Raw genomic sequence first — 72,089 nt, forward strand, 5'->3', positions numbered from 1 at the left:
TTGTCCAAAAAAAACTCATAAAAAAAGAACAAATCACCAAAAAAAGCTAAAACTTCCAACCTGGATTTGATTGGTTTTTTTTTAAAAAAATTTTAAAAAGGGGATTTTTGTTTTTTTTTTTTGGGGTTTAAAACGCCGTTTTTCAACAGTTTTTTCAGTATTAAGGGGGGCGTTAACCAACCCAGTGTTCCGGGGTTCTGTACCAGACAAACCTTTTCTCCCCCCGTACTCCCATTTCCCCACTAAATTATCAGAGGTGGAGGACAATATTTCAGACACAATGTGTTTATCAAATAGTCACGGGGAACATCCCTCCCCGGGGATCGAACTCGCGACCCCGCGATCGTAGACAAAAAAAAGTTTGAATAATGGCTGTTAATAAGTCTTAAAAAAATTAAAAATGCTTATATTTTTAATCAAAAAAACGTCAAGGCGCAGAAGCTGCTACCGCCGACATAACTGAAAACGAAAGGGGCCCCGTTTAAAAAACAGGTTTTATCAATCAAAACAAACAATAATAAAAAAATTTTTTGGGAATTCCATATAAGCCGAAAATCCGATGTTATGCGCCCTTTTCCGAGGTTCCCGTACCGCCACTGATAATTCCTGAAAGTAAACACTGCTGGTAAAAAATTATACTTTGGGTTTGTGTTTCTGTAATAAGAAAAAATTAACAGCCGTATTAATCGTATCTGTTTGTCCCCCTTTGGCTATAGTTTGCATGAAAAAAAAAAAAGGGATAATTCGAAAATTTATTATAAAAGAATATTATAAATAAATCTACATAAATAAAAATTTTTGCCATCAAAATATTTGTTTTTTCAAAACAACTTATTAATAAAAAAAATACACTACAAAAAAAATTTAGGGTTTAACCACCCGGTGAGTGATTTATCTATACTGTTTAATAGTGTAAAATTTTTCTAAATTTAGAGTAAAAAAGAGAAATATTTTTATTGGGTTTTTTGCATTATTTATTTTAATTCTTTTTAAATTTTAATTATTTTTGGGGACCCTTGAGCCTTTGGATAGCTATGGTATTCACGGGAAGAGGTCAATATTTCCTCTCTTTGAATCACCAAACCGATGGCTTAAAAAGTCAAAATGTTTTATTTTTGGGTTTCCCAAGTTTAAAAAAGTAAAAAATTTTGTTGAAAACCTATGTAATGTTTAAAAAGTAACAATAACTTTTGTGAAAATTATCAAAGTTTACACAAAAAACTTTAAAAATATGGTCAACTTCACAGATGCCAAAAAATTTGGAGAAATTGAAAAAGATGGGCCCGATATTCGGCTAATTGCATAAAAGGCAAGCAATTTGGAGATTTTTAAAAACATTTTATAGAGGACGTACTCGCAGCAACGAAATGAAAAAGGGGGGAAAAATTTAAATTTCTGACTTTGAAAATTTCAGACCCGCACATAAAAAACGGTGTGGAAAAAAAATTGAAAAATTAGTTGGCCTGTCCATCATTAACCCAAAAAAGGAAATCATCATTCAAAAAAAAATTCAATACCTTTCAATCGAAACAAACAAAAATTAAGCTGAATTAATCCGGCGAAAAAGCATACTTCCACATATTAGGAGACCCCAATCTTGCACCATGGGTAAAAAAAAAGGGTAATATTAAATATTCACGTGCTTTCTCATTCTTAAACGCGTTGTTTTTGGTCACAAGCCTTTAAATTTAAACGGGGGTTTCTAGAAAAAGCTTCGGGAACTTTTTTCTTTTTGGCACACCAAAAAAAACCTAATGAATTTTTTTCATACAAAAATTTGGCAAAAATTCCAGGGCCTTTTTTTTCAAAATGGATCAAAGCGATTTTTTCCCCCGAATTTTTTTAAAAAAACAAAAGTCGTTTTGCACCTCTTCAAAAATTCGGATAGAAAAAAACCTTTTCATGTTTTAAAGATACTAAGAAATGCTTTATTCTTCGTTTGATTATAATCTAATGATTGCGCAAAAATCGTTTGTAGTATAGAGTTTTTTTACCCTTTAGTGTCCATTAAAGGCGTAAAAGCGCGAAAAACGGGTATGTTTGCGACGTCAGGTAACGTCATACGCTGTTTTTCGCTCCCAAAAGATGATAATACAAATTTGAAATTCTTCAAGTTTTTTTGGATTAGCTTTAGCAATCTTAAAATTTGACAATACCATTCCCCCTTAAAACCTTAGAAAAAAACAAAAGCTAAATCAATTTTTAAACGATTTTTTTTTTGTTTGTTTTTTTTTTTTCCAAAAGCGGGGAATGTTTGGGCATTTTTAAAATAGTTATCAGTTGGCAAGTTTTATACAATAAGACTTTTAAACTAATTTATTTTACCAAAAAGAAGAGCCCGCCCCCTTAGCCGTAGGAAAGGGTTGGCTACAGATCGCGGGGCGTGGGGTTTTTGATCCTCAGGGGGGCGCAGTTTCCGTGCTATTTATAAACGACTTGTGTCTGATACATTTTCCTCCACCTTGTTATGTGGGGAATTGGCAGTTACTTGGGAGACAGGGTTTTTACTGGTACGAATCCAGGAACAGGGGGTTAGGTTAACTGCCCCCCCGTTACATGACTGAAATACTGTTGAAAAACGGGGTTAAACCCCAAAAAAACAAAAACCATAAAGAAGATACTTTCCTTTTGCGACTTCATTTTTATTTTGCCCTGATTTAAAATGTCCGAAAAATTATAAATCCAGCGTTTTCATTCTACATAAGAGAACAAAGTATATAAGAACATTTGTAAAATAAAAATAGCGTTATTGTTGGGTTTTTACTTTCTTTAACTGCGTGCGGGTTTGGGGTGGTTGCTTGAGGGGCGTGCTTTTTTTTTTGTATGCCCGTCTGCTAATTGGGGAATTAGGTTTTTGCAACTGTCTCCTTCAATTCGTCGGTTTCAACGTAGATTTTAACATTGTGTTCCCTGTTGGTTTTAATAATTTTTTCCCTTTTAAAACACGTTTTAACCGGAAGTTCGAGAAAATTTTACCTGTGAGCTGTGTTTTTTTATTTTTTAATTTTATATGTAACAATGGTTTTGTAAAGATTTTAAGAATTTTTGATTTGTAATCAAAAAGATTTTTCTTAAAATTTTTTTTAAAAAAAATGCGTTCAGTTGTTGTTTTTAAAAAAGGGCCCCATCGGCTGTTATCACACCAATTTTGACAACAATAACAAAAACACAAAATGAAACAATAAAGCCTTTTAAACCGATGCTATTAGATCAGTTTAAGGATGTTGTTTTTTTCAAATTAACTTTTCATTCGTTTAAAAAAAAGTTTTCTTGAACGCATAATCCATTAATTATTTTCACGATTGCATTTTTACAAATTTTCTGCCCTTTTTAGGGGAATACGATTTCGTGCAATCGTGCAAACAGAGTAAAAGTTTGGGGGGGAGAATTCCCAAGAACAAAAAAATGACATTAAAATGAGGTAAATTATTTCTCCGTTTTGATATTTAATTCCCCCTGTGTATTGTAAGTTTGTGAACAAAATTTTGAAAGTTACTTTGCAACATATACACATTGATTGGCCTTCAACCAAATTCTACCTAAATTTTTTGGGATTTTTAAGAAATAATTTTCAAAAGTTTGTTAATTGTTTGATATTTAAGGCATTGTAGTTTATGAATAAAAGTTTAAAATTAATAATGGAAACATTTTTTAGGGCCCTTTGTAACCCCCTCGACTTCTGTAACATAAATGTTTAATGATTAAGGGGGAAAAACCTTTTTTTTGGAATGTGGCATTCCTGACCACCTTATTTTTTTTTTATATATTTGTAAACAAACTAAATAAATTTTTTTAGCTTAATATGCAAAAAGAAAAAAGCAAGACATGAATTTTTTCACTTTTTTTCTTTAAAAGAATTTTAGGGATTGATTTTGGGGCAATTAAAAGCTATTATTTTCGCACAAAAAATATTAATTTTTGGGTTTTTAAAATTTCAAAAAGGTCTTATTTGTAAAAAACAACAATAACTTTTTTGTTTTAGTTTTTTATTTTTATTTTAGTGAGCAATCTTTGTGTACTTATAACGTTGAAACAGTATCCATTTTGTCCAAAAAGACCTTTTTAGGTAAAATTTTATATACCCCCCCCACTTTTTTTTTCCTTCAAAGTATGCGTTTTCCCCCTTAAAAAAAACGTTAATTCGTGTTTTGGGTCCCCGTAAAAACTTTTGACATTTATTAAAAAATGTAATTTAAATAAACCCACCAGCCTTTAAAATACCTACTATTCACATGAAGAAGGCGTTTGAAAATAAGATAAACGAACATAAGCAATTTATTTGAAATATTTTTAAAAGGGGAACATTTTTGGACAGTTCAGTACAAAAGCCTCATCATCTAATAGGAAAGCCGAAAAAACTATTTTTGGATTACGGCCGTTATGGGTTTTTCTACATGCCCCCTCATATCTAAAGGGTGAAAAAGTTACATGGCTACCCCGTTTGGCGCTTAAAAAATTAAAAGGGGTTTAGGGTGGCAGCCCAGTGAGGGATTGTAAGGGTTTGGGGATCATACCCATGTTTACTTCGTGATAGTGAAGCAAAAAATAATTTGACATTTTGCTCAAGCTACAAGAGATATCGTAACCTTTTACCAAATAGTTTAATAAAGAACTAAAACCAACACACAACACACGCACGCCGCACGCACGGCCCCGCGGCGCGCACCACCACACCAACCCCACGTTTTATAGTATTTACCAATAACGCGAGTGCTTAAATAAATAAACAAAAAAAAACATAATTTAAGGGCCAATTTTTTTACAGTTTAGTGGGAAACTTTGTTTGACAAGTTCTGATTGATTCCTTGTTAAAAGAATCGAGGGAAATCTGTTACCCAAAAGTGTTTATCAGTTACCCGGAAAATATTTTTTTCGAGCCGCTTGCGGAAAGCGAAAAACTTTTGTCATCCCTATTTGGGTTGAGATGTGCTTTAGGTTAAGTGAAGCGTTTGTAGAATTTTTTTTGTCCGGATAATAACTTTGAATGCAAGAGCTATTTTGTTTTTTTTTGTATGAATGTTAACCTCAAGGGAAAGGACTGTCATGTGCAAATCCGTGTTCCTATTCTTTTTACCCATTTTTTGGGATGAAAAGTTTTAAATTTTCCTGAGAGGGCGTCAAAGTCACAATTTGGGTCAAAAGCATTTAGACTTGCCGGGGCCCTAACTTTAAAAGGTATGCGCAATCTTTTTAAAAAATTTTTTTGGGGGGCGTGTGACAAAGGGTCACAGGGCTCGAAGGTTTGGTACATTGGGGGTCAAAAGGTATTAAAAAGCTTGCCCAGGCCCGACTGGGGCAATTACTTTAAGATATCATTAATAAGGTTTAATAAAAATTATGAAAAAAACATTAAAAAACCTAATTTTTGGCAGTTTAATTAAAGAAATTACAACTAAATTTAAATTGTAATTAATTAATTCAAATTAAAAAACCCAAAATGAAATTTCAAACTTACTTTTTCCATCTTCAGTCTTATCTGATGGTTAAAAAAGACCGAACTTTTTCTACGGGAAAATTTCCAAAAATTTTTTTTTTAATTGTGCCAATTATCCCAACTAAAGAAGAATTCAGCTGAATTGTAAATAAGAATATAATGTGATTTAAGTTTTTTTGAACTTTTAAATTTTTGCATTTTTTGAACCCAAGATTTTTGATGTTAGATACAATTTTGAAAGTGTTCATGCAAGGACCCGTCCGACTGAATGTGCCCCAAATGGTTATGATTTTTGGAAAGTTAAGTGTACATTGTCAAAAAATTTTTTGATGGTTCAATTTCTATACAGACGAGAAAAAATACTTTCCCTTTAGAAGGGTTAAAAATTTACAAAAAACTGTTTAACCAGATGTAATTTTAGTCAATTTCGTTTCTTCCATTAAAAGCAATGCCCCTTGTTTATACAGATAGAAAATATCATCTGTTAAAAGTTTTGTAAACTTGCACTCTGCTATATCAGACGTAAATAAGGAATAAAAAGGGCTTAAAAAGAGCCGTGAAAAACCCCCCTCTAAAAAACTTGAATTTGAAAAAAATTTCAGATTTTTTCTCTTAAATAATTTTCTTTTTTCCATCGGCAAATTTCCAGAGTTTTTAAGTTTAAGTTCTTTTTTTAGGACAGTTCCACAGACCTGCAAGTTTTTTGGGAAACAAATGTTTCACATTTTCTTTTGTGTTTTTTTTAAATGATTCTCAGGGGATTTCATGAAATAATTTTCAAAACCATCCCTTTTTAAACCCAAATCAATATAAACATACCTGTAACGGGCCTGATGCTGAAAGGCGATGTACAAATATAAAAGGTTTTAAACCGGGCTGAAGTGTTGAGATATTATGGCACGGGCGCAAAAAAATTCCTGAATAAAAAGAAACATTGACTAAAAGTGCCGTTGCTCACTAAAATAAAGTGGGGAAAAAAAATAAAAATTTCATCTTATTCCCTTTTTAGAGACATTTGAAAAAAAAAGGTTTCCCAAATTCAGGTTAAAAAAACGGCCACCCCAATTTAATCATATAATATAATAAAAAACTTTTTTTGATACAGGTTTAGAAAGGAATTCGAGGATTAATTTAAACGTTTTACCTGATTTAAATTAAAGGGCAATTGAAATTCGATTGTACATTGAAAGACGATTTATTTCAAATAAAATAATCATTTTTCGGATTTTTTTTATTTGAAAATTTTGTAGTAAATGCAAACTTCTTAGATCTGTTTTAATGTTTTGTTTTATTTAGTGTTTAGATCTTTATGAAATTACTTTTTTGCGAACTCGGGGGAAATACAAAAAAGGGAATTACTAATTTTTCTTTTCGGTTTTCAAATTAAAGAGATTCTAAAGCAACCCCAACAAACGCCAATTTTACCGCTGAAAATTTAATTTCCGGGGGAAAAAAACACTGTATTTTAAACCCAAAGGGCGAACCCCTTTTGTAAGGAAAAAAAAAAACAACTTTCAAAAAAAACAAATTAAAAATTTTAGAAAAATTTTGTACAGCCCTTATCTTAAATAACTTTTTAGAACAAAAAAGTTTAAATTCCCTTACATAAATCGTATTGTTTTATCTTCTTTCCCTTTGTGATCATGGGGCCCACCAGTTTATTAGGTTCATTAAACCCCCGCCTGAATGGGGGGTGTTTAGGAAGGTCTCCCCCGTACGTAAAAAACTTTTTTGTCCCTTTCCCTATAACTTAAAACCCTTTAGGAATTTCATGAACGGGGCAAATGATCACCTATCAAGTAAGGCAGGACATAGGTCAGTATGCGGTTAGAGTCAAGGTCACAACTGAAGTAAAATATTTTAGCATTCTATTTTTTGTCCCCACGGAGCTTCCCCAAACCCCTTAAAAGGGTTTTCATGAAACTTTGTTAAATATAACCTATCAAGGCAATATACAAAAACTTATAACTCATTTTTGTCGGATCAATTTTAAGGGCACAAATAAGGCAAAGGTTTGGCCTTTTTTTTTGCTGCTCTGTATTTTTTAAACCCCTTTTAGGATTTCAAGAAAAATTGGGTCAAATGTATTCATCTAGCAATGTGCAGAACTTATAATCAGCAAAATTTTGGGTAAAAGGGCAATGCCAATATCAAGGTCAAAATTTTGGCCCTTTCCTTTAGGTCCCCTTTTATTTCCTGAACCCCTTGAAGGTTTTCATGAAAACTCTGGGGCAACCCAACACCCACAAGACGTTGGGGCAGAACTCATGAGTAGTCATGTGGCTAAGGTCAAAGGGGTTGAGCCCTTCCCTTTTGTGTTCGTCGTATCCTAGACCCTTGAAAGGGTTTTTAAATTCATAGATGCGTATACTGGTAAAAATATACAAACAAATATAAACTAACGTTTTAAGCTTTATAATACCATCAACCCTTTCCCATCCATAACAGTGGCGGGGGAATTTTGCATCTTTTAGACGCCTTTTTTTTAAAAAAGAATTCCGGTGCAAGGAGGTTAAGTCCCCCCAAAGGGGTTTTTTGACATTTTTTAAATGTTAAGAACAGACTCAGTAAATAGGGGCTATTATTATGCTGCTTGGTCACGGTATCCTTCCAAAAGGTCTTTTAAAAGATTTTATTTTAAAAATTTATAACATAAAAAGGTTTCTTTACGGTTTTATGGTAAATCAGTAGCTTTAAGACAATATTTTTTAGCAGGAAACTGATAGTTTCAATTGGATATACAGTTGAAATGGCATACCCCTACAACAACACTTCACAGAGAAACGTTTGAAACTTGATCATTCTTTTTTTCGAATAGATAGATAATTTTAAAGTGTAAGTTCAATAGAATAAAAAACCAACACACGTTTCCTCCCCCCAGATGGTGTATAATTTTGGACCCCCGTAAAACCCCTAGAAAGAACAATCCCCCCATATGTCGGTTATATTTCCCCTTGCATAACCCGATGCCATCGAAAAAATTTGCTTTAAAAATTCAAAGACTAATACAATTTTGTTTTCCCTTATAAAAGGGACACGTTCTGCAGGAAAAAAAGTTTTTGTTTTTCTCAGAAAAATCAACAAAAATTTACAAGTATTTGGAAGTATTATTCAAAACGAGAATAAAATCACTTTGAAGTCGGTTCCCAATGGCAAATAAAACAAATGTTTTCGAATAAAGCCGGTTGTGATATTTTTAAAAGCTTCTAACTTTTAAAATTTTCTTTTGTCTAAGTTTTAGATCAGTCGAGCAAAAAGAACTTGATACCCAAAAAAAAATGAAAAATTTACAGCTTGTTATAAACTTTTTTTTAAAAAAAGTGTCACTTCATTTTTCGAGGAAATGTAAAAATAGAAATTGCGCGCTTCCGAGGGTTTTCATGCAAGCAATTATTAGAAACTATTAAAACCGTTTGGAAAACATTCGGTCCATTAAAAGAACTCGCTTGAACAAATGTTGGAAGGGAACAAAATCCGGACCCAGCCGTGTCCTTTTATTTTCTTTGTAAAATTATTTTTGGGAAGCAAACTCGCTTATCGAAACGGGAGATACGAACAATTTTTGGAAAACCCATTAACTAAATATTGTAATTTCCCTTTTTTTATAGAATACTTTTTGAAATCGAGGCCATTTCGCCCTTGTACGCTTGACTATTTATTTAAAAAAGGCAGTACATAGTAACAAAAAATAAAAAAAGTTCTGAAAATAACAATATGGGCCCAACCTTTTCCGGTGGGGGAATTTTAAAGGAGAGTTCACAATTTTCCAAAAACAAACACTCGGTCTTTTGGCATCATTTAAAAAACACCAAAAAAATTTAAGGTCAAAAAAAGGGTTTTAAAAATTTTAAACCATTAAAAAGGTTCCTTTTTGGGATAGGGTGGCCCTTTTTTAAAAAAATATACAAACTTTTATCCCTTTAACCCCCCGGTACCTAGACCCGCTCGAGAGCGGGGTCTGGGTTTTGAAGCCTGGGCGTCAACCAAAAAGTAAAAAGGTTTCACAGCTTTACGATGGCGCAAACCTAAGAGAAAAATGTGGACTGGGCCCCGCCCCGGGTTTTCAGTTAATGTGTTGGGGGGGGTATATGCCCCGTGTCACGGCTGAATTTCCCTGAGGCCCCGCAAAAAGTTGGGGATTGTGCCAAGCGAAAGTAACGCCCTCGTTTATACACTGAAAATTTGTTGAAAAAGACTTAAACCAGAACACAAACCATTCACGCACGACGCACCCCCCAAACCCCCCAAAACACACGACCGCAACGACACGCGCACACACACACCCCCCCCCCACACACACACACTAAATGATTGTTATATAGTGCAAGCTTCATTATAGAAATAATGTTGGCGGTGGATATAATTTGGCGCTCTGGACTTCGACCTCACATTAAAATTTAAATTAATATAGTTTTGCGTGTTTATGTATGGCTTTTGTTGAGTAATTTCAATGAAATCTGATAAATTAACTTAATGACTTTAAAACTATAAACTTATCTCATATACCGAAATCTATTCACCGATGATACAGATACTGCCCGATCTGCTCGGACAAATTATCCGGGGAGTCATACATTCATTAATACGAATTTCGTTCGATACGAATATTTTCCTTAGGTCCGGATGCGTTCGTATAAAGCGAGTTTGACTGTATATTGTTTTATATCAGGTATAGTCATATACAGCGAGCAAAAACTGTAATCCCGCCCGCTAAGCTCGGTAGGGAGAGCGCAGATCTACGTATCGGAGTTCGATCCCCGAGCGAGGCATATTGTGTCTTGAAATCATTCGTCCTCCACCTCTGACTCATTGGCAGGAAGTTGGCATTTACTTGCAGAGAACAGGTTTGTACTAGTACAGAATCCAGGAACACTGGTAAGGTAAACTGCCCGTCGTTACATAACTGAAATACTGTTGAAAAACGGCGAACCTACAACAAACAAACAAGAACTATAAAGCTATGAAAAGCGAATAAAATGTGATATTAGAGCGTACATTTCAGTACATTGTTTCTTTTTTAAATATCTGTGTCGCAGGGTCAAGTATACACTGCCCGTAGTTTATGTTTTCTGTATGTATATGTTATGTATGTCCCGTATTGACCTCCGTAGTCGTATTACTGCAATTAGTCCGTAATCGTCATCCATAGTCTAGTTGTCATATTTAATCATGTCAAGGCATTATTATTCATCCAATACAACCCCATATAGACCATATCCAATAGTCGAGTATTTACCCATATCACTTGTTCATAATTCACTAACAATAATAACTAACCACATGGATGGGCCTCTCTTCTAATTTTAGATTTCCCGGCTAATTTGCTCAACGCATGCGCACTTTGAATTAAATATTGATGGCGAAGGCCACAGATTTTGTCGCTGACAAATAAAATATTATATTGGCGCATATTTGTGCATTTCCATGTAATTTAGAAGATGGTTGTTGATGCTTAATTATCTATCTATATTTTGCCATAAATGGTTTTGTTATTTCTATGTATTTGCACTTGGAATGAACAATTGATGGCGAAGGCCACATATTTTGTCGTTGACAAATAAAATAGTCATATTTGTGTATTTCCAGACCCGTAATCCCTTGACCAGAGTCTCGAACTCATATAAGCAGACAAAACCTACTAGCCAAATGTACTTTTGGACTGCGACAAATAGTGCCAAACATGAGACTTGGGCAGCCAAGGTTGTGCGAGGTCGACGGACCACCAGGAGTGTTTTTTTTTTCCGAGTGACGTCACTGTACTCTATAATTTTACACAGGGGATTTCCCAAATTTAACAAGTATCAAAAAACACGTGAGTGAATTAAGATTTTGGATTAATTCTGGTAATAAATAGGCCTAAACAATGAAAAATATTATTTTTCAATGAAGAAAACCATAGCTATGGATGTAACCAGTGAAATGGAGGAGTTTGGAAGTGTGTAAAGAGATTACATATTGAACCTACATGTATACATGTGTGACCTACATTAGTTCTTCTCAGGATGACAGCTGTCACTAGTGTCAAATCATTTCTCAACAAGTCACATGTCACAAGGTTCTGTTGATTCTTTCCTTTTGGTGGTTAGTGAGAATTATAACTAACAATATCATACATTATTCATAGACAAATAAATGAATACCCTACACATATGCCCATATGATAGTCATACAGCTTGTAGACTGTATCTGGAATAGTTAGGTTAGTTAACCAGTGTAACAGAATTGGTATAGAATAAATTCATTCACGACATTGGAAGTTCGTTTCAATGTAGATTATTTTGTAAAATTTGTATTTTACAAAAGAAAGTGCTACATCGGAATCACCAAAGCAGATCTTGATCATTTTCCTGTAATCATAAATGATTCAGAATTGAAATATAACGGTAGTGTGGATTGATTATAGCATTGATTGCGGATAACAGTTTTGAATTTTGAAACACTTGAAATATACACTGGAGCATTTTTGCACGTTATTATATATTGGAGAAGAGTAAATTACAATTAACACTTCAAATTTATAAAAAAATGTGGAAGTTGCTTGTACAAATTAATTCCTACTGAAAAATTTGGTGTTCTTTTGATTGAACCCTGACATCACGTTCAGAAATTAGTGACACTAGAGAAGCATGACTGTGTGGTGTTTTACTTTAGTGAAAACTTATCAAATACAAGCAGAGTAGTACCTGATACTTAATTGTTAAGTACAGTATGGTGTACTTTGCATGACATTAGTCTTGATATATCAGTACAGTATTGTCTTTGATTGAAAGTGTTACTGTGACAGTATACTCTAGTAATTTATCAACAAAGAGACTCTAAAGTTTGTTGAATCTTGACTTGTACGGTGGAGTATATGGAACATTAAATGACTTTGAAAATTTACATTGAATTACTGAAGGTAAAGTTGTAGTGTTCAACTGTGAATAATTACAGTTGAGATTTTGAAACACTTGAGGTCTGTGTGAGAGTTATGAAAATTTCTATAATCCTAAAATGTATTTCAGTCAAGTACAATAATCAGCATAAATTTGATATCTAAGCATTTTTATAACGGAAAACAATATATCTATTTGAAACATGCTCAGAGAAATCAAAAGAAAATGATTTTGTAAAGAAAGGAATACTTGTTCAGCAGACCCAAGGGCCATTTTTGCATATTTTTGTCAATTTTAAGTTGGTACTTCTGCTATTTTATCGAGTTTCACATAATAGAATTTAATCAAACTCTGCACATACCTTTGGTTATGTCTACCTAATCTAAAAAAAAAAGAAAATTGATAGGTCACCATATTAGATTTTGCTTAAATCAAATTACAACGAGTAGGGGTGTAGCGGGCATTTATACAACGCATGTTGGTACGAAATACTCTTTCAGTGTTTGAGCAAATGACTTAGAGATATATCAAATTATCAAACGGCAGACTTCTTAATAAGCGGATTTCAAGGTGTTTCTGAAGCATTTTGATGTCATAGAACGATGAAAGTTTCCGCCTTTCTCCGAACAAAACCTATAGTTTACGAATACGGATGTTCGGTATGGGTACGGTACGGGATTAGAAACAGCTGTGACTCAATGCAGAGTTGGAGCGCCGGTATAAATTACAGACTCCAGTATATGTCGGATTGAAGCTATTTGAACTAAAAGTACTTTAAATGTATATATTTTTTAACCATGGTGATACTTACCCTAACCTCTAGTCAGTATATTATACATATTATACATTAAATGAATGCGAACATACAATAATTTGCGAATTTTTGCCGAACGCGACATTAGATAATCACTTCCGGGCATGCGCAGAAGACCGCTCCAACTCTGCAATGAGCTACATCGATTAGAACACAACCAAATTGGCACAGTGTTGGGGTAAATATCGACCTGTCTGGAAAAACTGTAGCGAGCGCCTTTAAGGTACCTCGCCTAAAGATTTTACCTTGATGACCTTAGTAGCACTGCTATAATAGCGTTCTATTTGCATTGAATTATTTCGGGCGCATGATTTTGCAGATTTACAGTAGATGTAATACTGTAACACACTATACACAATAATACTGTAACACACTTTACACAGTACAAATGTTCATACGGTTTAAATTTTTAATCGTCAAAGATAGTTTGTTCACAAAAGTACGGTGTATTTTCTTGAACACCTTTTTTAGCTCACCTGAGCCAAAGGCTCAAGGTGAGCTTTTGTGACTACTCAATGTCCGTCGTGTGACGTGTGTCGTGCGTCCGTCAACATTTTCTAAAAAAATCCTCTCGAAAACCACTGGACATAATTACACCAAACTTCAAAGGAATGCTTCTTGGGTGGCCCCCTTTCGAAATTGTTCAAAGAATTGAATTCCATGCAGAACTCTGGTTGCCATGGCAACCAAAAGGAAAAATTTTAGAAGTCTTCTTGTCCAAAACCGCAAGGCGTAGAGCCTTGATATTTGGCATGTGACATTATCTAATGGTCCTCTATGAAGATTGTTCAAATTTTGCCCGTGGGGTGAAAAGAGGCCCTGCCCCGGGGATCACAAGTTTACATTGACTTGTATAAGAAAATACTTTGAAAATATTCTTGTCTGAAACCGCAAGACCTAGGCCTTTGATATTTGGTATGAAGCATTGCCTTGTGGTTCTCTACCAAGATTGTTCAAATAGAGGTTAGTAGAGGCCCAGCCTCGGCGGTCTTAAGTTTAACATAGACTTATATAGGAAAAAACTTCGAAAATCTTCTTGCCTGAAACTGTAAGGCCTAGGCTTTTGATATTTAATATGTTTCATTGCCTTGTGGTCCTGAACCAAAATTGTTCAAATTATGCCCCTGGGGTGAAAAGATGCCATGTCCTTGGGGTCCCAAATTTAGCATAGACTTATATTGGAAAAAATCAAATCTTCTTTTCTGAAAGTTTAAGGCCTAGGCCTTTGATATTTGGTATGTAGCATTACCTTGTGGATCTCTAACAAAATTGTTCAAATTATGCCCCTGGGGTAAAAAGAGGCCCACTCTGGGGGTCACTTGTTATATGAGTTATGTAGGAATAAATACTTCAAAAATTATCAGTTTATATTCCTAGACTGTTTAATTATAATTACCTGGTGACCCCAAGTGATTAGGAGTCACTTGACTATGACCTTGACCTTCTGACCGACTTTTTTGATTTTTAAGATACAGCCTTGGAATTTGGACAACATGTACAGTTTTGTACACCAATCTTAAAACTGACTTTCAGTGACCATGAATTTGACCTACTGACCTACTTTCTAATATTTTAGCGTCAGTTTTTCATTTGAAACATGTGGCTAATATTACTCAGGTAAGCGATTCAGGGTCATCATGACCCTCTTTTTTACATAAAAGTACGGTGTACTTTCGCAGACACAAACAAATATATTTTTGATAAAAGTACGGTGTACTTAACGGAACATTTAGTTTCACATTACAAGGCATCACTATGATTGAATATTGTGTTTCTACAGATATTCTAGTATCTTGAAACTTGTGTCAGAAATTGTTTTAAATGGCCATCATTGTCAAGCATTGATTGATTCATGGTGACTACCACTAGTGAATCTTTCTTCAAATCACTAGAACCTTCTCCTGAGATATTCAGTTTAGAATATTTTGCCCTTGACATTACAGCTGCAAATGATGCTAAGGTCCCTTATAAAGGTTATGCTCTTCTTGATTTTTCTGTTCCTTCTTTGAACTCGACTTCTATAACCGTTCCAGTGTTAATAGTGTCAGACACTATTTACTCTTCAACAGTTCCAGTTATTGTCTGGACGAATGTCTTAAGACATTTGCATTCTGTCGGAACACAGGAACATGTTCCTCTCTGTTGGCAGCAGGCTTTTTCTGCTATTTCATATGTGCACTCACTGCTGGTGAAAACTTGCACTCGTAAGCCTGTTATGATTCAGCCCTATCTGACGTGTACAGTTACTGGGAAGGTGAGAAACGTTGGTGAGATGACAGTTGGTGTTACTAAATCACTTGATTCATCACATTATCTGAATGTCTGTCCAAGGGTTGTTAAAGTTCGCCCGGGGTAAACTTTTTCTAGAATCCCTGTTAGAATTTGCAACTTGTCAGCCAGACCAGTTGTGATCAACCCTAAGTCAGTGCTTTGTAGTTTGAAGGAGGTAGAAACCATCCGTTCTCTAAATCCATCGGAATGTTTGAGTTCTAAAACTCACAACCAAAATAAGACGCTTGACGAATTAGGCATTACTGTCCCTTCTAATAATATTACCTCTGATGAATATACTCGGGACACTGAACTTCTCAGCCGATGGAAGCATATTTTTGCTTCTGGTATAACAGATTTTGCTTGTTCTAGTTCAGATGAACACAAGATAGAATTGTCTGACGAAACACCACTTAAAGAGCCATAACTTAGGATTCCCCCGGAATGTTTGAAGAGGTTAGGGAGCACATCCAAGAAATGTTGAAAGCTGGAGCTATTAGACCCTCTCACAGTCCCTTTTCCTCCAATATTGTTTTGGTTAGGAAGAAAGACGGCTCGCGTTGTTTCTGTATAGACTTTCGTCGTCTTAATATGAACACTGTTAAAGATGCTTATTCCCTCCCGCGCATTGATGAGACTATCGACTCTCTTGCTGGCTCTAAGTATTTCACAAAATTAGATCCCCGATCAGGATATTGGCAAGTCCCACTTCGAGAAACTGACAAACCAAAGACAGCTTTTTCAGCAGGTCCTCTTGGTTTCTTTGAATGTTAAAGGATGACATTTTGTCTCATAAATGCCCCTTCTACCTTTCAGAGGTGGATGGAGCGTTGTATGGGTGAGTTTCACATGAAAAAACGTTGTCAGTAAGGACGATGTGAAAATTGATCCTGAAAAGATCTCTACATTGAAAGATTGGCCAGTTCCGAGATCTATCAAAGACCTACGTTCCTTTCTTGGTTTCGCAGAATATTATAGACGTTTTGTCTTAGGATTCTCTCAGCTTGCAAAACCATTGAACGATTTACTTGTAGGACATCCAAAAAGCAAAGAGAGTAAGTCAGCTTAACCTTCAACCTTTTGGCATTGGGGTCCAAAACAACAAGAGGCTTTTGAGAAGCTGACTTCAGCACCTATTCTTTCATATGCCAGTTTTTCTCAGCCTTTCATCTTGAACATCGATGCTAGTAGTCTTGGTCTTAAAGCAGTGCTTTATCAGAAGGTCGACGGTATTGAAAGGGTTGTCGCTTATGCCAGAAGAGGGTTGAGACCGACCAACGGAATCACCCTGCCCATAAGCTCGAATGTCTTTCTTCGAAATGGGCAGTGGTAGTCAAATTCCATGATTGCCTTTATGGAAATCAATTTCTTGTCCGCACTGACAACAACCCCCTTACATACGTCTTCACTTCCGCTAAACTTGACGCTCAGTCTCATCGTTGGTTGGCATCTCTTTCTGCATATTAGTTTTCTATTCAGTATCGGTCTGGAAAGAGCAATGTGGATGATGATGTCTTATCCCGGTTACCAGGTTTGGAAGAGACTAGCAGTGGAGAAACCAAGATTCTTTACCCTGAGGTTCTGAAGGCTTTGTTTCAAGCTACTCTTGCTGTTGTTTGTGGACTCCCTGCAGTTGAGTGTATTTCTGTTTCTCAACAGGTGCTTGATACTTTTCCTGCTGAAGACATTGATGTTGGGCCTTGTCTTAGTGATATAGACTGGCAGGTCGAACAGTCTAAGGACATGTCTATTTCTCGAGTTGTCAGTATAGTCCAGGCTGGTCACAAATTTACAAGTCGTCAAAGCTGCATGGAAACAGATTCTTTTAGGCAGTATTTACGAGAGTGGAATACCCTTTTCATCAAAGACGGTATTTTGTACATAAAAGGTTCTGTTTGTGGAAATCCTGTGGTCCAGCTTGTTGAGCCTAGTGTCTTAAATGACATCATATTTACAGGTCTCCATGATGACGCAGGTCACCAAGGTAGAGACCGAACATTTTCTTTAATCAAGTCCAGGTTTTTCAAGCCAGGATTAGACCTGTTTGTAGAGCAGCGAGTCCGCGAGTGCCCTAGATGTGTGCGTCGTAAAACTCCAGAATGGAAGACCATCCCTCTTGTTTCTGTGAAATCTACTTTTCCCCTTGAACTCTTCTGTATGGACTATTTGTCCCTTGAAATGGGTTCAGGTGGGTATGAGCACATTCTCGTCATTACAGACAATTTCACTCGTTTTGCTCAAGCCATTCCCACTAGAAATCAAGCAGCTCATAATACGGTAAAGATTCTCTTTGAACAGTTTGTTTGCCATTACGGCATTCCAAATAGTGAAAACTCCACAGGTCGCTCAACACAACAAAAACGAAAATGTTGCAGGCTCGGTTTGATTGAGCCTGTCCATGGACGGTAGTGGAAATGCATGCTCACACGGCGGAAAATGCAGTCATCAAGGAACTGTGTAAGCTGGCCAATGTGGAGAAGAGTAGGACTACTCCCTATCAACCACAAGGTAATGGCATGCTAGAGCGGTTTAATCAAACATTCTTGAACATGTTGGGGACATTGGATGACTCCAAAAAGTCCAATTGGAAGGCACATGTACCGGCATTAGTGCATGCCTATAATTCTACCCGACATGAAAGCACGAGGCTTACATCTCACTTTTTTATGTTCGGTAGACATCCACGCCTTGCCATCGATGCCTTCCTTGGCATCCAGCCCGATGACACTGGAAAATCATCGAGTCATTCCAACTATGTTCGAGACTTGCAGAAACGCTTGAAGTTTTTCTATAAGACAGCCTCCAGAGAATCCAAACGGCAAGCCCGCCGACACAAGCGTCGTTATGACCTACGGGTGCGAGAAGCCAAGATTGAGCCAGGTGATCGAGTCTTTGTGAGAAATGTGGGTCTCAAAGGCAAGAACAAGCTACCTGATAAATGGGGCAAAGATGTTTATGTGGTCAAATCTCAACCAAATTCTGATGTACCAGGGTTTGTAGTGAAAAGGAAACATGGTCGAGGTACACCCAGAACGGTTCAAAGGAAACTTCTCCTGCCTTTTATGGGACTTCCTCTCCATAAACCTAAAACTTGTCCAACTGATCATCCGTCTATAGATTCTTCTGGCCCTAGTTCAGAATCTTTGGTCACAGATTCGCACAAGGACAATTCTACTGAAGTTTCTCCAGTCCCTATCGCTACTTCACTAACTTCTTCCGGGAAGTATGTCATCGCAGCTAGGAGGAAGTCGGCACTCAATCTGATGCTGCACCATTTTATCCTTGTCGGACTGCTCGAAACAGAGCCGCCAAAATGGTTAGCGTCTACAGATTAGGTCAAATAGTTGAAATTACAGTATGTTTGACAGTATTGTTTTAGATTCAGTTCAGCATAGTGTGCATTGCACATTATAATCTTTTAATATGTACAGATTTTTTTATTCCTTGTATGATAAATATGGAGGTTATTTTGAAGTTAGTAACCTTAATACAGTTTCAGAATTTTATTTTTTTAAAGATAACTTGTAGAGGGTACAGTATCCTCGGAACACGTATGACAGTAAGTTACTGAGAAAATGAGATAGTTTGAAAGTGATTGCGAACAAAATATTGTTGCAAACTTGTGCTATATATAGAACGAAGCGTATTAAGAAGAATAAATTGATATTGTTGTACAGGCGGAATAATTTCATCAAATATGATATTGATGGTGATGACATGGTTTTCATGATGATAAGGTCCTCATGACGTACAACTGGAAATCCTAATGTTCCATTTTTATTGCGCACATATATTGTTGACATTCGTTTCGCAGATTTCAGTCCCTTCTGTAAAATGTATTGATGATAGTCCTTATAGTGCATCAATTTTGCTTTTCTGATTGTTTCAATTTTTGGTTTAATCAAAAGTATTAGACTTATGAGCATTTTAGGCCTGATGCTCATATAGGAACATAACAAGTCATTATGATTTTCATAAAGACATTTTTAGACTTTAAGACTGTAAATAGCTTCAGTTACACATCTATAAAATGAATTTATAACTGGATCCGAGTTTTGTGTATATACTGGTTGTATTTGCCATAAGTATATTAGACTTACGCCATGCTGTGTATCTAATACGTTTTGATTGATATTTAAAATGTCGAGACGACATTTCCCTGTGAAGGGGAGGATGTCGTAGGGTCAAGTATACACTGCCCGTAGTTTATGTTTTCTGTATGTTTATGTTATGTATGTCCCGTATTGTCCTCCGTAGTCGTATTATTGTAATCAGTCCGTCTTCCATAGTCTAGTTGTCGTATTAAGTCATGTTTAGGCATTATTATTCATCCAATACACCCCACATAAACCATATCCAATAGTCCAGTCTTTACCCATATCACTAATTCATAATCACTAACAATAATAACAAACCACATGCATGGCCTCTTCTATTATAAATTTTAGATTTTCCAGCTAATTTGCACAACGCATGCGCACTTTGAATTAAATATTGATGGCGAATGCCACAGATTTTGTCGCTGACAAATACAATATTATATTGGCGCATATTTGTGCATTTCCATGTAATTTAGAAGATGGCTGTGGATGCTAAATTGTTTATCTACATTTTGCCATATTTCTATGTATTTGCACTTGGAATGAAATATTGATGGCGAAGGCCACAGATTTTGTCGTTGATAAATAAAATATTATATAGGCGCATATTTGTGTATTTCCAGACCCGTAATCCCTTGACCCGAGTCTCGAACTCATACGAGAAGAAAACCTACTAGCCAAGTGTAATTTTGGACTGCGACATCTGCATGACAGATATTCAGTGAGCTGCATACTGCGTTGGGAAGTCTTCAGTATCTAAGAGAACTATTTACAGGTAGAAACGTGAAATTGTCAGGCAGTTCTTTAAAGCAGGATTTGTCCTGACAGGCCAACAAAACCATTAAGATCAAGTAACGTTGCTGTTTAAAAACGTCTGATTGATGAAGACGCCAGGTATACGGTATCCGAAAGATTTTGGCATGTCAACGGGAAAAAACTCATACAATTAACACCGAACGTTTTGTTTTAAGAAATGTTTGTGCGCAATGAGTGCATCACATATTTATAAATGAGCAAAAGGCAAAAGTCCAATAGGGTCAAATGTGTTAAAGAGACGTTGACAGTGTTCTAAAATTTAGATGATCGCACAATGTTACAGCTCCAAACAGGAGATATGACCTGAGCCACAACTTAGAGTTGGTCGTAAACCACTAATTGCAACACGAACTAAAATTTATTCTATTTTCTTTAACACAGTGGGTACAGTTGTACACATTTCTACACTGTGAGGGAAGCCAGTCACTGAAACTTTTATATTAAATTTTTTTAAACTAAAATACAAGAACTTGTCCAAGGGCCGGTCTTAAAGGTCTGCAGTTGCGGTTCACAAAAGTGCCATCGTTCAAAAGATCCTGAGAATGAACAAGAGTGGCAGACTGCCACAAAATACGCCTGTCATCGAATTTGGCCTAATTCATGTGCCATAATCCAAGAGCGCCTGGGGCGATTTGGCTAGATATCGAACTTGGTCGAGATATTATGCCTACAAATATTGTCAGTATCTTTGGTGTAGATCGGATGAAAACTGTTCAACTTAGAGAGCGGACAAGGCCAAATTCGCAGATTTCGAATAATTCAAGGGCCATAATCCAAGAGTGCCTGGGGCGATTTGGCTGGTTATCGAACTTTGCTGAGATATTATGCCCACAAACATTGTCACCAAGTGAAGATCGAAAACTGTTCGACCGCCCGCCTGCCACCCGCCCGCCATGGGTCTTTACATATACGCCTTGCTCTTTCAGAGACGGGCGTGTAAAAAGTGGTAAAAATCAATCATTCCACTTATTCACTAGATCTAAGTATTTCTTTTTTCCAAGGCTGAAAAAGATGCTAGATATGCGCAGATATATATCGAATAAAGCACTTTGGAGTGATATTTTTCAGTTACTTAAGATCGTACCAAGTGGAGACTACTTTGCAGCGTTCACTTCTTGAATTTCTCGACTACGGAAGTGCGTGGAAGGTAATAGCGAATACATTGAAGTAATAAACTAAATTTGAAGTCTGTACACAGACTGTGTATGTACAACATCAACTACATTGATTTATCTCTCACTGAACAACATCTGGTAGCATTCTTACAAAAAAAACTTGTATTCATGCATCTTGTGATTTAGCTCAGTAAATAGATATATCTTAACATACATACTTTCCAATTATATGAGTTGAATATCCCAAGGACTTCATGTTTTTAGGTAATGTGCCAATGTCTTCCGGTAAAAAATTTGGGTCCAAAGGCTTTATAACCCCATGCTGTATCAAACATATTGATATTAGATTGACGTTTTGATAAAACAAAATACAGTCAATGAAAAGTAATTTTTAAACCATGTAACTCTATCTCGAAAATAGAATTTCCTTTACCTTGCTACGTTTCTAAAATGGGACTGGTCCATCATTCAATTTGGGCAGTGCGATTTATTATTTGAAGGTATGTTCACTGAAACTGAAAATTTACTGGATGAAAAGCGAACAGTGCAGATCATGATCAGACTGCACGGATGGTCGCAAATATTTAGACAACAATTGCAGCTTTTTTCTTAGGTTTTCATAATGAGAATACTAATAATTATAATAAAAAAAATCATTTATGCAACTATAATGTATACCCAACACCTTAAGTCAGGGTAATAAAACGTACGCTTGTACAACTGTTCATGAACAATGACGCGTATCTAACGAAGTTTAATATGGTGTCATGAGGTGAGTACTGTTCACATATATATAAACATTTGTATAATGGAAAAAAGCTTCTGCAACACTTTTCTCTTACATATAAGACAAATGTCCCTAAATTCCTACTAGGTTATCAGTTTTCAAACTATAAGGTTCCGTATATGTACATGTGTACGAGGTGTATGTGTAAACAATTCCGTGCGGGGCGCTGCATGGGTGACTGCGATCTTCGATGAAAACTTTTCCTAACAGACTCTGACCTTTGCTTCTTATAGTGCATACAAATACAATGTTTTGTGAATTTAAAAGAATTTACCTGCATTCCTATACGGAATGGATATCTTCCTGTCATAAAACAACTCCTGGTTCTGAAAAATGTTAAACAGTCATTTTAAATAATATTTAATGGCAAGGTTTGTTATCTGTCTATAATTTTCATAAACGTAACCAGTTACAATAGAAGTCATATATTGTTTAAGTGGTCAACGTGTTTATGCACTGCTTAAGCCGGTGCTAAGGGGCGTGGGCAGTGTTGTATTATCCATTACTGCTCATGAACAGACTCAATCAAACTGACTCTGAAATTTTCACTGTTTGCATTGTGCTTGGTGCTTCCGAGGGATCTACTTTCCAGATTATATTATGTTGATTGCTTAACTTTAATATAGTTTTGATATTAAAAGTATGTATGTACAAAACAGAAATTATTTAAAAACATATGATATACAATAGTATCCATTGGTAATTAGCTTTAATTCACAATAGACAGCATGACATACAACAATTTGAAAGTATTTGTTTGCCTTGAGAATATGTTTGTTCAAAACTATCTACATCATAATGGATTCTACTTAACTTTATTCGTTACGTTCAGTAAACCTGTGCTGTATAATATTTCTCATGTAGTGATTAAGTTATTTCAGAATATACATATTACATATTGATTGTTAATTTACTATAGTTAAATCAATTGTTGGGCTTGACAATACACCATTTTGATATAGGAGCTGCTGGCCTTACTTATATTATTACATATATTTAATACCAGGTCGTACTGTTTGTAAATCGTATTTATAGTTATGCTCACTATCAAATGCTGTTTGTACCATCTTCCGTGCTCCGAAGATTCAGAGATTATGGCATTATTTGCCTACTTGTCTTACGCTACGCTGATGCCAGTAAAGGTACGTATAAATATTCTACAAAAGTACATTCTTTGAACATTTATCTTACGAAAAGAACGAACTGACAGAAATCAAAATTGATATTGCGATATGAGGAAATCTGATTCCGTATTATGCACATGTCTGAACTACTTATTAAATGTTCATGACCTGAAAAATTAATAGCCCTCTGCTAGAAGTATTAAAATAAGACGAGGAGAGTGTAAAATACAATGGTCTTTATAAGATTTTTGATCTAGATTATTTGGCTGTGTTGTATTTTAACATAAGGATCACACTCGGCTGTTCCACGCGACCTAAATGCAAAATCCTAAATCAAGCTTTTGTTTTTATCATAATATTTTATTATATCTGATTAAGTTAATGTACTTTGTTTTTAATATTTCGGCGGAGTGAGTCAACACGTTGGATTTACTTTTTTAAATCATATTCTTAACAGACCGCCCACTGTATTGTTTCGTATTCATTTAAATGCCTATAATGTGTACATAGATTTCAGGAATATTAAGACTTCATTTGGAAGACTGTTATATATTGTGCTGTACTGTACTACAGTAAATACCAAATACGAGCTTTTTTTTCTTGATACACGATGAAGATATCGTACGCCCGCGAAATAACTTTACGAAAGCGTGGCCTCGGTGTATTATTCTTCAATACGTATAACCGGTTCGAAACGGTTATATATATCAAAACACGGTCCTGCTATTGATATTTCTATTCTAGCATGTCTTTTATTTTCGATTACTGTTGCATGTATGGCACCAAACAGCAGGTCGATGTCTCGTCAACGTCGACCCTGTCTAAACGTGAGGTTACCCGTTCCCTTGCACAATGTAGGACTATGAAATACCTTTGCGCGTCTTATAATCTAGTAAGAATTTTCCAATTAAGTGCTATGCCGTTTTAAATGTCTAAATTATAACATTGGGACTAAATATGGTAGTTCCGTTTCTCTGCGCCTATGTGGCGCCAAAATCACGTTGTGACGTAAATAGTGTCATGTTTTAACGAAAATAAACATGATTTTTTTTTCATATTAGAATGTGTGTTTAAATCTACATGTAGTACTTATTCATATTGACATTGGTCATGCGTAGGGTTTAGCAGACGTCGTAAAACCTCCTGGAGAGGAATCGTACAATAAAGACGATATCATTTGATTGATTCTTTTACAAGTATAGTAAACGAAAAGCTAAATTACACAAATGTAATAACATTTATACGATATAAATGTTATACATAACAGTGAGATATGCAAAATCATATTACTTACGGTGTACAGACATATTGTACATATGAAGAATTTAAAATAACTCCATGATAAGCTAAGTAGTCTAGGTTAGGTGTGTGCATTTTAGGATTATGCCAGCCAACGTCATTCCACCCTGAAGAAAAAAAATTTAAGAAAAGCGTGTAAAAAATGAATCTTCAATGGGGCACCATGAAATGAAGATTTTTTTGTTTGTTTTGGGTTTAACGCCGTTTTTCAACAGTATTTCAGTCATGTAACGGTGGGCAGTTAACCTAACCAGTGTTCCTGGATTCTGTACCAGTACAAACCTGTTCTCCGCAAGTAACTGCCAACTTCAACACATGAATCAGAGGTGGAGGACTAATGATTTCAGACACAACGCCGTTTATCAAATAGTCACGGAAAACATACGCCACGCCCTAGGATCGAACTCGCGACCCCGAGATCCATAGACTAACGCTCTTACCTACTGAGCTAAGCGGGCGGGCCGAAATGAAGATTAGGAAAAGAATAAAGGTAATGAACAAGCAGTTTGTTTACTACAAAGCATGAAAAAAACTCATTTTAACATTCAAACAGGATATCAAAACCTTACAGGGCATAAACTTACTTTGGCATAGATTATAAACATACATTTAAAACTTGGTTTATTCCACCTTCATTTTTTAACGTTTACTATTTCTCGTGATTTTATCACTGTTTATAGATTGATGTGGCATGTATGAGGCACCGACTGTGATTGTTATGCTCAATAAACTAGACATTCTAACCCGACACTTTTATTTCTTATAATAACATTAAGCGTCCCGTTCATGTATGGGACCTTTAAAATGTGTGGAAATTACATTCACCTTCTGCGGGTGAACCCTTAAAGCAATTTTTAATGCCTAATACGAAATACATTTTCAGAAGTAAATGAACGAAACAATAATGAAGCCTTTATAATGACAGACAACAACTAATAATCATGGATCGCTGTGGCTGTCTTATATTGACATTTTAATGTTTTTTCATTCATGTAAAGAATATATAGGTGCATTCGCTCATTATATAAATTGGAAAACGCAATATATGAAACCGTTTCGTCTTTATATAGAACCAACTTTTCATTATAATTATGATAGCAAAACTTTGTTATGCAGATTCGATTTTCTTTTATATGCATTCAAAATGTAATGTATGGAACTGTTGTGTCTATAAATGGAACCAACTTTCCTTTTATATAAAGACAAAACGGTTCCATTTATTGCATTTACCGATTATATAATGAGCGAATGAACCTTTATATTCTTAAAAAGAAATGATAGATAAAAGGAAAATATGGTTTCATATAAAGACGAAACGGTTCCATATAGATCTATTTCATTTTCCAGTTTCTACAATGAGCGAATAATATATATATATATACTTAAAACGAATAAATAACATGCAAAAATGTCTGTATAAGACAGGCACGGCGTTCCCTAGAAAATACACAATATATACATAAAAAGAATGCAGGAATCAGACTTACCGAGATCGTCAGCAACTATGAAAATAATATGAGGTGGACGTCTGCCTAAACATTTAGAAAATAATACAACCATAATAACTAAAGCGCAACGCAAACTCATTTTGTCTTCATCATGTAGCAGCTTTAATAAAGACGTGAGGCTCCAAGATTAAAGAATCTCAAATCATACAAAACAACATACAGCTCCATGTTGCATTCTTTAGTCTGCAAAGAGAACAAAAATTAACTATTAGGATTCGATTGAAGCTGAAGGTAACTTTTACATGTTACGTTTGATCTTTTAATCTTCCTTGTTTACGAAATTGTTCGATGAAACTTTCCGTTTATAGCTAATTAAACTTCTTCTTTTCAAAAGTACTTTCATACTGATGAACGATGAAGGTACAACACGTTTTTACATTGTAAATAGTTAAACTACTTGCGGTTATAGTCGCATAATAGGTGTAAATTTGTCAGCTTATTTTGTTTTATTCCTCATCCTTAATAGTATTTAGTGATAAGAACTAACCTGATGAGCCGTATCTTCCATTTACCTCAAAATTAAAAATTTCAATGAGTTCTATGCATGGACTTAACAGAAACAATTGAATAAAGTTCATTGAATGGAAGCAATGAATACGAAGGAAAAGAAGATAAAACATAGAGGATATTTGTTTGTTTCAAGTGAATATGGAATATATCTCACAGAGAAGTGAGAAATTTCAAGTATTTTCATGAGCGCATAGCGCGTGTGAAAGTATAAAAATTTCTTACTTTGAGGTGAGATATTCTATAATCACGCAAAACAAACAAATTTTCGTTTTCATTCTATGTTTAATTACGTTGACATATGCATTTTGCAACACATACTAATCTCGGCGCGATAAAAAGACGCGAACGACTAACATGACGTGTTGTGACGTTAGAAAGACACACACGACATAAAGTTCTATTTTTATATTACTTCTTGTTGCATAGCGTTATGAAATACTCATTAAGTAAAACAAGTGAATGAAGTATTGCCATGCAATACAAAGTTCCCTACTGGAAGGCACCTAATTTTCTCTACTGTAGTATAACATAATGAACTGATATCTGTCAATGATGTATAAACAATATTGTACTGTGCATACAATATAATATATCAAAGCACTTGGATTAAAATTTGCATATGTAAAAACGTACAGTTGTTTTCATTTGGATTTTTTTGGCAGATGATAAAAAAAGTTGTCATAAAAGTAATTTATAGTAAAACAAAATGAATTTAATCCTAAAAAATTCTACATAGTGTAAGTCCACAAGAAATTCTTAACCAGGTAGAGATATGTCAAAATATGCCTAAAACTTGGATGTATCATGCATATTGTACCACAGAAAAGTGATCTCGATCTTTCCCTACGGCCAGTAATAAAAAAGTTACAATATGATCTATTTATAATAACAACAAAGGGACGTACTTCTAAAAAAAATCGGGTTCCTCATGGTTGTGAACATTTATTCCATGTGACATCAAAATCCCTCTATGCATGAAGAAGAAATGCTCCAGATAAAGTCATTCTTAAATTTGACCGTTGACCTCTAAGTATGACCTTGACCCTAGAACTTAGGACCTGGTTTTTGCGCATGACAGTTTGTCACTTGGCTGAAAACATTTGTGCCAAGTTACATTAAAAACCCTCTATGCATAAAGAAAAACTGCTCCGGACAAAGTCGTTATTGAATTTGACCTTTGACCTCTAAGTATAAACTTGACCTTAGACCTAGGGCGCACAACATGTTGTCTCATTTAGAGGAATATTTGTGCCAACTGATACTGAAATCCTGTTTTGCATGACAAAGTTATAGACCGGACAGGAAAAAAATTCTATTGACCTTTGATCTCAGTGTGACCTTGACCTTTAAGCTAGGGTTCTTGGTGTTGCGCATGACACATCATTTCATCATGGGAAACACTTATGCCAAGTAATATTGTAATCCCTTGATGGATGACAGAATTCTGGACCGGACAGGAAAAAAACTATTTACCTTTGACCTCCAATTGTGACCTTGACCTTTGAGCTAGGGGTCCAGGTTTTGCGCATGACACGTTGTCTCATCATGGAGAACATTTGTGCCAAGTAATATCAAAATCTCTTAATGAATGACAGAGTTATGGACAGGACACGAAATAGACCCTGTTCATGCCATGTTAACATTCGACTGCTAAGTGTGACCTTGATCTTTGAGCTAGGGTTCTGAAGGTTGTGCATTACACATCATCTTATTATGAGGTACAATTGTGCCAAGTGATATTAAAATCCCTTCATGGATGGGAGAGTTATGGACCGGACAGGAAAAAAGCCCTGTGGACCTTTGACCTCCAATTGTGACCTTGGCCTTTGAGGTAGGGGTTAAGGTTTTGTACATGACACGCCGTCTCATCTCGGGGAACATTTCTGCCAAGTAATATTAAAATCCCTTCATGGATGGAATGACGAAATGACGGAATAACAGAATGACGGAAAAGCGCATCCCTATGGTCCCCGAAACTGGTTTTCAACCAGTAGGGGACTAATAATTTGAATCGAGAAATATGTAATAAAGAACAATGTGCGACTACAGTTTTCGTCCTTTTTTATGCAATCTATTTAAGTATTATACACGATGTACATGAAGACCGACAAAGCCATATCTTTTACAGTGAGTGATACGCAGTGAGCGATATGGATTATATCTCATTGATAAAACATAGTATTTTATCAGTTAGCATAACATAAAACATTATATATACTCACAAACTGTTGTGTTAGTTAAAGTCCATGATACGATATTACCAACATTTTCTAAACGTAAAATATCCCCCGGGCTAATTAAATAACAATACGCAAACCACAAAATCGAATTAAGCAAATTGTTTCTTCGTATCTATTCCTACACCACAGATGTTTGCAATTGATTAGGTAACAATTTCTATCTTGTTTACACTTAAGCCCTTTTCTCTCCATTGCATTTTCTACATTCTATATGCATTATTACGTACATGAAGGTTGAGCAAGAATTACATTTGATTTTCCTATAACATTTTTGTTATTGAAAGGATTTTAATCAACTGTACCAAGAACAATGCTCGACTTATTACTTTCCCTTATTATATAAATAAGTGTGCTCTTACCAAAATCCATCATTTATTTTCGTAATCAACCGACGGTGTTACTGGAGTTTTATCTAGAAATAGCATTTCCTGTTTTTGTATATGAAAACATGCATCCGATGGCAAAAATATTTTACATTAACAAACATCAAACAATGAGGTTTATCATTATTTTCAATGAAAATCGACCATTGAAAGTAACAAAAATGAAACTTTTTTCTTGTGTTTCACATTTAATTAATATATAGTATATGGTAGTGTGTATTTAAACGTTATGATTTGATCACAGGAGATGACTCCCGAGACTAGCCAAATTTTATTAAAATACACACCTTTTCTTCATACATAATCAGAGCTTAAATATACTTTGCTGAGAAATTAAAAGTAGAATGCTAGGCAAATGTTTTCAAGAAGAATTCTTTTTAGATATTATCTAGTCGGTAGACAGAGTCTATGCATAATAGGTTATACTATTTGTGACAGATTAATGTTTTCATAAGGGGCTTATTGTCTTGCTTCTTTTAGTTGTATTGGCCTAAGAAGGGCCAAAGACCAGACTAAAGTCATCTTAATCATTATAATCATAATACAAAACATTACGTCCTACATGTCGGTATTGGCAGCGTAGTTACACTATTTTCTTTGCTGACCAGAGAATAAAGCTCATTTATAAAGCAAGAGGCGCATTTCAGTAATATCAAAAAAGATGTATTTTGGCATGATAATTAGAAAGGTTATTGCAAGAAGTGTGGGTATAAATTTCTGTTAAAGGGGAAACAAATGAATGATCATGAATAAAAAAGAAATCTCCGTTACATTTCCTTTATATGCACAGTTATGAGAATATTGACTTATTAATTAAAGAGGTAGAAAAGCTTAGCTGCAATTTCATGACGCTGGAGGAATAAAAATACAGATCATCAGGATATAAAATGTGATGGAAAATGCTTGACCACGGAGGCGCTCATTTAAATGTTTACAAAGCCTAATAAACACGGTTAAAACGGTTTTGATAAATGTTGAAAATTCTATTTTAATCCGATTTTGAAAGTAATTAACTTTTTTGATAAAATAAATGACAATATTGAATTTCCCTTTGATAACTGTAACATTTCAGTGCATTATTATTATCATTGAAGTTATCACCCCTGCAACAGGAGTTTTATATCACTTTTGCAACAGGAGTTTTATATTACTCCTGCAACAGGAGTTTTTTTCAAACGTCCAGTTGAGGGATATGCTATTGTTTTCCGTTGAAGGTGTAACTGATGACAGTTTGATTTGTTTATCGGCTATATCACAAACCATATTACAAAATCTAAATATATGATGCCTAGAGACTCATTAAGAGCATCCGTATTGTGATACTTTGAGAGCTGTTGCTATGCATTATACCTGCATGTCCATACATGAAACAGATATATAGATATATGAGCAACTCTGCATGGACTATTTTTAGTCTGTACTTTTTTCACAAATTTGTCTTAAGGTTGACATATAGTACATAATTGTATAAAACTGTGTTGAATACGTACATTTTATAGAGCTACCGAACTTATCCTAAGGAACCCTGTTAGGAGCATACCATACTCGTATCAAAATCATTCAACTTGAGGATTTCATCATATATAGACCAGGTCAAAAAAAAGGACACTCTTAGACTATATAAACAAATCCCATCCGTGCGTAAAAATAACACTATCACCGATTATAGATAACGAACTGTTAATAATCTATAGTATAATACAACATTTTGCAGACGGCAGAAAATAATGTGGGTTCTTTCCCTTATTTCCTTAGATAGAAATGATCATGTCATGATGCGCATGCTTTGTAATTATAAAAAAAACATTGTGCATCAATAAAGTTAACTATCACACCTGTCATCTGGATTTAGTGACAGATGTGGACTCTGATTTGTGCCAGTTATCCATCAAACAAATGCAACAGTCAAGACGTTTGATTTTTATTGTTATGATTTGGAGTAATAAGTACAACAATGTGCAACCAAGTAAGCTAAACTAAAACTCATGATGTTTTTATATAAACAAGCAGCTAACGCCTGACGTCGTTTTGGCCGCATTTTCCGAAATAGGTGATAATAGGTGAAAGTTCCAAAAAAGGCAGACAATAAATAACCCAAAATTAATAAGCACTATTGAAGGAAAATAGGGAAAACAAGAAATTGACAGGTAGAAAATGAAATTAAAGAAATAAATTGGTGTAAAAAAGTCAAAGTAAAATACACGATTTCCAATGTTTATATCCCCGTGACCTTGACCTTTGACCCCGAAATCAATTTGGGACATGTACATATCAAGAACAACATACCCATGAAGTTTCAAGGTCATAGTTGAAATACTTGTACATATATTGAGGATAAACAATATAAAATGTTTAGATCTCTGTGACCTTGATGTTTAATCAAGTGAGTCCGAAATCAATATGAGTCATGTACACATCAAGACCAACATACCTATGAAGTTTCAAGACCCTAGGTAAAATACTTGCCTAGATATTGAGCGAAAACCTATTTTCAATGTTCAGTCCCTGTGACCTTGACTTTTAACCCAGTGACCCCATTCTCACTTTGGAGCAACTAGGGTAATAGGGGGTCTTTCTGACCAAGTTGTTTTGAAGTTTGGATAAGCAGTTGTTAAGAAAAAATGAATGAACAGAAAGGTTAACATGAGACTCATTTTTCCATCCATCCGCCCATCAACCCATCCGCCCGGACAGACCTATTCTACTAGGCGGATTTTTATTCGAAATTTTCCGATCCTTTTTTTGTATTATTTCAAATAGTCGGAAGGAGAAAGGTAGGTCAAACAGGAATAAAAAATAACATCTTGCATAGAAACTACCTTTTTCAATGGATCCGCACATGTATATGACAGTAAAGTTGGTAGGCAGTTGGTAGTAGGTAGTTGAACATTCGAATAACCAACTACTTACTAGTTGCCAGTTGGTTATTCAAAATGTATAAGCAAGTCTGATTACCTTTTAAAACATAATGCTAAAAAATCATTCTTATCCATGTTTTGTTCTTTAATATTAATCTTCATTTCTTAAAATGCATTCAACAGTCTCAAAAAGTACCTGGAGAGCCAGTTGCCAATTCGCGATATGTTTCAGAAAAGCTTCTTTTTTTCAGTCAAATTGGATAAAATCATTCAATATGACATCTTATAGGTCTTTCATATCAATATCTGACACTGTCAACGTTAAAGATCAGTCTTGAGCAACACTACTAGGAGAGCCAGTTGCTAATTCGCGTTGCGAATAACCAACGCCTACTGGTAGGCAGTTGGTTATTCGACATTTTATATACAGTCAGTGTTTTTGGTTTAGGAACATGATAAAAATTTATTCTAACCCTTGTTTTGAGTTCTTAATGATAATTATTGATTCCTTTAAATGCATTCAGCAGTCTCAAAAGCACCAGGAGGAGCCAGTTGGCAATTCGCGATATGTTTCAGAAAAGCCGATTTTTCAGACACATATAAATAAAATAGTTCAATTTTACATATATTTGTTCTTTTGTATCAATAACCCGACAATTTCAACGTATAGGTCAGTCTTGGTAACACTCAGGAGTAGCCAGTTGCCAATTCGGGTGCGAATAACCAACTGCCTACTGGTAGGCAGTTGCTTATCGACATTTTAACAGACATTCATGTTTTGGTCGAAAATGATAACAAAATCAATCTAGTCCTTGTTTCGTTCTTAATGTTAATATTAATTCCTTTAAATGCATTCAACCAGTCTCAATAATACACCAGGAGAGCCAGTTGCCAATTCGCGATATGTTTCAGAAAAGTCGATTTTTGAGACACAAAATGCATAAAGTAATTTCAATTTTACATATATTTTGTTCTTTAAATATCAATATCCGAACTTCTAACGTATAGGTCCGTCTTGGAAACACTCAGGAGAGCACAGTTGCCAATTCGACATGCGAATAACCAACATGCCTTACTTAGGCAGTTGGTTATTCGACATTTACTGAAGTCATAGTTTTGGTAGGACATGATAAAATAATTCATTCTAACCTTGTTTGTTGTTTTATTAGTATTTTTCTTTTCAAATGCATTCAACAGTCGCAAAACGCAACTGGAGAGCCAGTTGCCAATTCGCAGATATGTTTCAGAAAAGCTGATTTTTCAGACACAAATGAATAAAATAATTAAATTTTACATATATTTTGTTCTTTCGTATCAATATCCGACACTTTCAACGTATAGGTCAGTCTTGGAAACACTCAGGAGTGCCAGTTGCCAATTCGCGTGCAAATAACCAACTGCCTACTGGTAGGCAGTTGGCCGTTCGGCATTTTACAGACAGTCATTGTTTAGGTCGATAATAATAAAAAATACCAAGCTAGTCCTTGGTTTCGTTCTTTAATGTTAATATTTTAATTTCTTTCAATGTCATTCAATTGCTCAAACAATGCACACAGAAGCTTCCAATTCCCGATATGTTTCAGAAAAGCCGATTTTCAGATCATAGCATTAAATAATTCAATTTTACATTATTTTGTTCTTCGTATCAATATTCGACACTTCCAACGTATAGGCAGTCTTGGAAATCATCAGAGAGCCAGTTTGCCAATTCGCGTGCGAATAACCAACTGCCTATGGTAGGCAGCTGGTTATTCGACATTTTACAGAGAGCCATTGTTTTGGTAGAACATGATAAAAAATTCATTCTTACCCTTGTTTTGTCATTTTATGTTAGTATTTATTCTTTTAAATGCATTCAACAGTCTCAAAATGCACCAGGAGAGCCAGTTGCCAATTCGCGATATGTGTTAGAAAAGCCGATTTTTTCAGACAAATGTGAATAAAATTATTTAATCTTATCAATTTTTACATATATTTTGTTCTTTCATATCAATATCTGACACTTTCAACGTATAGGTCAGTCTTGGAAACACTCAGGAGAGCCAGTTGCCAATTCGCGTGCGAATAACCAACTGCCTACTAGTAGGCAGTTGGTTATTCGACATTTTACAGACAGTAATAATTTTGGTCGAAAATGATAAAAAATCAATTAAGTCCTTGTTTCGTTCTTTAATGTTAATATTTATTCCTTTCAATGCATTCGAGTGTCTCAAAATGCACCAGGAGAGCCAGTTGCCAATTCGCGATATGTTTCAAAAAAGCCAATTTTTCAGACACATATGCATAAAATAATTCAATTTTACATATATTTTGTTCTTTCGTATCAATATCTGACACTTTCAACGTATAAGTCAGTCTTGGAAACACTCAGGAGAGCCAGTTGCCAATTCGCGTGCGAATAACCAACTGCCTACTGGTAGGCAGTTGGTTATTCAACATTTTACTGACAGTCATTGTTTTGGTGGAACATGATAAAAAATATTCATTCTAACCCTTGTTTTGTTCTTTTATGTTAGTATTTATTCTTTTAAATGCATTCAATATTCTGAAAATGCACCAGGAGAGCCAGTTGCCAATTCGCGATATGTTTCAGAAAAGCCGATTTTTCAGACACATATGCATAAAATAATTCAATTTTACATATATTTTGTTCTTTCAGTATCAAATATTTTCAACAAGTAGATAGATCTAGGGAACACTATGGTATGTCAGTTGCCAATTCGCTTGTGAATTACCAAATGCCTACTGGTAGAAAGTTAGTAAATCGACATTTTCAAGAAAGTCCATTTTTAGTCTAAAATGATAAAAATGTCGTCTTTGAAGCATATTTTTTTTTTTGTTGTTTATTAAAATCTATGCATTCAGTAGTCTTCAAAGGCATGGAGGGAACCAGTTGCCAATTCGCAACAGTTTTCAGAAAATCTTTTTTTACACACATAAAACATACAATAATGTTTTAATTATTGTTATTATCTTTTTTATCAATATCAAACATTTTCACCAAGTAGACCATTCTTCGGAACATTAAGGAGAGCCAGTTGTCAATTCGCGTGCGCAGTTGGTTATTCGACATCTCGTTAATGAAATTAACATTAGCTTCAAATTCAACGATTTGAAATTTTAATTTTGAATTGACTAACTACAAGAAACTAATTAGGGGTCATGCCTACTTTTGAAACAATTAACTTATCACCATAGCAGTAAAATTACACACCCCTGTAGAGTTATGGGGTCGAAGGACGTCACAATTATGATATTGTGATGTTTTGTATCTGGATGATTTTGATCTGAACACGAACTGTAACAGCTAGAATGTGTTTCGGGGATAATGTTGCAAATGAAAAATAAGTAATAATAAAAAAATATATATATACATCTTATGCGTTTTGTATTTTCTAATTAAGCACTGATATTGGATACTATTTATTATCTGAAATATATATAGTACTATTTGAATGTACTTTAAGATTCTATTTTGTCATAATAAACTGCAAAACCAAGATTAAATACATAGTGAGAAATGCATTGTTTCTGTTTGCAGCCTTTTGAAAAACTTGCTTTCTTTTAATTTTATTTTCTTATTGGCTCATGTAAATATGATACTAATGCACAGACAATAGAACTAATATATTTTGATAATATTGAGATAAGATTCAAGAGCATTAACATTGTTATAATGTGGCAATACTTTATGTTGTTAGATAAATATATTGCATGTGGATTTTATTTTTGTTGGAGGGGCAGGGAGGGGTCTGAATCTTGTTTATTTATGTGTAATATATAAGGAAATGTTTCTCGTGACTGTTTTGCTCGGTACCTTCCTTATGTTATAACTATGCAATACTAAATCTAGACATGCCTAGCGAAGGGAGCTGGAAATTTCACACTTTAAGCTTACATCTCCCAAACCACCAATAACGATTATGTTACGTATGCTGAAATCTTTGTTTTTCGCCAAGAGTATGAACAAAGACGGTTAATTTTTAATGGATTTGCGCGCGGAACGAACAAAAAATTCAAACTTGTTGGCTTTTTATCAGCTTTCTTTTTCATATGGATATTGCCCTTGTAGTACTATATAGTAATAACGAACGATGTATGAAAGAAAGTATGTATTATGCTATGAAAGTTCGCCTTAATATAGAAGTGCAAGCCAGGCCAGCGGAAAACAAAACATAAATGCATAGGAATATTACATGAGGTAAGGAACTGGAAAATATTTAATATCTTTCCTTTTTAATTGAATAGGAAAAGAATTTGAAAAACGTTAATTGGCAGATTTTAAGAAAAAGCTACATATATAGAGCATTCAAATTGAAACATATATATGAGCCGTGCCATGAGAAAACCAACATAGTGGGTTTGCGACCAACATAGATCCAGACCAGCCTGCGCATCCGCGCAGTCCGGTCAGGATCCATGCTGTTTGCTTTTAAAGCCTATAGGAATTGGAGAAACTGTTAGCAAACAGCATGGATCCTGACCAGACTGCGCCGATGCGCAGGCTGGTCTGGATCCATGCTGGTCGCAAACCAACTATGTTGGTTTTCTCATGGCACGGCTCATATATAGTTGAAATATGTATTACGTAGCCACATTAAAGATTGTCATTTTACCTAAGCGGAAATACGAGTTTTAATATAGCTAGATAAACATACTATGTGCTAGAAAACTGTGATTCAATTTAAACGCCCCACATTATTCAAATAATACATGGCAGTGAGTGTTTTATTAATATTTACGGCTCGGTTTTAAATACAGTTTTCGGGTTGACAATATCAATAACAACCTCACTGCATCGGCTCAGGGTGAAAATACAGTTTTCGTGTTGACAATATCAACAACACCCTCACTGCATCGGCTGAGGGTGAAAATACAGTTTTCGGGTTGACAATATCAATAACACCCTCACTGCATCGGCTGAGGGTGAAAATACAGTTTTCGGGTTGACAATATCAATGACACCCTCACCGCATCGGCTCGGATGAAAATTCAGTTTTTGGGTTGACAATATCTATAACACGTTATTCACTTAATTATATAGAAGCAACAAAACAAGAAAAATATTAATAGCAACTGAAATTTTATTATGCAACAAAGAACTGCTTGCATATTTGGCATTATTTAAAGTGCAAACTTTTTTATATTAAGTGGTTTCATCTTTATATATATTACATATTTCTTTACATGGAGTTCGTTCAAATACCAATAGAGTTCGTTCAAATACCATTACATAAAGTAAGTACTTCTTTATATAAAGCGGATACTTTTTAAAAAGAAAAAAAAACGATTCATAAATCCTCATACGAAGCTTGCGCTGCCGTATAATAGGGTCGTTATTAGATTATATGAAGAGGATATTTGATAATATAATCATTATGTCATTATGCGTAGCGGATTATTCATTATATAGAGTAGTTATGCCTTTGTATAAATAAGTCAAATGCGGAAGTGCATTTACCCCATCATATATCAGATCCTAGATTTCTAAGACGATGCATGTCATTATTATTACTCCCAAGTCAATAAAATGGACATTAACACTCAGCAGCGGGACTATAGATTACGGCAGTGGTCAACTTTGGTAATTACACTAAACAGTGTGTGAAATAATTAGAAGGACTGTGTAAAACAAAAACATTGTGATATGAACTGCACAATGAGAAAACCAACATAGTGTGTTTGCGACAAGCATGGATCCAGACCAGCCTGCGCATCTGCACAGTCTGGTCAGGATCCAAGCTAGCTGTTCCCTTTCAAAGTCTATTGCAATTAGAGAAACCGTTAGCGAACAGCATGGATCCTGACCAGACTGCGCGGATGCGCAGGCTGGTCTGGATCCATGCTGGTCGCATACCCACTATGTTGGTTTTCTCATGGCGCGCGGCTCATTATGATATAGCAGAATATATATAAATCATGAATTTGAATCACCTCAACTCGACTATTTAGTTATTGAAAATATCAAAGCAATTACCCAAAACTTGTGAATTAAATGACATTTAAATTATAATCAAAAAAATGAAACAGACGTACAGAAAGGTAAATGAGTTTGTTTACAATATACTATACATACAACAAAAGCACTGATTCTTTTAATAATCAATGAACTTTTTTTCTCTTTTGTAGTCTACATATTGCTGGATATTAGCAATATGTAGACTACAAATTCTACTAACAGTTTGTTTTTCGGCATTTTTCAGAAAGACCAGTTTTTTGTTTATTTATCCCTTTTTTTTTGTCTTTTTTCGTTTTCAATATTTTTTCCGATTTGGAAAGTTAATTTTCTCGTGGGTTGTCCAACTGGTTTGATCGGTCTTTAACTAAGAATCTTTCAATTTTACGATGCCTTTGAACCTGTCCTGAAATGAATTAAGGCATTTTAACCCCAGTCAGATGCTCAGCCCTGATGAACTCTGCACATTGTTTAAATTCCGATGCGTAATATCCCCATTAGCACAACCGATTTATGACCTAAGATTCCTCGTCCAGCTTGATTTATGACTTGAAACTTCTTGAAACTCGATGTCATGAACGGTGTTATTGAACTGGACCTGCAGCTTTGTTTTCCCGAGGATTTTCATTGGTGACTTGCTGCCGTGTGAATATATTTAATGGTATGCAGTTGGTTATTTTACATTTGTCAAAAATTCACTATTTCGGTTGAAAGTCTTAGAAGTATTCAATATTAATAGATATATCCATTTAAACATTTAGTTTGTACTTACAAATCAATATCTGACACTTTCATTTGGAAACATTCAGGAGAGTCTGTGGCGTGCAAAGAAAAAACAACTACCTACTTGTAGTCGGCATTAAATCTCACGCATTGAGTTTACGCATACACTGAATGTACACTAGTCAAACCTATGTTAAACCTAACCCCAACCTTTAGTCAGTATATAGAACACAATAAACACACAATACGTGCGTATATTAAATAGGGGCGATTTAATGTTGACGCGTACATGTAGCAGTAAGATTGTTGATGCCATTTTCAGAAAGTCATTTTTTCAGTCGAAAATTAAATATAAATATTAATCGGTTTAAATACATTCCCTAGTCTTTGCAAGACCAGGAGAGTAAGTTGGTTAGTCGAACGCGAATTGGCAACTGGCTCTCCTCTGTGTTTTCAAGACTGACCTATACGTTGTAAGTGTCGGATATTGATACGAAAGAACAAAATAAATGTAAAACTGAATTATTTTATGCATATGTGTCTGAAAATCGGCTTTTGTGAAACATATCGGAATTGGCAACTGGCTCTCCTGGTGCATTCTGGGACTCTTGAATGCATTGAAAGGAATAAATATTAACATTAAAGAACGAAACAAGGACTAGGTTGATTTTTTTATCATTTTCGACCCAAACTATTACTGTCTGTAAAATGTCGGATGACCAACTGCGTACCAGTAGGCAGTTGGTTATTCGCACGCGAATTGGCAACTGGCTCCCCTGAGTGTTTTCAAGACTGACCTATACGTTGAAAGTGTCAGATATTGATACGAAAGAACAAAATATATGTAAAATTGAATTATTTTATGCATATGTGTTTGAAAAGGGGCTTTTCTGAAACATATCGCGAATTGGCAACTGGCTCTCCTGGTGCATTTTGAGACTGTTAATTGCATTTAAAAGAAAAAATATTATCATTAAAGAACAAAACAGGGGTAAGAATGATTTTTTTATCATGTTCTACCAAAACACTGACTGTATGTAAAATGTCGAATAACCAACTGCCTACCAGTAGGTAGTTGGTTATTCGCACGCGAATTGGCAACTGGCGTTCCTGAGTGTTTCCAAGACTGACCTATACGTTGAAAGTGTCGGATATTGATATGAAAGAACACAATATATGTAAAATTGAATTATTTTATGCATATGTGTCTGAAAAATCGGCTTTTCTGAAACATATCGCGAATTGGCAACTGGCTCTCCTGGTGCATTTTGAGACTGTTGAATGCATTTAAAAGAATAAATACTAACATAAAAGAACAACAAAACAAGGATTAGAATGAGATTTTTAGCATGTTCTACCAAAACAATCACTGTCAGTAAAATGTTGAATAACCAACTGCCTACCACTAGGCAGTTGGTTATTCGCACGCGAATTGGCAAATGGCTCTCCTGAGTGTTTCCAAGACTGACGTATACGTTGAAAGTGTCAAATATTGATATGAAAGAACAAAATATATGTAAAATTGAATTATTTTATTCATATGTGTCTGAAAAATCGGCTTTTCTGAAACATATCGCGAATTCGTTGCTAGCTATCCTGGTGCATTTTGAGACTGTTGAATGCATTTAAATGAATAAATATTAACATTAAAGAACGAAACAAGGACTAGATTGATATTTTTATCATTTTCGACCAAAACTATGAATGTCCGTGAGATGCCGAATAACCAACTGCGTACCAGTAGGCAGTTGGTTATTCGCACGCGAATTGGCAACTGGCTCTCCTGAGTGTTTCCAAGACGGACCTATACGTTGAAAGTGTCGGATATTGGTACGAAAGAACAAAAGGTATGTAAAATTGAATTATTTTATGCATATGTGTCTGAAAAATCGGCTTTTCTGAAACATATCGCGAATTGGCAACTGGCTCTCCTGGTTCATTTTGAGACTGTTGAATGCATTTAAAAGAATAAATACTAACAACAAAACAAGGGTTAGAAAGAATTTTTTATCATGTTCTACCAAAACAATGACTGTCAGTAAAATGTTGAATAACCAACTGCCTACCAGTAGGCAGTTGGTTATTCGCACGCGAATTGGCAACTGGCTCTCCTTAGTGTTTCCAAGACTGATCTTTATGTTGAAAGTGTCAGATATTGATATGAAAAACCATATAAAATGTCATATTGAATGATTTTATCCATTTGTGACTGAAAAAAAGCTTTTCTGAAACATATCGCGAATTGGCAACTGGCTCTCAAGGTACTTTTTGAGACTGCTGAATGCAATGAAATGAAGATAATCATAAATATTAAAGAACAAAACATGGATTAGAATGATTTTTTATCATTATGTTTTAAAAGGTAATCAGACTTGCTTATACATTTTGAATAACCAACTGGCAACTAGTAAGTAGTTGGTTATTCGAATGTTCAACTACCAACTACCAACTGCCTACCAACTTTACTGTCATCATATGTATTAACGGGAGAAAAATGGTGTGCAAACAAGGCAATTCATGTGCTGTTAAAAACATGACTTTTATTTTTGAAATGCTTTGTCAGGGATGTAAATGTATTTCTGCGCAGGTTGATATCTGGTATCTGTATCTTAATTTTTCCATAATAATCTTAAAAAATAAAATTCTTGTAGCATAAAAGATGCAATTTAATCCATAGTATGGTTGTGCTGTATCGGTTACCAAACCCAACCGCACTACCCCCAAACATGTACGTACCCCCTCCACCCCTTGTTTACATCCCTTATAGAAGTCGGAGTCGATTTATTTTTGTTGATAACTGTGAATTATTAGAATTGCGTGTAACTTATGGATATTTAAAACATGTTTACCGTTTCCAAAAACAACAGAATGGTAATTAAAAAATGTACCGGAATCGTAAAGTAACAATGCATGTAGTTGTCGTGTAATGTTTTTAATGCAAGAATGGCGACAATACACGTTTGTTTTATGTATTAACGTCTGCAGAAACCCTTGAGATATGATCGTGACCTCGACCGCACAGTTTTAGAGAAAGAAATATACGTTAAAAATGTTTGATAATATATCATGCTACTCATATTCTTACATCAAACTGTACTTCCAAAATTTAGATGTGATGCACTATAGTCTGTCCCAACTAATTTTGGACCTCAACTTTGGGCTGATACGAAGAAATGAAACGGGATCAAAGAAATAAAACATGTTTTTTGTGAATAAAAAAAAAGTCAACCCTCGAGTATTTCAAGGATTTTTTAATCAATTGTCTAGGTTTTCCCGGGTGCGACTAAATTTCAGTTTCTCTATGGGAATTCGCTGTTGTTTATTTCTGGTCAGCCATTGCCAAATATTCTCTATTTTGGAGATTTTCGGGAAATTTCACGTGTTATTCCGTGGGGACGTTTCACACTTATTTTTGACACTTATTTTTCCTCCCGTAAGGAACAGAATGGGTTTGAAATATAATTTACAATTTATTATACAAACGAAATTTTTAAAAATGAAAAATAGAAAAAGAACTTACTTTGCACGCAAGAATCCGGTCATTAAGTAATGTATTCAGTTATAAATTCCTTTAATCATTATTCCATTTATCCTAAAATCCTTCCAAACGATGTCCAGTTAAATGCACAAAGTCAGAAGTTTTACACTGAAAATCCATCATCCGAAAATTGATCCAGTCAATCTGCGGCAGTCTTTCGAAGAATTTCAGGCAAATAACTGAACTATGCATTTGAAACAATATCTTTAATCACAGTATTTTCCAAATGCAAAATCCAGGAAGAACCTGTAATAATATATCTGACATCGCTAACTGTGAGCAAACCCCCAAATGACGTTTGTATGGACGCCGCCATCTTGAAATGGACGTCGCGTCATTTTACAATGCAAGTCTATGGGGAAAAAACATAAAACATGATTTTAACTTCATTTTACATTTTTTTCAAAAAAACGAAAAAGGTGCCTAGAGATATTAACCGTCTGGTATTAACGATGTCATTTTTGACAATTTTATATATAGTATAAATAAATTATCGGAGATCCAAAATTAGGTGGGACAGACTATAGTATTTATCTGTTCTATGACTGTAAACAAACAATTTATAAATGTACATATTTACTTTGTATCCTTTCACATGCTGTTTAAGTTGTCATTTCACGTACATCGATGTTTATACATATATAGTATTCAAAACGATAACATAAAATGACTTATGTGTTCATAATTTTAATAGCGAGCCCGAAGGGCCTGCTCGAGAATCGAGCTTTACGGTAACGCAAGTATACTTCCACACTTAGTGATGGATTTGAAAAGTTTTGTCGGAAGTTCTTGAAAAGCGCACCCTAGCGGACAGGTCCTCTCAGGAAATACTTCTTTCCGCAGTGAATACAGAACTTCATTCAAATGCTAAAATTATTCATCACTCAACAATGATGCAAGAAAGATTTCCAGTTCTTTGAAAAAATATTATTTTCATTTAAAAGATCAAGCATCGGCCAGAAAATGGAAATAATGTCATTAATAAGCAGAAAGACACGGGAACGCGGTAATGACGTCAGCGTGACACCGGCTTCCCATAAATTTTGCAACGTATGATATTCGCTGTTACAGGTATGGTGACACTAAATGCAGATTTTTTCAGGTGAATAGGTTCTCGCGAATTCTTTTGAGTAGTGAATAGTTTCTTTGTGACAAATAAATGGTGCATAATATTTTTAGCTAAATCCGATTGCTTTGAGCTCGCTTTGAGGCTTTGCCTTATTTCATATTATCTATTACGCCACGTTAGGTTAAACGTTTCCGAGGTCATAATGTTTGACCGGCTACATTTTTCTTTCATACATCACGTCGTCATATGATATAAGAGCATGTTACCGGATGTTACCCATGAAATGTGTACGTTTTAGGCGTGACGTAATAACGCTTACTATTCCAACAGTCAACGCATCGATATTTTCCCATTATGTGTTACATAAATGCCTGCTAATATTTAGATAATTAAAATACTTTGATAGATATTTGTTACAGATCGAACAGGTGTTGACCTTTTATCTCCAAATTTGACCCTGACCTTCTAAGGTAGAGGTATTGTTATTGCACGTGACACGTCGTCTCATTATTGAGATATGCCACTTTTTAAGTTAGAATGTCTTGACCACAGTGTATCATAAAATTTTCACTTGCAGTTCAGAGTCAGGCAGTAAGAAAGTTCGATAGCGCTGTCTTACGGACAGTTTTTGTGTTTTAAATTTTAATAGAATTTTAGATTCTTAATATGTTCTTAATATGTATAGATGTTTTTAATTTGTATACAGTCTCTTATAAATCAAATTTGATTGGTACTATACTTTGTTTGTAACTCTTTTATTTGTGTTTGTATTGTTTATCATGTATAGTAATGAGACTCTAATAAAGATAATAAAGAAAAGAAATGGAGAACATTTTCACCAAGTAATATGAAAATACATTGATGTGTGATAAAGTTATTAACCAGACATAGAAGTGTAAATGTATGGACTGAAAAACAGAATATCGGACTGACAGAAAAGCACAATCCTACAGCAACAGAAACTGTTTTTCAACCGGTAGTGGACTTGATATATTTTGTCTTTGCTCATGCGTTAACTTCGTTTTCTAAAACGGAGAATTTCAGAGAACACGTCTTTCTTTGGATATGGTTGTTTACATACGTCACCTCGTTACACCAGGAACATGGTTTTTATCAGACATTACCCATAGAAAGCGAGCATTGTGACTGGAAGATACCACGCTTGTTTCTACTTGACGTTTTCATAAAGAGAACGTTTGCAACATTAGATGACTTAAAACAATATATACCAAGGCAAATAATGAATAAAGGTCTTTAAGTACAATCGCAATAATTTTTGTTTACCTCAATTGCTCAATCAAAGCCCTTTCGGATAATGTAGGCACACTATTGATTGCATTACTTTATATTTGTAATTTGATAAAATATTTTAAAATACATGCATGTAGTTAAGTATTGATTGTTTTAAGCAGTCTCTATATGACTTTTGTTTATTACTTATTCATTAATTTGTTTCATACATTTTGAAACAATTAATTAAGTATTTATTTATCTGTTAATAAATTCTAAGGAAAATCTTTGGAAGCATAAAATGTTACCAAACAAAAATAGTTGCAGACTCGGTGTCATGGAGCCTTTCACTGCCACTGGTAAGATAAATGTACCGACAAAAAGACTTAGTTACTGAAAACATAGAATTTATTATTTTTCAAATTTCTAGCTCCCTATGAAGGGAACTAACTGCATTGATGAATTTGCCAATCGCATTCAGCGATTTTCTCTCTTCCCATGACCATCTGTGGTACTGACGTTTAACTAAAAGATTATTATTATTGAAAACGTGCCTAAATGGTTAATGTTATCACATATTTAGCGACGCATTATATAATTGAATACAAGTTTAAGTATGTTAACAAAGGCAGTGAATGTTAAAATTACGGAAAAGTTCGTTACTTATAAACGAGTGAAATGTCATGTTGCTACCTTAGAAATGTGGTCATTAAAACCTTATGTTCGTTACACACGTGCGTTTTTTCCATATTACAGGTATAGGTGAGGAATAGGACCAGAAAAATGAATTCCTTCTAGCCAAGTTCGCTGTAAGTGATTTTCACTTTATTGTCACAGGACATAGGACCCTATTTCAAAAGTATTGTAAGATCGTGTCGGTACTGTATGAAACGTATGTATATGTATGTTTAAACGCTGACTTGTATGAAGCATCCTTTTAACAGACTGAAATATTTGTCACTGAGACGGTTTGTCAACAAGCAATATAATTATTGTAGCTCAATAGAATTATCCATATATATAACGATCCTGTCAGTTTTATCTGGTACCTGCAAGTACGAAACTTACGACAAGGTGCAACGAAAGGAAACTCCGCGCCAAACAATTTCAAGCAGTGTATGTGGTTCTGATAGAACAGGAGGTGAGTTAACGATCCCGATGTCTTGGTTGTATACCCTAGACAAACAGACAGACTGGGTTTCATGAATGTTGGCGATAAAAGATTGCCATTGACGAGTGAGCAGAATTTTTATGTTTGTATTTAGTGACCAACTTATTGACTGATCATAAACCATATGCGAAATCGACCTTGATAAATTATTCTAAGTTTTGGTATAATGAATGAAATTATAGTGTACACAAGGTTGTTTCTTAAATTCAGTCTTGTGATGTAGTTGTTTATCCGAAATGACTAAGTTTGTTTCAAACTTAGCTAATAAAAATTGGTTATTTGCGCTGTGCAATTTACAAAACGCGTAGATTGTTTATTTGCGCGTAACATTTGCGAATCTATTGCCAACATTATTACGTAAACGGTAATTGATACAACACACCGAACATGCTTACATTTAAAATAGTACTGGTTAAGCGACCAGTATGTGCTTGAGAAATGCACATTAATATGTTTTAGACTTTATGGAAAAACACACCCATCAACCATTCTTCAAACTAAAAAGGAAAGTAATTTTCTATGTGATGTCCGACAAAATTTGCTTTTCTTATCTGCTCTTTGATTTCTTTCCTGCTTCTTTTCGTCATACGAAACTTATTTTTCTCGTTTGTGTTTTTAAATTTGATGCCATTATAATGGGCCAGAACAGGCTTTTAACATAAAAATTTGAAATTTTGAAAATCGAAAAGATAAAATCGTCATTTACGACGTACAATGCACTCACAAAAAGCCATCATAAATTGACAAAGGTATATCATATTTGACGCTGTTTACATATCCATAACTATTTGTTATTTTATTCATCGGCAAACCACAAGCAAATTAAGTCATATTTCGGTGCCTGAAATTGCACGTGCCACTTACACATGGTCTGACGCAACGCTTTATATTTATAAAAATTATTTATAGCTTTTTTTAATGTCTACATTCTTTTTAAAACTGTCTGTTGCTAGTAACGTTACTTACTACACATTATCATGTACATTTATTTACTTTGTGAAATCTTAGTTTCTTTTAAGTTACAAAAACACACATACATGTCTAATATCCATTTCTTTCACAGGGGATGAGCTGCTTCCACAAGTGTGAGGTCGGTGGTTCTACCCAGGTGCCCGCTCGTGATGAAATAATGCACGGAGGGGCACCTTGGGTCTTCCTCCACCAAAAGCTGGAAAGTCGCCATATGACCTATCATGTGTCGGTGCGACGTTAAATCCAACCAACCAACCAACCATCCACAAGTGTCTTCTGACATGTTTCTTTAGGCCTTGACTAGTGTTTCTCTTGTTGTTTTGTCTTCGGACATGCTTATATAGAGTTCTGTTTTTAACTACTATTAACACGAGCATTTTGTGTGTGTAAAATGTTTGTATTGTTTCTATTGCACGTGTTTGTGATTCACTTGATTTTATATACACTGACATGTGACTCTAGAACATGGTTTCGGTTTAACTAGTTTAAACTAACAGGAAGTACTTTTGTCAGTCAGCGGCAGAAGGCGGTGTCAATGTGTCCTTTTATTTATTTGTTTTTCTATCGATGTATGCATGTTTTATATTTTAATCCTGCACGCATCCACTGCTGTAGGGCTCCGATTTGGATATGCTGTGTTCTTTGGACAACATAATAATAGCACAAATCAACGTTGTATTCCTGTCATACCGAGAAGAATAATTTTTTAATAATTAACCATTTTTCTGTGAAAAGGCAATATTCATATCCATGTTTATTCATGGTATTTGCACGTTTAATTTATTTGATTTTGCGTGTACATATTTGTGTATTTCCATGACCGTTTAAAGCTCTGGAAAGAAAAGCTTTACGATTTCATTTCAAGATTTTAAATATGCCTCTGATGTCAGATATTTCCGTATTTAAGTGCTGAAGAACTAGACATTTCAAATACAAATTCAAAATCAATTTCTTGTCATAAATGTTGATTCTACGGAAACGTGAAAGGGCCATCAGACGCTTATATGATTTATTACGTTACGGCCGCCGAAAGAATATGCTATTCCCAATGGTAACGTAATATTTTCAAACATAACATTATTTTATGTCTTGCTATACTAAATATCATTTTGTCATTAACTAGCCATTCATATCTGGTTTCTGCAAACGAGTAATACAATCAGCAGCCTCGTGACATTTCGATAAAAAATGTGTATTATCTGTCTGTTATGAACAAACTAACTGAGATATCAACCACAGTGCTTTTTTAAGGCTGGCCAAAAAGTAAAACACTTATTATACGATAATATCGGTGAATATCTATGTACCTGACCAACACCGCGGCCTACCGGTCTCTGTACATATCACCTTGGTTAGGTCCATAAACTTAGATATTCACCTCATCATGCAATAAATGTTTAATAGATTTAAGCAAAAGATAAGAAATTTAATAATTGTGTAACTTTTTAAAAACTATGTATCTACTTTTCATAATGATAGCAAATTGTCTCAGTGATTATATTCAACATATCTTTTTGTCATATGGATTGACAGCTAGATTCGACCGCAAATAATCTCTCATGCTTCTGTAGATGTAAATACACAAAGAAAACGCTTATTATCCCTACAGTTAAACACTTAAATAATTAATAATTTTATCGGCACAAATGTGAAAAAGACAAATACAAATGAATTCACAAAAATATGACAGATGTAACATCAAACAGACAAGTTCTGGACTCATAAAACGTTTTTGCAGTAACGCATACTAGAATATGAGCACTATTTTTTATTTCAACAAACACATGGTGTACAGTAATCCAAACACAGTTGCGTTATCTTTATCATACACACGAAGAACTGATATCTGTCGTGCTTGTTCCCGCATGTTAGAATCTGATCACATATTTTTGGATAACGTTGCAATGGTTTACGCTGTAAACAACTTTCGTTTAAGCTTCTGAAGTTTCTCTCACATTCCTGTAGTTTATTCTGTCCAATGCATGTTGTGCGTTTATCAACGAAAATGTTAGTTGTTGCATGTCTTCTTATGTATTTCTCGTCAATAGTGTGTCGGTAACCAATTACCAATTTGAATACGTCGAAGACAGTTTGTACTTCGCCACCTTCCCAGTAATCTGAATAAATAAAATCATATTCACATTATAATGAGGAATGAAATAATTAAAAAAGTTTATGAAAATCGGATTACAGGTGACTACCAGTTAGGTAAAGTCAGTGAAAGATTTATAAAAAAACGTAATTGAAATAAAACTCTGTATTCACAGGCTCCACTTACGATGCTATTAGTTGTGAAGATAAGTTCGTTCTGGTTAAGCAAATGGCCGTACTAGTTTACTGAGATGTAAAATGAAACAAGAACGGTTCATAACATTCACTGAAAGACTACCATGACTATGTTTTGGGTTTTACTATTGGATAAGTTGAGCTGAATGTATGATATTCGGTGAAAATTTTCTTTATTTATATTTTTATGTAGAAAATGGCATTTTCACAAAAAAAGTATGGATGTAGGCCACTTCTTTGCTTAATAGAACACGTATGTAGTAATATATTTAGAAGTTCTTTGTTTTGTTTTACATTTTATTAGTTAAATTTGTATTGTATCAATGATAATTTTTATCTTACATAAAATGTTTGTGTTAGAATCAGTGAAAGGAGAAACTCTTGTTTCAAAAGTGGAAAAATTCAGAAAAAAATGTTTAAGCTGATTTACTTTTCAGTTTAGAACGAATTTTCCTTACGCTGAAATTTCCTCGCGTAATTCAAATAATTCATTGAAAAACAAAAGTTGTTCGTATTTTTTCCGTAATGAGATAAAATGTTTAGAAATGATTTTCAATCTTCCTAGCTTAGTAAAAAGGTGTACAATGCTTTTTCAAAATATTTGACTAATGTGTTTCTGTTTCGATTCTTTAAATGAATATATGTTGCTTTATGATTAATCGATCACTGAGTATAAGTAACTTTCTTTAATCTCAATGTACAGTTGTGTAATGTTTTCGATGTATATCAACTCCTTGTCAATGAAGAAAATTCTCAAATATATTACATTATTTTTTTGTTTAAGTTATAATTTGTCTATGTATTTTTGCATGTTTTAATGATGTTAAAATCCATAGATTAGCTGCTATAGGGTTTCAGCGTTAGGGGGCAGTGCTTTTAGACCGTGACTGTTCCTACCGGATATGTGTCCTTTGACCTTTGACCTCTTTTGAATTAGTAGTCTCTTTTTATATACAGGAATAGGTTGTTTTAATTGATAATAATTGAATAATTTGATAATTCAAATTTGTATTGATTCAAGCGATTTAATTGGTTTAGCCGAGACGTTCAAACATTGATAAACCCTTTATTAATCATTTTTGTATACATGTGTATGTGTTTTTGATAGAAGAAGGGATTCGAAAACGGTAAAAACTTTCTTATCTTCAACGAACATATATATACGATGCTTATTGGTGATAGATAAATTTTATTAATGCAGTGATGTATTGCATTATTTTGAAAATAGAGGGGCGTTCAATATGTAATGTTACTCTGTATGTAGTTCCGTAACCTCTTGTTATTTTTAGATGCGGTTTTCGGCACATTTATAGAGCAATTTATTGGGAACACAATGCTATATAAATGATAAAAATCGGTAGATTCGAAATAAAAATTTAATAATTTGAGTGAGGTGTACTCAGGTATACTGGACAACTTTATGTCCAAAATATTGAGATTGTAATATGCAATTCCTTGATTCTGCTATTCAACAACTAGAACTATAGTTCAATTTTCAGTTTAAACAGAGAAAACAAATCATGATATTCACAAAAATATATGAAAACTAAAATAAAAAAGTTTTTTACAGTTTTAAATTGAGTTTGTATATTTTTACTCGAAAAATGATACGGTGAGTACAATAAGCCTCTGCAATTTTGTCAGGCACGATAATCATCGTTTAAAAAAGTCTTGTATTTGAAGTTGATACTAGTATCTTAATTCTCGATTGCGAAACTAGTTCTTACAACTTAGGTTAATCGCTCTCAACCTCGAGTTTAGATTTTTTAGTTGTGTTGTAAAATTAAAAATGCAATAAATAGTTTAAAACAAACGCAAACTCATCACAAATTGCTGTACCTCGTAGAAAAATGACAGAATTTTGTGATTTTAGAAGTTATTCTATTTTTCTGAGATTATTGATACCCAGGGCAAACCAAAATTATAATTATTGTCCAGTATACCTGAGTACACCTAACTCAAATAATTATATTTTTACTTTGAACCTGCCGATTTTTATAATTTATATAGCATTGTGTTCCCAATAAATAGCTCTATAATGTGCCGAAAACCGCATCTAAAAATAACTAGCAGTTACGGAACTACATATGGAGTAACATTACATATTGAACGCCCCTCGTATGCTACATGTATTTGCCTGCATGTTGCCAATGAATCGTGTTCAATAACCGATCAAAGAAAGTATGGGTTAAAAAGGAAATTCATTTTAAAATAGCATTTTACCAAAACCGTATTTAATATATTTTACACTACATTCAGTGTTACTGTTTTTCAAAAATTCAAGAAATCTAAACTCATATATGAAACAAAATGACTAGGAGATTATATAAAAGTTTAAAATCGGTATAATTAGGATAAAAAAGAAAATTTACAAACCTTCTGGTAAGTATCTCTGATGTATAATCTCAGCAGATAGTGCCATCGGTTGCGATGCACTCAATATTAGAAAAACATATATTGACATTATCATTCTAGGTGAAAATCACTCCCTTTACATATTTACTTTATATCAGGAAACATTTTAAAACCACCACCTATCCTAGCATTTATTATTCTTTGGGGTGTTAACAATACTTCACGTTTTAACAATTCTTTCGGGAGCACAAAATGACATTTTCCCGATCTAACGGGAGGAGATAATGTTGTAACATGATTACAAGTGTTTAGCACTTTAATTAATTTTCAAGAATCATTTTCAAAATGGAAAAGTATCTCTTACCTACACAGAAAATAATACTTACGAAGTTTTAAATTATCAAAACTAAAATGTTTTACCAGTATTCTATTATCTTTAATTTCAACAATTATTAGTAATAAACAAGAGCTGTTTAAAAACATCATGACCGTTGTCTGTATTTACGAAGCATATTTACCATAAGCATATTTACCATCTTCACTGCAAACGTGTCGTGAACATGAAATAGTCAGAATTAACGTCTCTTCAAAAACGACCACTCACGAACACGATAGATCGATTAAACTTCAGCGTAGTTAACGACGACATGTCAGCTTGACGCTTTCATTTAGTTTTCATTAATCGATAATTATACTATACAGTATGTTTATTTATTTTGATAAACAATATTTTAGACATGATTATATTTGGAACTTTTCAGAATAAGGTTCGAACCTCGAGTTGTCGGTCTTTATATTCGGCGTCATGAATTTAAGTCAACATCAAGTCTCCGACTTTTATTGATGTCTTCCTTAAGCTCCTATGTGTTTAAGCGATTCTTGGCCGTCTGCAAACCATTTTTTCCACTTGAAGACTCAGACAAGGATGACCGAGAGTTGTTATCTAGTCTGTTTCATTGATTTATAAAGTTTAGCAGGTGCTTGCGAAAATCTCTAAGAAAATAAATGTCCGATTTTTTATGCGGTTCTATGACGACATTACGTGCCTTAAAAAGCAACGCTTGGTTTAAATACCGTCTGTTTCAGTCTCCGTCATCCAAATGACGCAGAGTTTTTGATGCACTTCGTCCGGCATCTTGATACTCCTTTCTTTACTAGTGACCCAAAAGCAGTCGATTTCAAAATAAAACGGTCTATGCACTATACCTATCAGCGAAAATACGAAATACTTATTACTTCTTCACACACAAAAAATGCGAATTACAATGATATAACTTACATTACCAGGACTGGTATCAGCTGGTTTGTCATTAAATTCAAAGACTGATAGGAAAAGTAACCTTAAAATTACTACTAGTATTTACTATCAGTATTCATATGAAGTCAAATGATACAATTCTAAAGTAATTTCTTACATAGATTATTATTACAATGCCAATAGAGAAATTATAGATTTGATGTAATGCTATATCTTTATGAGAAGTGTATTCAACGTGAGTCGCAATGTGATATGACATTTGCTTTATTTTACTCAATGTCGCATTGTGATATGATATTTTATTTGTGTATTCAACGTAGGTCGCATTGTGATATGATATTTGATTTGTGTATTCAACGTGGGTCGCATTGTGATATATTTGATTTATTGTATTCAACGTCGCATTGTGATATGATATTTGATTTGTGTATTCAACGTGGGTCGCATTGTGATATGATAGTTGATTTATTGTATTCAACGTCGCATTGTGATATGATATTTGATTTGTGTATTCAACGTAGGTCGCATTGTGATATGATATTTGATTTGTGTATTCAACGTAGGTCGCATTGTGATATGATATTTGATTTGTGTATTCACGTGGGTCGCATTGTGATATGATTTTTGATTTGTGTATTTAACTGGGGTCGCATTATGCTTTGATATTTGATTTGTGTTTTCAACGTGGGTCGCATTGTGATATGACATTTGATTTATTGTACTAGTAATTAGATTAAGTATATGACTTCAATGATTTAAACATTTAAAATCTAGATACTTGTAACCCATATCTACCGATTAAGTCATACACAAAAAGTGTAAGTCTTGCGTTTAAAGACATGGAACATTTACATAGATAAGTATAAACTATTCATGAAAATTCTTCTAAAAGAAATATAAAAAAGACTTTATATTTCTAACATGCATATATCTAAACAGTGATGTCATGTCATTGCCAGATGGTAGTATGATTCGACTTTTTAAGATATACCTAACTACTAAACATGTACAGTATTCCCATAGCTGTTCTCCAGCTCTTGACCGAAATCCATAAAGTGCTTCAACAATATTTTTGCAAAGAAATAGTTTGCTGTTCCATCCTCCTATTTCGATTAGAATCATTTTGAAAGGGGAGAACTTTCATTAATTTTTTTATTAGAAGTGTTGTTAAAAGGCCATAATACCATGTATTTTATGTCACCTTCGAAATTAAAATTCCAAAAGGTCTGTAGCTGTTGTGAAAGTAAAATGTGTTATTGGAGAACTTCGCGTTTCTCTTTATTAATTCTGTTTTAGGATTATTTCAGCCAAGAGGAATTTTCTTCCGCTGCCAACGGCCACTTTCTTATTTGAGTAAAGCAAATTTTGTGCAGGGCAAAAAAGAAATCATCTCCCCGCTGTTTCTTTACAAAGAGAGGTTATCTTTTCCAGCATTAACTTCTATCTAATGAAAATTACAAAGTTCGTTTCAGATATGAAAATATTTTATATTTCTATATCACTCAAGTTAACATAATTATATATACCGGTATACATAAATCAGAAGTTGATATTTCTCCTTTAGTTAAGGTTCATTCCATCAGAAAAAAAGTGGGTCTAAATACTTTAGATCTGCGGTTTGTTGCTGGCCAAAACATAAAAAGTATATACCAATGAATTTCTCTTGGAACGAAGTATACGACCAGATAGTCAAACAACGATTGCGACTCTTTTATAAGTCGTACGATGACGAGTTTGAGAACAAAATTGGTCATATCTTTAAAAAAAATCAAGAGCTGCTCCAAAATACATGTGGAGTTCACTTAAATTGTGTTAATATACAGACTAGACATGTACCTAGTTCCTGTCACCCTTTAAATAACCCTACTGGTGTTAAAAAGGCTGTCAATATACGATTCAAATGTATTTAAGAATGCTTCAAGCGACTGTTTTCATCGTCTTTTGTTGACATTACGGACTACTTTTTAGTTACTATAAATATGAATATTGCACGGAGAAATCGTGTCCAAATCCCACCAAATATGATAGTTCTTAATGCCGTTTACTTTAAGAGAGAGTCCTTTATACCGACGATCATTCTCGACAGATATCCAATAGCATTATTCCAATAGTACATTCAAAGAATATTTCAATAATATTCAGCAGTTTTTTGTTGTTGTTGTTTTTTCTCCAAAATATTCTACAACCTCAATGAAATCTAAATCGAGTGCTTTATTGAAATATCTTATTTTTTTCTAAATATCTTACTAATTTCAATGAAAGCGTTATCGTTCCCAACTTGGTAAGACATTCTTCCAAGAACATAACGTCTTTTGAATAATTTGATTACCAAACTAATTATTGTCAACCAGTCTATACGCAGAGTTGATAACTACTGTACAAAGTACATATCGCAGCCATTTACACAAATCAAAGCTCTTAGGAGCTTTAATATTACATTCATTAAACTGTTATTATGTCAACAAGGGACTTCATTAAGGGGGTTATAGCATTCCTGCAATTAAAAGTTCCATAAAACATTACTAAACCCAAGATAAACTTTGAAACTGCAGCTAAAACATATGCATTACTTTGGACGAGATTCAAAGGCCTTCGAGCTAACACACAATTTTGAAGAACCGATATCATTACATTTTCTCGTTTACTGCGTAAGAGAGTTTAGTTGCGTTCATTTGCTTATTTTTTCCACATGATGCACTTGCTATACTTTGTATTTCTGTACAAGTGTAAGTATACAGTATTCAGTATATTCAATCTTTTTTAGACTTATTGTGCCAGTAAGGGTAAAAGAAAGATAAAGGGACAATAGCGTTAAGTAGTTAATAATGACCACTTTATTTTGCAGTGTAACAAATTCATAAACGTCTTCATAAATAGAAATTTCTATTATCAATACACGATTATGCATAAAAAGTTGTGCTACAAATGGAACTAGAATTATGTCGGCACTGTATGACAAACGCCCCAGAATAATGTTACCCTCAATTCAATTATGTTATCAAGTCAAAAATGGACATAACTGAATACATAACAAATTCGCATGTCTACTTATTGTTCATGATGCTTAACAAGTTTTATTTAAAATAAGGAGAACTATAGGAAACTACAAAACAATTGTTATAGTTGAGTCAAAAATGGGCCACAACTTCAGAGAAAATAATCGACCATAAAAGTCTGTCCGGATATGAACTTGTCCACTTCATGCTGTTTATGTGTACTAAGTTCGATTTTCATAATGTGTTTTCGAAGTCTAAAAAGGGCAACAACTCCAAGAAAAATAATTGGGCATATACAATGCTTACGTCCCCTTTATGTTGATGATGAATACCAAGTTTTATATGAATTTGATGGAAACTGTATGGGAAGTTCTTATGCATTGGGGACAGAGAAGGTGTTTATTATAAATCAACATCATTCCGATTGGAAAAAGTAGACTTTTAAAAACGTAGTAAGTTGGTTTCATAAACCTAGTTCAACAGGAGCTTCAATATATGACACTGATCTTTGAGCTAGCAGTCCGAGTTATAAATTTTACATGTCATCTTGTTTTGATAAATATTTTTGCCACGTTATGTGAGCTTCAATACATTCATAAAAAGCTACAGACAGGAAAAGAAAAGAAATGTTCAATTTTTGACTACTAATTATGACATTGACCTTCGAACTGACAAACGTCTGAATCTAGCATGCGACACGTCGAACATTAACATTCACATCATGGAAAGTTTTCTATAAAACAAATACGAAAAACTTCTACTTTGGAAGCGTAAATATACAACAAACAATTTATACAGATACAGAGTGTTACAAACTGTCCAATATACAACATTTGTATTTCTTATATTAAAACAGTTCTTGGTCAGGCATAAAATGACACACTCACAAACAAATCGCAAACGTATATTTCCTAAAACAGGTCTTCAACCAGACTAGATTATTAAATTGATGTAGCCAAGTTACAGTCATGTAGAATAATGTAGAATTATGCTCAGAAAGTTGAAAAAAAATGTATTGTCTCAGAATTGACTGGACACACATTTTCCAGAAGAAATGGTTAATCAAAATAAACCTTTCTAAACTTCCATAAGAATAATGACATTAAGAATTGTGAGGTTTCAAAGTATTTTGCAAATTAATCTAAAGCAGATTCCCCATGCATGATGTATATTTTCTTTCTCCCTTAAGTCTTGATATTTTTTCTCTGATTCTCCCAATTTGTGTCCACATTTTGTATTTAGCCGTGCAGCCACGTTACAATTTTAATATAGAATTATGCTCAGAAAACTGAAAAAAAATATTGTGGTAACATTGACAGGATACATGTTTCTAAAAGAGTTCACCTGTCATAATTTCTATATGCATAATGCCATAAACAATTGTAAGTATTTGCAAATTAATCTAAGGCAGGTTCTTCACGCATGATGTATATTTCTTTCTCTCTTATCCTTGATATTTCTATTTCTCTGATTCTCTCACTTTTTATCTGGAAATATGATGCATATTTTGCATGATCCATCAAACAGTTCAATACTTGTTGACCAATGCTTCAAACAGCAGTGACCCTTTGGACGAGCACCTGAAAGGAAAAATTTAAGTCACTGTTTAATCAACATTTTACACTAGTAGAACGCCCCTAAAATAGACCATAAAGGCCCTGACATTTATAGTAATGATGTATAACAAGTTTCATGGAAATTGGACAGAAAGTGAGGGAGGAGCTGAGTACACAAAGTGTAACAGAAGCTGTCATTTTAATTTGTAAAGTCAACAAAGGGTCATAACTGTAGAAAACAATCATCAGATATAGAAATCACTACAATATGTGCATGTCTGTTGCCTTTTTATGATATATACCTAGGTTCATTTGAATCGGATGTATTGTCTCAATACACAAGAAGGTGTTTCAATACATAAGGTATCAATGTAATATAAGGTGATTCAATAAAATAAAAAGGGACATATTGTCTCAAGACAAAAACAATCAAACTTGATAGGCCTTACAATATGGTCATGTCCACTTCAGGTTGATGGTGTGTACCATATTCCATTTGAATTGGACGGAAAATGTAGCTGCTTAGTACATACATGATTGCATTTAATAAAAGAAGCGCTAAACTAGTGTGTACCTTTTTTTAGGCATTTAGGGTTTGTATACACCATATCATACTAAATTGAAATAAAAGACCAACATACATATTTATGTTGTATATTGCAAATTAATTCTTGTTCTTTGTGACTCTAGCTAACACGGTCCCACTGTTTCTTTAGATCATTTTTCACATCTTCATCTTAAATAAGTACAGTACAAAAAGCTATGTGTATAAGGAAATTAACATTACCTTAGGAATTTCTATGGAAATTTGACAAATCCGAACTTAAAATATTGCTCGTGTTAGGGATGTAAGGGGTATTCCCAGGAAATTTGTTAAATAGAAGTATGAAGTGGTGGCGTCTGGTGCATTTTCTGTGTAAATTTTGAGGTATGGGAGGGATTACTCCCATCATTTAGGGGTATCAGGATGTCTCCCCTTTGATTTTTTTTTCAAAATAGGTATGAAATGGTGGCCTCTGTTGCATTTTTGTCTCAATTTTTGAGGTACGTTAGGGGGTACTACCATCACTTAAGTGGGGTCAGGGGGTCTTCACCTGGAAAAGTTTGAAATATAGGCATGAAAGGTGATCTCTGGTGCATTTTTCCTCTAAATTTAGAGGAACGGGAGGGGTTACTCCAATTATTTTAGGGGGCCAGGGGGTCTCCCCCTGAATTGTTTTTAATATTAGTATGAAATGGTGGCCTCTGGTGCATTTAGTCTAAATTGGTCTAAATTTTGAGATATGTGAGGGGGGTACTCCCATTATTGTATGGGTCGGGTAGAGAGTCAGGAGAATTTTGAAATATAGGTATAAAATGATGACCTCTGGTGCATTTTTTGTGTAGATTCTGAGGAACGGGAGGGTTATTCCCATTGTTTTAGGACGCCAGGGGGTCTCCCCTGGAAAGCTTTGAAATATAAGTATGAAATGGTGGCCTCTGGTGTATTTTTGTCTAAATTTTGAGGAACAGGAGGGGGTACTCCCATTATTTTGGGACGTCAGTGGATCTCCGCCTGGAAATTTTTAAAATAGTTATGAAATGGTGATCTCTGGTGCACTTTTTGGTTTATATATTGAGGTACGGGAGGGAATAATCCTACCCTTTTTATTTGGACAGGAACGTTTGAAATAAGGATATGAAATGGTGGCCTTTGGTGCAATTTTTGGTCTGAATTTGGAGAAAATGTTATTCATAAGCCAAAATTGTTGGATGCATCTTTGATGAGTATAGGTCACTCCTCAACCAACTGGGGGGAATGGGATGGACCTGGTCCCCGGATCCGGGCCTGAGTGCTGACCAGCTGATTCAGCCTCACGGCCAATTATACATGTATGCAGAGGTTTTCTTGTCCTCTTCTTCCTTGGAAAATATCAGAGGGAACTCGCGAAAATGTATTCTTTTTTGGAAATCTACTAATAAAGCGAACCCGTTTTTAGCGAAAAACACGGCCGTTTTAATCGACAAACAACTGTGGTTTATGCAGAAAATGTTTACATGCGTTATTTTGATCATTTGACGTGAATCTTTTCTTTTCCGCAGATCAAAATTAAATAATTTTGAAATTGCATGTAGCACCAATCGAATGTTTTATTTCAGAAATTGGAATTGCAGTTTCCAGAAATTGATTTCTAAAATTCGCAAGGACGTAACAAAGAAATATTAACATTTCAAATAATGGATCAGACAAACAAGCATTCTTGGCGATGGGAAATACAGCAATAAATGTATTACACGGCAAATGACTTTTAAATAAATGGGGTTGCACACAGTCCAATCATAAAATGCCAGTAAGAATTTTTGAACCTGGTCGTTTAATAATAATAAGGAAGCTTTTCATTAGCAGCTTTACACGCAAAATTTAACCTAACATATCCCTTTACCTGAACATGAATATGTATTTTCAAAGTGTCTGTGTAGTTACTGCTAACGTGTGTAAGGGATTAATCAGACGGGGAGTTATTTTATTAACAGGGACAATAATCGGTCGAAAGTCTCTGGCACCAGTAAAATCCACATTGCTGGATTTTGCCACTGACAGTACAAAATGCACCAAATTGAAGCACTGCTATATTCCTGCTAGATGTACTTGTTTGTTCGTTAACCATTTTAACATATATATACATGCAATAGGTGTGTGCATGTATGTGTTCTCTGGTACAGCGTTGATTCAGCTTTTCATGTTGGACTTTAGTCTTTTTGGTCCGTTTTGTAGTAAGTTTACACTATGGAGCATGGTTTGGAATCTATATTTTAACGCTATTCTTGGCAAGCCCACTTGTTTACTATGATTTACTAAATCAATATGTCAAGAATGCCACCGCAGACGAAAGGGCGACTTTACTACATCACGATTTAAATACTTCTGACGCAAATGATTTTCCTTTCTTATCAATAATTTTTAATGTGTAGGTAAATAGAAAATATGTAAAAAACTATTGAGGAACTATCGTGGCAAATACTTTTAGATTTATAACAACATTTCATTTTCCCGTCAGAGTTTGGAAGTGTCATATGACGCCCCGTATTGAAAATGGATTTAAAGGCAGAATATGTAATGGTACAGCAGGTGGACGGATCCTAATATGGATGTCTGTTATCTTAACGTTTAATCTTATCCTATTATACGTTTTCAACCCCCGTTTCCGCAAAAAAATTCTCACTCCATAAATAGATTCTAAATTTAGTGCCTTATGCATATCACATGGTATCGGAAGGCACACAATTGTTCTGCTACAAAAGAAAATAGATTTGTGTTTAGGTTATCTTTGTTTTCCAATATATCATCAAAAATGCATTATACGTTAATCTGTCGGTTTGGCGGAAGATAGCTTGAACAATGACACTCTATTCATCTAAATGTTCATCTTGCTTGAAATAGTACATTTATGGATACTGACGGAAAGATTTAAGTCAAGTCAAAATAATTTGTTATGAAAACCTAATAAACAACAATGATATCAATACTGTACGACACATGCCCCCTGATAATGCTTGATAGAATAATAAATAAAGTCCACAAAAGGGGCGTAACTCAAAAGCAATTAATCGGACATGCAAGTCCATATAATATGCGCATGTCCATTTCATGCTGATGATGTTTAACAAGTTGTAATTATACCCTATTGTCTGTTAAGCCTTTGACATGTTATAAAACATACACCACTCCTCAATAATCATTTGTTTGTCTTTTTCGTGAATTCCTTCTTTCTTAGTAATTGCTCTGTTTTACTATATCTTTTTATGGTAAGTAACCGCCACGTTGATGTGCATTTGTGTTAAATAGCGTTGAGGTGAACCATTTACTGAAGTTGTTGGGGTGTTCATTTTGCTATCTTTACATAAATCCATTAATTTATCAAACATGAACATTTTGTTTTTCATCTTTCTCATAAACAGAAATTTTGAATTAGTCAACTAAATGATAATATTTATATGTTATTTACCATTTCTATGCGCATTACACCTGATATTCGCTCTTCTAGCTTTCAAAAATTGGAGGAACCCACCCGAATGTTTGTAGATTTTCTGTCATATTTGATATCGTTTCAAGGATAAGTAAGTTTTTGTTAACAGAGACGTCAGATTTTATTTTAATATCTTAGATAACTAAAGTCTCTAAATGCAGACACGCTCTGCCTATGATATATCTTATTCTGAGAGGAATACGAATGTAGTATTGATCACATTTACATAAAATTCAGTAACGTTCAAATATTTAAAGGTACTTCGTATTTATACGATTAAGCACTTCTAATAATGTTTACTTTGAAACATTGGTGAATATAATCAACTGAACAATCTAAATTGAACCAAAACTTCCGTTTTAATTGCATTACATATTCACACCAAGTTTACTTGTGTAGTATTTTAAATCTAGCAATCTAGCATATGGTACATACTTAATGAATGGCTTACGGGTCAATAATCAAAACTAGGTAAATTGATTGACAACAATACAATCTGTCCTGCCCACCACCAGAATAAAAGAAAATGCCACTATACATTTTATACCCTATCCCTAGGTATACTATAAGAACCATGGTCATGAATAGGAAAATGCACATACCAATTTCAATCGCACATTTCTCACCCAAAACGCGCAGTTTGATAAATGGTTATCAGGCATATTGAACAAGCAGTATTTATCTTCCATCGTGCACCAGTCAAATTTTCTAAATATTTCATATTGTAGAGATACAATACATAATTTATGCTTAAATAGAAAAAAAAACTTGCGTGAACTTCCCTTATGAACATCCGGTCTGGAGGTCAAAGCAGTGTGCACATGTTAGGCGAATGTAAACAACAAAAACCGAACGCAATATATTCACAGTTATACAATAAAACTCGACATGATGAATGAAATTCATCTTATAAATGATTTTGAATATGAAGTCATGCACTGGTACACATTTGTATTGTTTATTTAATTCACATTGCACATTTATGTTGCATATACACATTCGTGTGCACACGTGTAGCTAAACGACGACTGACATACATTTTCACATCAGCCAATCAGAATAATTTTGAAATCTAGACCGGAACTTCATTAGGGAAGTTCATCCAAGTTTTTTCTGTAACGTTGATGAAACTATAAACTACGTGGTGTTTGTCTGAGATAACAAATATTTAAGCAATGTGAACGTTGCTCAATGGAAGATAAATTACCACTTTTTTAATATGCATAGTACCCATTTACCGAACTGTACGTTTTATATGAGAAATGCGCGATTTAAATAGGTTAGTATATTTTCCCGTTCATGACCATGGTTCTTATAGTATACCTAGGGTATGATATAACATGTACAGTGGCATTTTCTTTCTGTTCTGGTGCCAGTGGTCCTGCGCATAAACGTTTGCATGTGTTTTTTAAATCCATCATTTAGATAGCCATAACCTGAAAGAATTTATTAAATAGGGCCATTATTGCAGAGATTTTGTAATTTGGTATTTTTAAAAAAAATAACTGACTATAAAGGCAGTCATTTAACTACTGCTGAATTATATTTTGGCAAATACTCTTTAAAATACATGAATTTTAAAAGTTCCTTGAGTGTAAGATATATAACATGACGATTTCTTTCGTTTTCGGGAAATGTAGAAAAATGCCTCTGCAGATTACGAAATGCAAGTCAAAAGAAAAACAATAATTAATCAGGTCCCAATATGTAACTATGTTATGTTATGTTATGTTATGTTATGTAACTAATTAAAATTAATTAGGAAATATGAAGGCGGCCCGGGAACTGACGTTTTAGAGCATCAGAAACGGTATTCTAAAGCCCCATGTTCGAGTCTAAGTCTGGCAGTATATTCATCTCGACCTGTAAAATTTGGTACCCATCGTAGGACTGTGATAACGAGACTTGTCTAGTCTAACACTCAAAATTGAAGATATCCAATGTCCGTCTTTATTCTATCTTTAGATATTTACCACAAATGAATTAAACATTACTAAAATATCAAATAATTTTGTATCTGTAGACCTACATTCAAAATAAAAGTCATGCAGTTCAAAAACAGATTCCAGTTTTATTAGTAGTAGTGCAAATTTATACTGTCTTTAGCTATACGTGTATTGTGTACTGCTTAAAACGTAATGCATATACTGCTAATACAAATAAAATTGATAATTTTATGCTAATTTTATGGCGGCTGTAAAAAGTCTCCCTGTACTTGGATTCAGTGTTGTTATATACTCTGGTCCTTTGGGATCATGGAGCCCATTCAACATATGTGTAATATAGTTCCGCTTTAAGCCGGTGCTACGGGGCGTGAGAGGTGTTGCACATTTCATTACTCTCAATCAATTAAACCGAGTCTGCTATTATTCCTCTTGGTTGCATTCTTTGCTTCCATAGGATCTTTTTACAGATTTTATTACATTAACTATAATTGTTCACGTTTTCAAATAGGAAATTCGGGTCATGTATGGCTTTCACAGTACTCACAGAAATTCGAGGACAAATTTCAATTGAGTAGGGAAGTATGTTACGGCTTGAGAATTCATCCACAAATGGTGGGGCAATATGTGTAAGCGTCCCGGTATTTCAGTTGTAAACATCAAAATCGTATTTTGAAGCTCCAGCTTGAAATATTTGGTTACTTCTTGATTTCTTGAAATCAAAGTGTTGTGCCCAATTCTTGATAACAAGAAATAATCAAAAGAAATGATTTCTTGATATCACAAAAATGATTTTTATATCAAGAAAAAATGTTTTGATATAAAACAACGCTTCTTGTCAGTTTTACTTGATATTACTAAATTAATGTTTTGATATCAGGAAACGAATTCTTGATATCAAAACAGATTTCATTAAAGAAGACGAATTATTGATATCAAAACAACGAATATTTGATGTAGACATCTCTAAAAATAGCGAAATGGCGCTTTTATTCGAAAATTTGTTTACAAACCAACATACATAGGGGGGTTTATCTGTAAAGCTTTTTCTGAAACACTAATATAATAACATTCCGTACTTTACTACCTGAAATACAGGGCCGATTCCATAATTCTGTAAATATGTATCTATTCCACATGTTTTTGAAGTATTTAGATGACAAACATCTATTAAACGATTACTTCAAAAGGCAGAAAATGATATGACACAAAGTATTAGAGATTTAAAAGGGCATAAACAATCAACAAATAAATTATTCATCTGACACGGTTTTCAAAATGACTTTCGTTAATTTCAAGATATTTTCGCACAACCCCGACAACATTCACTTTGCAAAACTTGTGTTTCGAATGATATATCATAACTCCTGTGTAATGGGATTCGTCTTGTGAAGATAACTTTTATTTTCACAGTCCTGTTACTTTGACACAGTATGGAGATTATGACCCTTGTCCATACCCTTCCACTTGACACGTAAATACTATTGTGAATACATATTAAATATGCTCTTCATTGTTATCTCATTTTTCCAGTAAAATATTGTTAATTTGCAATTTATCTTTTGAATATATCATATATTAGTAATCACGAATTCATAATAAAATATGCCAGGTAGCATTGGCTAGCAATGTGCTCTCAAATTGAATAATACATGCTTACAGGATAGGATAATAGCGTTTACAGGGATCCATTACTGTAATAAGAGGTTAATATATGGCTTCGTTGTGCCTTCTTGTCATATAATGACACACCTTGTGTCATAACTGGTGCGAAACTAGGTGTGCCATTATGGCTAAAATGTACACATCGGTCGCTTGTTGACCTTTTTAATTTCATACCTTCACTTTATACTATTTTGCTTTTAAATTTTACATTATCTCCAAAATTAATCAGCATTCTTTGTATTGCTTTTTATCCGATTGCTCATTATTTGACTATCGATGAGTACATTTTCTTCGTTCTGTTATTGATAAATGGTTTTTATCTTGCTCACATTTTTAATAGAAAGTAGACTGAAAATGTCTTCTCGGGTGTTAAAACATTTTGTTGAATGAAGTGGTCTTTACTGGTATGATGCACTATTACCGGTTTAAACCTCCTAAAGGTGCTTTTGCCATTGACAGTTACGAAGCAGAGTCCCAGTGTGCTCGTTTATCTGTTTGTTTTATCCTCGCAATTTATAAGTTTTACTTTGTCTATGTAATTGTTTGCGAGTGTTAATTATATACGAATACATTTGTGAGAGAAGGGCCTTGAACGTGCCTGTTTCTGTTCAAACTTCGTCCTTGTTTTACATCTAAATGAAACAGCATGTCGTGTGACTTCCACAGTAGGTCATGTTGTCCTCTGTCCTGCAAGCAAATCATCTCTTACCTTTTATTTCCTATGCATCATCCAAGATCTCTTTCATGCTGAAATCTAGTGCCCTTCGTTTTTGTACAAACGCAAAATACATTAACGGTTTTAACTTCAGGTGAATATTCACGTTATAGATATGAATTATATGAGTTAGGATCCAACGAAGAATACATGGAAATGAAACCGTTTTAATTTGTAAGACCTCATATTTATTCAGAGAAAAAACAAACGTTGTTTTCTACTGTTCCAGATGGATTTTAGAGCAATTTCTGCTTTACAATTACTCCCAGAAAATTTCTGAAATAAAACCTACTTATTAATTTATGACTTGGTGTATGATAGTATTACTGACAAAAATTCATTACATTATATTCTGACTTCTTCGGAGTTGTCTAAACTCTCGATATTACATTGATTGAAATACATGTCGATTTCTATCTGGTGCTTTTTTTTTTGACTTAATACTATATTGAATTAAAGTAAAGCAGGACAGCTGTTAACAGAAATTTAAAACAGCACTTATCATGTGCACTGCCGTATGAACACATCGGCGGATGTCTCTAAATTGTTTTCGGTACTCTTAAAATGTGTAATGTTGAGTTCTGCTCAACCCGGGGCCAGAGGGCGTGGACGGTTGCATGCATTTCCACTTCCGTCCCTGAACAGGCTCAGTGAAACCGAGCCTGCAAAATTGTCTTTGTTTTCGTGTTGAGCGAACTGTAGAATTTCCACCTTTTCTATTGAACTGCCTTAAATGATTTTACGTAAATATCGTAAGGACATAACTCAGGAAAAGGACAAAGCTATATGGAGATCAAAAAATAAATAACAAAGTAAATATAGAAATTGAACATAAGGGACATATAATACTAGAACTTTTATAAATTACATTGTATTTCAGCACTCTTTTATTTGATTGTAGCGTTTTGTTCAGTGTAATTAAATGTCGAGGATAAAACTAACACACTATTGAAGAACACTAACACCTTACTGAAATGTAAACTTAGAAATGTTCACGGCGGCAACATTTCACGATTTTCGTCGATGGATAGCAACAACCAATGTTCCAGTCACGACAGTGATATTAAATCGGAGTATTTTACTTTTACTTGCTTTGATTTTACAACTATTTATGTTATAAAATATATTGTCCGCGATCGATTCGATAACATGAAAATGTAGATTCATTTCTAGGTTTACAGTAGTCATCTAAGCATTTGTCAATGGGATACAATTTCCATTAGAATATTGAATTTTCATTAAAAGTCTTCCCCAGCAAAATGAACCTCGTAAAGCGAAACGGTTACAGTCCAGTCGGAAATTCCTATCTGCATCTATAACCAGTGACAGATTATTAGTCCCCTGTTGGTTGAAAATATCAGTCTCGCGGAATATAGGACTGCTTTTCCGTCTATAGTTTTCATTGTCTACAAATTTGTTTCCGGTCCATAACTTTGTCATCGATCAAATGATTTCAATATTATTAGACCATGCTATGATGCTATGACGTTCATGCGCTACACCAAGCCCACAAGTCAAAATTACACTTGTTGGGTGCGGGGGGGGGGGGGGGTTGCGTGGTGCAAATGTCAACGTGGTTTTTATGGCAGGTCTGTTACTCAAACACCTACCATGGGAATATTGAATATTACCTTGAACAAATGATGTTTCCAATTATGAGACGATGGGTCATGTGCAAGCTTAAAGTTCAAGTCAAAGATGAAGGTAAAATGTCTCGAGGATTTTTCCTGTCCGGTCTGTTATACAACTAACCATCAAGGGATTTTAATATTACTTGGCACGAATGTTTCCCATAATAAGACAACATGCAATGCGCCAATTCTAGACCTCTACCTCATAGGTCAAGTTCACACATTGAGGTACAATTATAGCAAGGTCACTTCTGAGGTCAACTGTCAACAACAGTACCTATTTTTCTTTTCCGGTCTGTATCTCAACCATCAATCAAATGAATTCAATAGTAGCTCTACTTGGCAAATATGTCCTCCATGATAGGAAAACTTTCAGACTTGAAGCTTAGAATTAAAGGTCACACTTTGGTTTCAAATGTTAATATAGTAGAAACAGGCTATGTGTTAGGTGCTGCCATTTATTAAGAGATTACGATATAAGTTCGCACAAAAATTTCCCGTAGTAAGACGACATGTCCCAGACTGTGACTTAAATGTTCAGGTCATATTTTACAGGTCGTCTAATATCACTGATTTTGCCTATCGGTAACTATGACTAAACTAAACTATCTATTTAGGGCTTTTAATATCACTTGGCAGAAAAGCAATACACAGACATGTTTGCTCAAAGGTCAAGGTTGCACTATGATATCAACAATGCCTATTTTGTGTCGATTTCTGTTGGGTTTTTTTCCCCTCCGTAACGCTGCCATCCGTCAAAAGATTATGGTATTAATATCTATACATCTGCTCAATAGCACTACCATCCTTTAAGGGATTTCAATATTACTTGGCGCAAATGTTTTCCATAATGAGTTTGTTGTCATGGGAATATCGATATACCAAGCTGGAATGGAAAGGACATATAAGATATCAAACGTTTACAGACTCGGTTTGGTGTGATCTCCATAACTCATCGAACAAATATTACTTGGTACAGATGCTCTCCATAATAAAACGATTTGTCACGTGCAAACCAAGTCTTCTAGCTTCAAGTTCAATGTCACACTTAGAAGTCACAGATTTTGGGTCATTTATCTTGCCCATTTTGTACTATTTTATCCGTGGACATCATAAATAACTTTTTCAACAAAGCAAAATGATAAATATTGTAATTAGACTTACTAATATATTTTTGTCTTCTGTGGTTTTCCCTTTATTTTGAATGAAGTATTTTATTACATCTTTCTCCACTTTCTCACCAAATATAAAAAGAAATGTCATTTTTATCTTAATAGGTTTTCAAATATGCAATATAAATGAAACATTTTGCTATAAAGGCTACTGTATATAAAGCATAATATTGTATATACATGTAAAAAAAGAGTCATGGACTCTGTATTTCATTCATGCATAATCGAATTTGATACAATGAAATGAGCCGTGCCATGAGAAAACCAACACAGTGGGTTTGCGACCAGCATGGATGCAGACCAGCCTGCGCATCCGCGCAGTCTGATCAGGACCCATGCTGTTCGCTTTTAAAGCCTATTGGAATTGGAGAAACTGTTAGCGAACAGCACGGATCCTGGCCAGACTGCGCGGATGCGCAGGCTGGTCTGGATCCATGCTGGTCGCAAACCCACTATGTTGGTTTTCTCATGGCACGGCTAAAATGTATTTTTGTGTTGAATTCAATTGTCCTACTATCCACTCATTTACATTTACATGGAAGTAAAGTTGACATTTTGTGACATTAAAATTAGTATGTTTAAAAAATCTCCAATAGCTATGTAACACTTGGTTACAATATGGTTTATATCAACAAAAATTAAGTGTAATTACATTTACAGCAGTACTGCTATAACGATTTGATATCACTTTGCAAACAAAGTGACCTTAATATCGATAGACCTGCTATATTTAACATATGAGCGCCCATGGGCGTAATGTTCCGATTGACAATGTGTTTAGCAAGTAATCTATTAAAATTTAACTTATTTTAAATCAGGCCTCGAAACACAAATACACTGTATTTTTCTAAAAGCAATGGGTTTATGGAAAGCAAACAAAATATATCAACCTGTTCTCTGTCGCCTGAAAGATAAGAACCATACACAGTCACTGGGGAAATGATTTTATCATTAACTACACCAAGGAACACTTACAATCGTTGATAAATAGAGAAAACGTTAAATGCACAAATCAACAGAAATTTATCACAGTGAGGTTTGCTGAAACTGGATTGAGATTGTTTGTTAATCGTTGAGAATACAGAGACTCAAAACATTCTTCTCTTACATTAAAACTGTGCGTTATTATGCAGTAAAATTATTGTTTGTACGCCAAAATTATTACGAAATAGAGTAAAACGTAATAACTCTGCGTTGGAAAAGTAAACCACACAAATTTGGCAAATATTTGACGAATGTTATCAAAGATCCTTGATATCACGTTAGAATCGAAATAATACATATCTCTATAGTAATATCATTGTCATGGAGATGCGTGTTTTCGCATAATTCCTTCTTTTCTCAACTTTTAGCAAAGCTTTATTCAACAAAAAGTCACTGTTTTGTTGTTTCTTAATAACAAATTAATCTAATCAAATCGACGTCACAAGTGATGTATAACTGAATGAACCGAACCGACACAGAGCACAATTTTAGACGAAGCATTTATGTTATTTAGGATTGACATCTTAACCCTTATGCATATATGCAGTATTAAGTGAAGATACATGAAACAAGTACATGTTTATCAAATGCATACCATTAAAGATACATGAATAAACATTTTTAGCATATTAACATATTTTAATAATTTAGATAATAAATTAGAAAGTGATTTAGATTCCAAAGTCAGAAATGTGAAAAAAAATACATGTCGAAATAAGATTACAAGTGTTCAGAATTATCTGTATAGCAATAAAGTTAGTAAAGTGTAATAAATATTCACATAATATGTTGTAAGTAACATAAAATATTATAAAGTATTATCTCTTGTCTCCAACGGCACAAGTTGTAAAACGTCAAATTATGCTTTTCCTGGCAGTTTGTAAATGACAACAACTATCCATATTTTTTCTAACACCTGTTTTTTTGTGTTTTTTTTTTTTTTGACGTATACATAAATGAAACGAAATTCATCTTGTATGTCTTTCTTTAAATAAGCATCAGAAAGTCTGTCAGGACACAGTGCAATGCTGTTAATGTCTGTCACTTCCAATATACGAAACCTATTAATAATTTCTTCATATATCTACTCATGTGTTAATATATAAACCCAAGTTTTAAATCAATTCAAACAATAAGAACATTCCACTCAAGTCATTCCTCCAATACTGTGTAAATTGTTAATTAATATCTATTTAACCGTGCAGCTAATGTTCTCAGTTTCTGAAATTTTTAGTAGATTGATATATGTTTCGTGAGGTTATCTTTTTTGTATAAACGTACATTTCGTAGGCGGTTTATTTGTTCGTTTTATCCTCGATTTAGTCTTAAGAAGTGATGCATGTACTGCTGTAGGTTGTGTTGTTTTTTTTCTGACAACCGACAAACTCGAGCTACAAACAGAATTACTGAGTAAAGAACTCCAACAAAGTTCTATCTGGCGAGGACGAAACTTATCGTCCAAAATTTCAAAATAATAGAACTAAAAACAAATATTTTCAACGGCTTGACCCCCTCAAACAGACGCCGTCTATATTTTGAATTTTCACAGAAGCTATCATTCATATGACAGGAGTGGTCGACAGATGAGTGTCAAGACGGAAAAATGAATATCAAGACACTGTCCGTAGAAAACCACTTTGTCGGTTGCGACACAACCTTAGCATGAATGATGTTTCGGTAAACTCAGACAATGGGCATTGTTCTCAAACAGGCGGATTGAATTTATGTATTTCAAACTTATACAGTTATACATTTGGCCGCACGGAGACACTTTTGTACAAAACATGCCCACGTCATTCAGGTCTATTCTAGGAAGTTTGAAAATTGATTGGACATAACGGATGTTCTGCCTTTTGTTTCGAAATCATAAATGCTTTAAGAACCAAATATACGCTGATGTTAAATCAGGTTAGAATGTCGCAGATTTTGTTTTACTACACACTTGTGTTTAGAAATGTGTATTTTACCTTAGTACGACAATTTATAACTAACATTTTATTCATGATGTAATAAATGCAAATTACTTTCCTTTCCCTCTGTTTTTAATTAAAAATGATATGCCATCGAGTTAACAGATCAAAGGTCTTCCTTTCACATGTCGCAGAATTGTTTTTACATTGCCGTGAAAGAGATTTTATGTTTTAAGTACATTGCCAGATACGCAGGCATATGTCATCAATGCCTTTAACAGCACTTCACGCTATCTGGATTATATATTATACATGAATAATCTATACTTCTACTATACGAGGGTTGTCCCAGAAAATCGCGAACTTTTTTTATTTTTTCGAAAATAAGCGACGCATCAAATAATTATTTCAACTGGTGTTATTACATTGTATACTCGACAGGACTATATAGTTTAAAATTTAATATCTGTCATATTATTCGAGTATATTTTAAATAATGGACGACAGTCAGTGCCAGTCGGGGCACGCTTAGTTTTCCTCCTACAAAAAGAAGCGGCTTCCTTTTAAATTCATGTAACTTTACTGATATACATCTCACAGGATTAAAATTTATATCGTCATTAATAGCAACGTGTGGCGCGTAATTAGTTTGCGTTTCAAATCTTTGACGGCACTTATGTTAATATAGTGATGTAATTTTGAAATAAACGGTCGCAAGCACTTTCAGAAATGACGACATGATAAGTTCGCGGAGCAGAAAGTATTAAAAGTATAATGTCGCCCTCTCTTTGAATCACTCGCCCAACCTTCCTTAAGGT

The 72,089-nt window shown here is 34.2% G+C and overlaps 1 protein-coding gene across 1 annotated transcript; it reads right to left on the reverse strand.

Annotated features, from left to right (window-relative positions):
* Positions 1-21,615: 21,615 nt before the first annotated feature.
* On the reverse strand, positions 21,616-29,023 carry LOC123554175 (arylsulfatase B-like). Its single transcript, XM_053549027.1, has 5 exons — positions 28,876-29,023; positions 26,123-26,326; positions 24,631-24,742; positions 22,487-22,538; positions 21,616-21,747 (listed from the first exon to the last, which is right to left on the reverse strand). The coding sequence occupies exons 2-5, from the start codon at positions 26,220-26,222 to the stop codon at positions 21,631-21,633; spliced, it is 381 nt and encodes a 126-aa protein (XP_053405002.1). The 5' UTR covers positions 26,223-26,326; positions 28,876-29,023; the 3' UTR covers positions 21,616-21,630.
* Between the last annotated feature and the right edge of the window lie 43,066 nt (positions 29,024-72,089).

The sequence above is a fragment of the Mercenaria mercenaria genome, chromosome 7 (genome assembly GCF_021730395.1).
Source record: "Mercenaria mercenaria strain notata chromosome 7, MADL_Memer_1, whole genome shotgun sequence".
NCBI lineage: Eukaryota > Metazoa > Mollusca > Bivalvia > Venerida > Veneridae > Mercenaria > Mercenaria mercenaria.

Excerpts from the sequence above, each read along its gene's own strand:
- LOC123554175 (XM_053549027.1), bottom strand. The coding sequence starts at position 26,222 with ATGAGTTTGCGTTGCGCTTTAGTTATTATGGTTGTATTATTTTCTAAA. Across the intron at positions 24,743-26,122 it reads CATAGTTGCTGACGATCTCG|GGTGGAATGACGTTGGCTGG; the intron begins GTAAGTCTGATT and ends TTTTTTCTTCAG. Across the intron at positions 22,539-24,630 it reads GTACAATATGTCTGTACACC|AACCAGGAGTTGTTTTATGA; the intron begins GTAAGTAATATG and ends AACATTTTTCAG.